At 39.7% G+C, this 71,405-nt stretch overlaps 2 protein-coding genes across 2 annotated transcripts in view; both read left to right on the top strand.

The window, feature by feature from the left end:
* Positions 1-12,081: 12,081 nt before the first annotated feature.
* LOC115226588 (serine/threonine-protein phosphatase 4 catalytic subunit) lies at positions 12,082-53,098 on the top strand. Its single transcript, XM_029797599.2, has 9 exons — positions 12,082-12,460; positions 23,178-23,228; positions 28,644-28,767; positions 30,480-30,632; positions 37,005-37,178; positions 44,043-44,169; positions 47,422-47,611; positions 49,297-49,375; positions 52,724-53,098. The coding sequence occupies exons 2-9, from the start codon at positions 23,203-23,205 to the stop codon at positions 52,772-52,774; spliced, it is 924 nt and encodes a 307-aa protein (XP_029653459.1). The 5' UTR covers positions 12,082-12,460; positions 23,178-23,202; the 3' UTR covers positions 52,775-53,098.
* A 17,136-nt stretch (positions 53,099-70,234) lies between these two features.
* The window catches only part of LOC115226343 (flotillin-2), an 86,570-nt gene continuing 85,399 nt past the window's right edge, over positions 70,235-71,405 (top strand). Inside the window, exon 1 of the mRNA XM_036515103.1 lies at positions 70,235-70,782. Within this exon, the coding sequence (XP_036370996.1) occupies positions 70,734-70,782 (49 nt within the window). The 5' untranslated portion in view covers positions 70,235-70,733. The remainder of the gene's footprint in view (positions 70,783-71,405) is intronic.

The raw sequence follows: 71,405 nt of genomic DNA, 5'->3' as shown, positions 1-71,405 counted from the left end.
TAACTGCGAAAAGCAGTTTTATATACAAATCTATCTTTTTTTGAATGTTGTGTTTCAAACTATTTTTTATTGATAAATGTTTGTAGGTGCCATAATGGTTGAATAGAATAAGAAATCAGAAAAAAAGTAATCAAATTTAACCTGAACCCTCTCTTTGCACCCAGGGTGCTTGGGCTAAATTTGTTGATTTTATGATCTCCTTTTCTCTGATGCATTGGTGAAGAGTCGATGACATTGGAGAGCATAAAGATTAAAGTTGTAGTTGAGAGGCTGACATGGAGGAATAGGAACCATCTAAATATTGGAAAGAGTAACCTATATCATGATGATTTGTGCTGGGTACCAAAATGCTGGCCTCATGACTGTTGCTCAATACTCTGTGAACATTGTAAAGGCTGTAAGATGTAACATGGACATCACGAAACCAAGTTTCCCCACTGTGATGGTCTTTAGGTATCTCAAGTGAGGGTAATGTCATGCTGCCCAGCATCTTTGAACAAGGCCTTAGGCTCAATTCAGTTGGCTGTTTAAAACTGCCGGAAGGCCATATTTGTGGCGGCAGGATTGGATCCTTGTCATACCTCCAGAAAGCATCGGGAGTGGTTGTTGGAGTGTTTCTATGACTTCACCAGCCCCAATTTCTGGCCTCCTAATTCCCATAATTGTAATTTCATAGATTACTATATGTGGGACACAATTGAGAAAGATACCACCCAAGCTGATGGCCAAGGCTGAACTGGTGGCCAGCATCAAAGACGTGTTCAAAGATCTTCCCAGAAACACTGAGGAGCTCATGTGCCAGGTTCCAAAGCCATCTTGAAGCTGAGGGCAGCTAGTTTGAGTAAACTGTTATCTCTCAGCCATAATCTACTTTTCAAAGGCAATTTAGCCCAAACACCCTCTGTGTGTGCATATGTATGTAGATATATATACATACATACACACACATACATACATACACACATACATACATACATACATACACACATACATACACACATACACACATACATACATACATATATAGAGAGAGAGCATCAAGCCAAGTAAAATTGTAGTCATGGCAGATACTGGTGTCACATAAATGGCACCTGTGCCAGTGGCACGTAAAAGCTCCCATTACACTCTTGGAGTGGTTGGCATTAGGAAAGACATCCAGCTGTAGAAATCATGCTAAATCAGACTGGAGTTTGGTGCAGCCTTCCAGCTTACCAGCCCTGGTCAAACCATCCAACCCATGACAGCATGGACAACAGGCGTTAAATGATGACGATGATATATATATATGTGTGTGTGCATATACATTATATATATATAAAGAAATGGAGATATACAACTGTCAATTCAAAAATTAAAATTTATTAACATAATATATTATATAATAAATATTAAATACAAATTTAACAAAAACAAAGATAAAAAATAAACTAATTTAACAGTCATAAAATATATTTGTATACTGTTATATATCTCAGTGCATTCGTTTATTTAAATACCTGGGACAATATTTATAAAAATATTTAAAAAAAAAAACAGGACAAAATAAGAAATATCCCTTTCGTTCTTTCAAATTATTAAAAAATACATGTTATAATAACAATATGCTATTTATCTATGGGTAAATAGCAAAATATATTTAAAATACCTTATCTCTAGTTAAATAGCAAATGATATTATAAATTACATTGCATTAATTATTTATAATAATAATTACTAAAAATCAAAGATTAATAATTAAAAATTGCGTCGTTTATATGTGGTGTGAACGATGAAAGAGGACAACAGAAAAAAGGAGAATGGAAATACAATCAGGCCTTACCTCGGCGAAGATTAGTTCAGATCCCTCTCAGCCAGCTCGATACGTCTGGTGCCTTGGTCATCTCAGCTGCAACTCCTGTTCGTTGATCCCACACGTGCCTCGTCGCTTCCGCTTCCTCCCGCGCATGCGCCCTGCAAGCCCTACTTCCGCCCTCCCCTATCTGTCATCCTCTCACCAACACCACTCGCCTCCCTGATCTACAGATCACTGAACCGGCTTTCTCACTCGCTCCCCGCACCTTAACTGGTTTCATAATCAGCCAACCAGGGAGGAGGGTGCCGTTCCCTCTGTGGTTGCAGTGTGACCCTAGGACTTGTTCCTGGTGTGTTGCTGCTGGCCTCGTCATCCTGTCTACTGGTGTTGTTTTCGTCTTGCCCACTGCTGCTGGTCCCATCCTCTGAGGCATGGACAATCCTCCGTATATCTAAAACGTGGCGTGGCATACCATCAACCGAGATGTTATTTTTTGAATTTACAGAGTTATTGTCCCCTTTCCCCATTGTGATGTACACCATGCGTTTGGGGGTTTTACCCAGACTTCCTCCCCGACCTGCACGAAGGCGTGCTCTTCCTCTGCCCTGGGTTGCATTGATGTAGTACACGGATGCCTCCACTCGTACCTGAATATTGCCCTGTGTGGCACCGACTCCTCAGCTTGTCCTGATCTGGGCGACATATTGTACCAAAACACGGCCTCGATTGGTGAAATGTGACCCCTCTCTGCCATGGCCTTGATGGTACGATGATGCCTTTCCACCACCCCATTTCCACTTGGCCGGTATGCCGCCCTGAAGAAGCGGTTGACCTTCCACTCATCAAGCATTTCTTTCAGCCCATCCGAGCGAAATGCAGGGCCGTTGACCAGAAGCAGTTCATCCACGGGGCCTCGTTCCAGGAATATCTCATTCAACACTTTCACAATTTCTTCTGCGGTCCCCGACTTCATCTCCCTCCATATGGCCAACCGCCCCGGTCCGCAGTCAACCATTGAGAGGTATGTCCCCTGCCGGTAGTGTGTTATGTCCACCGCCAGTCGTTTCCAGTCCTGGTCCACTGGAATACTTTCCGCTTCATGCACGACCGGAGCAGGGTCGATGGACTGGCACCTGTCACAACTGCTAACTACTCTCTGCACGCTCTGTCTTGTTACGTCGGAGTCAACTTTACTGGCTAGGAACAATGTCCTGTCCACACCCATGTGATGCATGGTGTGCAGTCTCCGCAACTCCGAGTCGCTCAGACGGCATACTGCAGCTACAGCCTGCTTCGCATCCTCTGGCACCTGCAACCAGGTTCGCTTTACCCTGGTCAGGACGTCTGCCCTGTTCTTCTCGGAAGGCACAAAGATCACGCTCAGCTTCAGATTGAACTCAGTGGTTAGTTCACGCAGTATTCCTAATCGACGCTTTACCAGCATCTCTGCAGCCCCTTTGGTCCGCACCCTCCGCTCATCGGTGATGACTGCTGTCGCCCAACCAAGTACAGTGGCCGAATCAGTCCTTATTTCTATGGTGTGCAACCCCCACTTCAAGGCTAGGTTCACCCCCTTCAACACGGCATCCAACTCCGCCACGTTGATATGATTGCAGTCATCCGTCTTCCTGAGCCAGGCTGCATCTTCCACAATGACACCTCCCACTTCTAAGACAACCCCTATTGCGATGCTACTGGCGTCACACCATACAATCCCGCTCTTTGATTTAGGAACATACCAGCTGCCCCTCACTGGGTCCTCTGCTCGTACTCTGACCAAGACTTCCTGAATCATGTTGATCGTCCTCTCCCCCACTTTATCATTCCACTTCACTCCTTCAGCTCGTCTCTTGATGAAGCTACATGCTGTTCGGAGCCAAACTGCAATCGGGTAATGTCCCACCAGCTTCCCACACACAGAGAACAGTTCCCGTCTACTCATGCTGGCGCCCAGTTCAGGGACCTCATTCCCTCGCCGGAACACCAATGCGCCGGCCTTGTCTCTCCATAGCTTGAGGCCCAGTGCGGCACCTCCTTCCATTGCCTCTGGCGGCTTGGCGATCAGTCCAAAACTCTTCAGGTGGCCTATGACCTCTGTTGCTGGTATCACGGTTTCATCCACCAGAATGTCATCGATGTACGAATTGGTGGCCCTTTTTACTCTGTCCACCTTCCCCAGGATGGCCTTGAGAATTGTTGCCATAATCTTTGGTGCTGAATTCAGCCCGAATCCCAACCTGGTCAGACAGTACATCCAGCCCTTATACCTGACGAGCTGGTACTTCCATAATTTCTCAGCCACATGCACCTGTAGGTATGCCGACTTCAAATCGACAATCGTGGAGGCCCCCATCGTCTGCCTCCACTCTCACAAGGTGTCTCCGCAGACATCCGTGGCCTCGCCGCCTGTATGACATGGCACGTGGTCATTCAGCTCTCGGAAGTCAAGCATTGGCCTGACCTTATGCTTTGTGGGCTGTATCACCGCCATCAGTGGCAGGACTCCGCTCTCTTCTTTTTCCCAAGGGATCAATATACCCTCCTTAATCCACCGCTCCACCTCTCCCTCGAACTCACTTCTGGCATCTCCTTTTAGAGTATGCTGATAGCAGCCCACTTTATTCTTTAACATCGGGGGCTCTCCCTTCCAGTGCCACTCCACCGTCCACCTCTCGCCATCAAAGACAGCCCGAAAATCCTGGTCCTCAATGGTGTGCACCGCATCCTTTTCCTCACGGTTGTCACCGGTGCATGGTCTCGCCCTACACGGTTTCCCTGCTAACCCAAACGTTACACCAGCCTCGTTAACGGTGACACCTCCCAAGCGGGTGATTGCATCCATCCCCATCACCACGTCAATCTCGTCCACCAAGTGACCAACCACAATCGCTCGCAACATCAGCTGTAGTCCCTGCACTACAATCTGCACATCTGTAACCCCTTCGCAGTGTACTTCTCTTCCGTCGACAGCCCTAACACTGCTTCCTCCACTCCATGTCTCTGCCACTTCTGTAGTCATCAGGGTTGTCGTACAGCCCATGTCCACCAGGGCTCGCGACATCTTCCCCTCCACCAGAATGTCGACCACAGGTAGCGATGATAAACGTGCCGCTACTGATCCAAAGGGACAACTACCGGCGCAGTAGTCTCCCGCAGTCCGTTTCCCCGCGGACACTCGCTGGCTATATGCCCCGGCTCTCGACACCGGTAGCAAATCACCTCAGGCTTGGGCGACACGCAGTCACGCGCCATGTGTGGACCTTGGCACTGGAAACACTGTCCTTTGAACGGTCGCATGCGTTCTTTCTTTAGCCCCTCTCCGCTGCTCCTAGCTGGGCCACTTTTCAACGTTGCAGTCGCTGCTACCGACGTCATCCTGCTGCACGAAACTAGTACGCGAGCCCGAGATATGATGTCCGCCATCGGCATCGAATGCACGTTTGGGAGCTTCTGTAGCTCGACCGACATGTTGTCGGGAAAGTCGGTCACGAACGCCAACCTAATCGTCCGTTCCGGCAACTCTCCCTCGTAACCCGCCAGTTTAGCCAGTCTTCTAAGCTCATTGGCAAACACGTCCACCTCTTGCCCAGTCCATCTCATTCTACCCAGGCGAGCGTATGCCTCGAACATTCCCTCCGCAAAGGCCTCCATCCACCGGATTTCTACTTTCTCCACGCTAAGTTGGTCCGTCTCCTCCATCTCTAAATATAACGCCAACGCCGGGCCATCCAAGTACAGCGGCATGAAGCTCGCCAGGTCACCTATACCATGGAGCTTTGCCACCAACTTCACTCTCTTCAACCAAGCGACCACATCTGTGTCGCTGCAAAACAGTGTTATAAGTTCGTGAGAAACCCGAGCACTCTGCATCCTTTTTATTTATAAAACCGATTGTTTATATGCCGAAATAGCTTGTGGTGTGAACGATGAAAGAGGACAACAGAAAAAAGGAGAATGGAAATACAATCAGGCCTTACCTCGGCGAAGATTAGTTCAGATCCCTCTCAGCCAGCTCGATACGTCTGGTGCCTTGGTCGTCTCAGCTGCAACTCCTGTTCGTTGATCCCACATGTGCGTTGTCGCTCCCGCTTCCGCTTCCTCCCGTGCATGCGCCCTGCAAGCCCTACTTCTGCCCTCCCCTATCTGTCATCCTCTCACCAACACCACATTATATAAGGAAGAAACTTTCTAAAAAATATTATCATAATAATTATTATCTTAGAAATTAAATAAACACTGAATTAACCAGTTTTCCAAAAAAATCTAATCATAAAGACTTCAGGTTTACAAGTACACTGGTACGAAAAATCGACTTTTTGAAATTTTTTTGAAATTTTTTCAGCAGATTCCTATGTTTTCAATGAAGGAGATTCTGAAGATGTCAAAGACCAATTCCCCCCTCCCCACCCCAAATTTTAAAATTTTAACTTTTTTTCAATCTTGGAAAAATATATAATCGTGCCACATGTATCCCATTCTACTGATTTTTATGCACATATTCCAAAATTCCAGTCTTATCGAACCTGTTAAAAGGATTTTGCTCCTGAGAAATGGAGGTCATGGAGCCCTAAAATGTGAGAGTTAAGGCCCCTATTAGGGATGGGTGTCTTAATGTCAACCAGAGAAGTTGAATTGTTGAGAATCTTTTTAACTTGGGTCTTATATCTATTGTTTGAATTTCTTTGAAATAGGGAATTTATGTTCACTGGGTTTGTAAAAGAGAGCAAAGCTACAGGAAACCAGAAGACGAATGATCACAATAAGCAGTCAGCTACCCTACCCTAGTCGTTACCACTCCCAATGTCGGATTCCTCACCATCCAGGTGACAGGCACAGCCGTAAGATGCATTACGAATCTCTAGCAATTGGAAGGGCGTGACCCAACTGAAATAAACATTAACAACTGTGTGAGGTGAGGGCTAAGGAGAAATGAAAGTGTCACCTCTGGAGTTTGCAAATGACCACTATACTGATACATAACTGGACAGAATAAAATTACAATCTGTAAATGTCTTTGAATAACCAGTCACTCATCTGGGAAGGCCTTGAAATCAATATTACCATCTGGGGACTATGTGTGACCCAGTGATAATAAAAAGAGTAAAAGGAGGTCTGCAATCAAATAACTTTTCTCCACACTTTGCAACTGAATCAGTGGAGGGAAAGATGCCTCTCATTTACTTAACAATTTATGCACCACATTTATAATATTTATAAATTCTATCCAAGGATTATTGTTATTATTACTATATTTATCCTACATTATATTGGTAGAGCTCGATACAACCCTGAAAAACTGGTTCACCTGTCAGCATCTTTAGACTGTAGCTGACATAATGGAATAGAAGCTTTATTTGCAGATTCAAAATGTCTCCTGTAAGCAAATTTAAAAGATGTGAGTGTGTGTGTGTGTGTGTGTTAAACAGGCTTTTTTCAAACACAAATACAGTCACACACACACATATGATATGAGCTTCCTTCAGTTTCCGTCTACCAAATCCACTGAGAAGGCTTTGGTTGGCCTGAGGCTAGAGCAGAAGACACTTTCTCACAATGCCACTGAGTTGATATCATTGACTGACCACCTTCACTGAAATTGCTGGCCTTGTGCCAAATTTTGAAGTGAACTTTATCGTTTCTTGTTTTGACCTCTTTCCATTTCAGTTTTAAATTTCTGTAACCAAAAACACTGAGTAACAAAATTCTTAAGTTTTTTTGTCTTTGGTCAGTAAATGTTATTTCTTATTTACTTCTCTCTAGAAATCAAAGGAAATCCCTAATATTCCCTTCAAACTTTGCTTTTGTCACCTGGACATCAATGTTTCCAAACTGACCGATTTTCCATTGCATTTCTGACAGATTCAGTGTTGAGTTGATAAAGCAGAAATATCATTAAAGCAAATATTCTGCTCAATACCATAGATTAGCTGGTCAGTTGCTTGACCAGTGTGTTTGTTGACTTGCTGCTGCCTGACAAAGCTGTTCATGAGTCTCTACTCTCAAACAGAATTTCTCCATCCTCTCGCAAAAGTTTACAAAATTCTAATGACATTAACTCCATATAATTCTCACCGGTAAGAATAAAATTTCTGAAATGGATAGAGGCATTCAAAGGATTGCTTTGGTAGAACATCTGTCATATCTACAGGAGATGTGGGTTCAAGTCTCACCAGCAGCCTTTGACTTTTCCTATCCAAAAGGGCTTTTCAACTTAATATCTACATGGTGGTGAGCTGACAGAATTGTTAACACCAGGGAAAATGCTTAGCAGCATTTTGTCTGTCTGTGCATTCTGAGTTCAAATTCTGCTAAGGTTGACTTTACCTTTTATCCTTTTGGAGTTGATAAAATAAGTACCAGTTGAGTACTGCGGTCAATGTATACCCTTCCTTGCTGGCTTTGTGCCAAAATTTGAAATCCCTATTTACCTGTGATTATTTATAGCTTTTCGGGTGCTTCAGGATCCACTATTCCGAAAAAGAGTAAGTTTTATCTTTTATCTTTTACTTGGCTCAGTTGTGAGACAGTGGCCATGCTGGGGCACCACCTTGAATTTGTAGTCCAGCACTTTTTTTTTATAAGCCTGGTACTTATTCTATTGCCAAACTGTTAAGTTATGGGGACATAAACACAGCCACACTGGTTGTCAGGTGGTGGCAGGGGACAAACACACACACGACAAGTTTCTTTCAGTATCCTTAATATTTTGTTTTGTCACCTTAACTACCTGTAATTATCAGTGTCTGATGTCATGTTTCCATTGGAGCTCAGAGCTGTCACTTTTCTTCATCATCTTTTCAATCATTGTATTTATCTTTCCAAGATCTCTTGTTGATACTTTATATTGGGAGAGCATTCTTAATAAACACGAGGTGACTGTAATAGTTTCTCTTTTCCCTAAAGCTTTTGTTAATAACCACAAATGAGGATGTGTTGAAGTGTTGTTTATTCTGTGTTAATCATCTACAATGTGTGTGTGAGAGAGAGGGAGAGGGAGAGAGAGTACAATCCACTATTTGAGCTCAGGTCTCATTTGCTGCCTAACCAGATGTTCCTTTTCTGCTGACCAGTTTGATAACTAGTCCGCAGTAAAGGTCCTCATCTACAAGTCCTTTCTTACAAGTTCACAGGTAACACCCACAGTCCTCTCTTTTACTTGCTTTGTTTAAAAGAAAGGGACCAAACCCCTAGCCTTCATACGCTGAAGTCTAGTGAGATTGACACTGTTAACTTTCTGCTTAAATTTTTGTAAGTTGAGGTTTTCATGATTAAACAAGAGCAGGAAAGAAATCCCAGAGAATTTGTATTCTGAGAAGGCAGTTCTGAGTTAGAGTGGGCTCTGAAGATTGATCAGAATATGGATGATGAGAGATGATTCAGTAGTGAGTGTTTGATTGAAGCTGGTACCAGACCAACCAACCCTGAGGAGTACAGGCCATTAGGGTAGTGGGAAGAAAGAAAAGAAGGTGCATGTCTGTTGGAATGTGGTCTGTGAGTAACTGCATGCCAATCAGTCAAGTGTCGCTTCACCAAGAGTGGTTAAGGATATTTTTGTGGGTGTCACTGTACCCCTATTATATGGGTCCAGTATTCTGTAGTCATCCATATCCAAGCTTTGTAAAGTGTCAGGGGTTGTTGTTGTGGTGGTGTACTTTCTAGCCCTGAAGAGAAGGGTCAATATTCTATGTTAAGTTTATTTGTTCTGAAAGATCCTTGATGATATTGAGGCCTCACATTTTGGTGTAATCACAAGGGTTCCTGCAGTGTGCAGCTGAAGGTGAGGTGGTGGATGGACAGTGATGTTTTCTTTTTGCTATGAACAGTGTTTTTTTTATTACTATTTGATGAAAACTCTCGTCTTATTTTGCCAGGTATGATGGAAAGTGTCAGCTGTCCAGTCAGCAGACTTAGGGGACACTTGTTTAGGGGACACGTGCTTCAAGAACTTCCGTGGAGAAGTCTAGTAGTTCCAAGCAGTGATGATTTTTATAGGTGTTCTATCTTTACCATTCTTTTTGAGCCATGTTGGTAGTTGAGTACTGATACTTCCAAGCATGCCACTCACTACTGGTATCACGTCCACCCTCTTCATTTCCCATCTCATGCATGTTTCCTACTTCAGTTCATCATATTTGTTCGCTTTCTCTTCTGTCTTCTTTTCACCAGGACATGCTATCTCAATTATCAGACATGTTTTTTAATGTGAAAGACACAGGACGAAACAGGACCAATAGGATCCAGTCAGTTCTTTCGGAGGATATGTTCTTAAGGGATCAAAATGACTCTCTTGTGGTGTAAATATTGATAATGACATTGTTGTCTAAGACAGACATAAGTGCTGAAATTTGAAGAAGTGATGCAGTCGATAAAATCTGCACCAGAAAGATGAAACAGAGATTGACTTTTCTGTGGATTTCAACACAATGTAAAGAAACATAACTACACACTGTTCACCAGATCTTCCTTAAATTTTACACAGCTACGTTAATATATATATGTAAAAGAAGTTAATCTCATCATTGATGCACTATATCTTGCATAAAAGAATGTAGAGAACAAACCTGGAGACCTTTGATATAGGTTTGTTTGAAATGTTGACCTCAACGGAATTTTAATTCAGACCATAAAAAGTTTTTAAATTCACACATTTTGTCCACCTCTCTATCTATTCAACCCAAACCATCGTTTTATAATAACAGGTTTCAGAAAGACTCCCCCACCCCATTTTCTCGCAAATGATTAAAAAAATCATAAATTTTTTTTTTGCCAAAAACTCACGTTTTCGGATACGGAGATTGCCAAAAATTAGAATTAAAAAGTTTTTTGCCCCCACCCCCAATACTTCATTTTTCATTTTTTTCCGTAAACCTAACCCTAACCTTAACCCCCTAATCCTAACCTTAGCCCTAAGTCGAAAAGTTTTTGGAAATTTTTTCAGAATCCTAATCTCCGTATTTCCCCGGATAGTTTGAAAAAAAAAAAAATTGTGAAAAAACTTGAAAATGAAGAATTTAGTGGGGAGGGTAATTTAAAAATGCCGATTTTTGCCAATTTTGTTGCAGATTCGTATTCTCCGTAGCCGAAAACGGGGGTTTGTGTAAAATTAAAAAATTAAATAAAAAAGAGGTGTTGTTTTTGAGGATTATTCGATTAAATCAACCATGCTTTATTTTATCGATCCTAAATGGGTGACAAACAAAATTGACTTCAGCGGGATTTGAACTCGCAATATAAAGAGCAGCAGCTATTTGGTGGGAAGAGCTTCAGTTAATCATACCGACCTCAATATTTGATAGATACTTTAATTTATCGGCTCTGAAACGATATATGGCAAAGTTGACCTCGGCGGGATTTGAACTCGGAACGTATAGCGCGAGAACAAATACCACTCTTACAATAAATAAATAATATTCGCTTCTATTACAGAGATTACATTATTCGATTACATTATTTTATTGACCGTGAAAGAATGAAAATCTCGGTGGGGATTTGAACTGAGAACGTTAAGCCAGAAGAAATCGTTTCGTCCAGCGCGCTAACCACTCCACCAACTCACCCCTCAATAAATAAATAAATAAATAACAGTTTTTTTCCCCTCGTTTCAAATATGGGAGGAGGAGGAGGAGGAAGGGAGGAGGAAGGGAGAAGGAGGAAACGGGAAGAAGACGAGAAGACAAATGAAGAAACGAGAATAGACGAGAGTTTAACGAAGTCGAGCAAGCGGAAGTAGCAGCAGCCTTAATGGCACAGTGAAGTGAAGCATAAAGAGAGATGGTGGGAGAGAGAGGGGGAGGAGCCAAACTGATAAAATAGAAGGGGGGGATCAAACAGATAAACTATATATAGAGAGAGAGGGAAAGCAAATACATAAAATATGTATAAAAAGGGAGGGGGAGAGAGAAACAGAGCTGGAGTAGACTTGTTTTATATATAGGACAGTGAGTAAGAGGGAGAGAGAGAGAGATAGAGATAGGAGCAAGAGAGGGGGAGCATCATTAAGGTTTATGGCACACTGAAGACTTGACGAACACTTACATACAAATATAAATATATATATGTAGAAGGAAAGATAGAGAAATCAAACCGAAAAAAAAACAGAGAAAGACAGACAGAAGCAGAGCTGGAAGTGCCTTGTTTTATAGGACAGTGAGAGAGAGAGAGAGAGAGAGAGAGAGATAGGAAGAGTAGAGGGGGGAGCATCATCATTAAGGCTTTTATGGCACAGTGAAGTGTTGAGAGAGAAACACACACAGCACCACCACCACCCTTCTGTAGAGAGAGAGAGAGAGAGAGAGAGAGGCAGCGAGGGATAGGAAGAGGCAGAGGCAGAGAGAGAGAGAGCGAGAGCAGGACGGACATTGGAGCAAGGTGGAGAGGAGTGTTCAGCCTCGGCCAATTCACACAAGAAACCTTCTCCCGAAGAACCCCAGGAGGAACCTTAATCACAAACTTATTGATTTCCCAATCTTAACTAAAACATTAAACCGTATTGACTTGTACAACACACACATATATGTATATATATTTATATTTATACACTCTTAACTGAAGGTGTATAATATATACATACATACATACATATATATATATATATATATAATATATATATATTTAAGGAGTCAGTTTTGTGGCGACACAGAAGAGAGAAAAGGTATTCTTTATCCAAAGGTATTCATATATTTATATTTATATAGAATTGAATGTTGTATTTTTCTTAATTACTTTTGATTTTCTCAAATGTTTAAACTTAATTCCTGCTATTATATATTGTTCCATGTATGTTTAAATTGTTATTATATATATATATGCCTGTGTATACGATGTGTCTAGTTGTTGCTTATCGCCAGGCCAGAGCCGTCGTTCGGAGGTATTCCAACGGTGACCATCTCGCCTCTACGCCTGGGACTACAAACCCCACTAATTAGCAGTCGGTCGGGGCTTTCCTTGATTGCTTCTTATTTCTAGGTGTAAAACCGCGCCTCGGCGGCCCTCGTTGGCGCTGGATGGGTGGAGAAGATGCGAGGCGAACCTGCCTCCAGTCCACCGTGTTTGCACTTCTCTCGATTGGAAGAGAGAAACCTTTTTGCGTATGAATGAATGTAGGTTTGCAACGAATGCAGTGTCGGATGTTTTGTGTGAGAAATACGTGGTATATTGATGTATATGCAACGCCAATTTGGTTGCGTGTGTATATACACGCACATGTATATATAAGCATTGTGAATTGAAATGTGAGTGGCATGTGATTTAAGTATGCGGGTATGAGATTGTGTGTGTGTGTGTGTGTATACAGATGCCTTTGTACCGAGAGAAATATGTAACGTATGTATTATTTAGCGATTTGCGTTGAGTGTGTGTGTAACGGTTTATGTTTTATGTCCGACTTTCCATGCTAGCATGTGTGAGGTGAATATATTACTGCGACATTGGTTTTACTACTGGGTGCTCTTTCTGTCGCTAACCCATACCTACTTTTTAAATAAAGGATTTGTATTTCCCACGACGTCTTCGAAGGCGTAAAGCCATCGGGTGGTTGGTTTGTTGACCGGTGAAATGGCACCACCATCGCGGGTAGCTCATGATTCTTATTGAGAAATGCAAATGTAAGCGCATACGCACACATGCATACACATTCGATGGGCTTCTTTCAGTTTCCATATATCAGATTTACTTACAATTCGTTTGTCGGCCTGGGGCTGAAATGGAAGGTATTTGCTCAGAACCCGAATTGTGAACGGGAAATAAACAATTATACAGTTAAACCTGTGTGTGTGGAAAATGGACGTTAAATGATGAGGATGATATATATTGATAACCTGGTGTAGAACTCGATATACTTATGCTTCAGAAGTCGAGAGCTGAGCGGTCATAAGAAAATGAGACGACAAAGGAACGAACGATTATCTTTTGAACTTCATTAGCTTACAGCTGTTTCGGTTATAAGATGCTGTGAGCTCACAGTTGAGTGCCTGATCAACACTTTATAGCTTAATCAGAGCATCAAATATTTGAGGACACGAACAAGCAATAAGCTAATGATGCTCATAAGGTAATTGCTTATTCTTTTGTCATCTCATTTTCTCATATATATACCTTTAAGGGTATTTTTTAATATGCTGGCCATTGATAAAATTTTATCCTAGATTAGGTGTAAATTTAATAGTGTTCACTTCTGAACTCTCTCACTCTGTGAAAGTTTCTAGTTCAAATCACACGTGTCTTGAGATGTGCTGAAGTTTTTCTATTTTGGATATATTTGGGGTACTTAGGTCTGCTCATGACTTAGTGCTTGCTTTTTCCATGGGTATGAGTAAGTATTTCATTTATGTCTTACGTATTTATCGCTGACGAGGAGAAAATTCTTTTGTATTAACTCTGAAATTGGGACCAATACGGTAATAACGGAATTTTTTAGAAATTTCTTTCAGCTTGTTTCGAGACGCATGTTAATAGTGATAAATTATAATGGTTATTGACAGTTTGTCTATATTTGGCATAAGAATTTTTTTTCTTTTGCCCTTGTTTTATAAGTTATATATATACACACACACACACACACACAATTTATTTGTTTCCTTGTTTCAGCACTCCTTGAAGGATTTCAATCAAACAATTCAACCCTAGTACTTATTCTATCAGTCTCTTTGCCAAATTGCTGAGTTATGGGGACATAAACACCAGTTGTCAATTGATGATGGGGGACAAAGACCCCTACACACATACGATGGGCTTCTTTCAGTTTCTTTCTACCAAATCCACTCAAAGCTTTGGTTGGCCTGAGGCAATAGAAGTAGACACTTGCACAAATTGCTTGGCAGTAGGACTTCTTACCACCAGCCATTCCTGTGCCTATATATTATATATATATATATATATATGTATATATATGTGTGTGTGTGTGTGTGTATGTATATATAAATGTTATTTATTATATATTTGAGTTACTCATGTCTCTGAGGCATATTTATATATTGAGTTCAAACACCATGTTATTAGTATTACTATACTTCAGATTCAATCACACGTTAAGCTTCAGAAAATCTACCAAATTATCCAGTTATAAATGGTTCTTAAAAGAACAAGTTGTCAACTACAAGATTTACTGGAAGATCTTAGCCAAGTGTAAGCCTTACACCAACGGCAGTGGCAAGTGCGGTCTTTGTAATATGGAGAGATGGCTCATCTGGAAAAGTTCCATGGACTCTACTACATATTTAAATTTAAGAACTGAATTTTTGGGATCATGTCCATATCTCACAAAATACCTGTCATAGTTTTGCCCCTGATCGTGGCCAGAATCCACATTTCTACTATGTTCCTGCACAAGTTTTCCCATTGTTTTAACTTCCATTAATTTTTTTATTTTTTATATATATTTCTATCTTTTTTCATTTTTAATTGTGTGAGTGTGTACATGTGTGTATATATATTATATGTATGTGTATGTATATCTATATGAGTGCAAGACTGTCCGGTGCATATATGCGACTTTCATGCATATGCCCTTCATTTATACAGATATGCAGGAGTGTGAATGTATGTCTGTATATATGTGTAAATACCTATGTATTGTGTTATGTGTATGCGTGTAAGCACCTATGTGTATATGAGGATGAGGTTGCATACACACACACACACACATATATACATGTGTGTGTATGAATGAGTACGTACATATATTTGTGTGTGTGCATGTATGTATACATGTTTGACTGTGTACATCTGTAGACGTGAACGCAGGAGGTTTATATCCATTTCTTGTGAGAATATGGTTGGGTGTATGTTTTATCTTTCTTTTTCTTCTTTTATTCAACCGGTTTTCATGGCATCTGTTGCCATTAATAGCCGACAAGAATGTATCGCAGCTCTTCGCTCCGACATTCGAAACTCAGAGTACTATAACAACAACCTTTTACTGTTCTAATTTATAACATATGTAAATAATCCTTATTTTTCTAATATCGAGGTCTCATTCTTTTGTTGTTACTTTTTATTATTATTATTATTATATATATATATATATATATATATATATATATTTTTTTTCTGCCTAGCCAGCAGAATGGCATCATTAGAAAGTTCCAATAATTTGAGGAAATGTATTGTGGCTAGCGGTGTAGTTTAGTTAATACAATGATGATATATACATATAGCTCATTATAAACCATAACTACGAATATGGTCTGTGATGGTGCCAGCTAGTTGGATGGTGAACATGGTGGTTGAGTAGATAAAAGCTAGGAGACAGGTTTTGTGTGGATAGTGAAAAAGACATCTGGTAGCTAGATGTCAGATATTCTTGGCAAAAGAGATTAGCAGATGTTCAGATGTTCAATAATGAAAGAGTCTGAATCACAGTGTCTCTGCATGGATCAAAACATCTTTGCGGGGAAAATGTATACAGAATGGTATCGGCACAGTAACCTCCACTGATGTGAAGAAGTGGTTTGAAAATGTTAGAATGAGAAGAACACATAGAAGGAAGAGGAGCTATTCCAAACTGACTCAACAGAGGGATCAGTTTCTGATTTTGGCAACTATAAAACTTAGAAGCTAGATTAAGGATATGAAGATGGGGGGAGCAACTGGAACCTCAAAGGCAGTTGCTGAGTTACTGACAGTATTTGAAGTAGGAAATGTGTTAATCACTTGTTTAATTAGTTGGTAATGAGATGTCATACTAAATATCTGGGAGTGCTGTGACATCATCATTATGAAATGGTAGAAGGGCAAAGGAGATGTTGCAGAGAGAAGCCACTGCACAGGCATCGAATTGATGGACCATATTATAAAAGTAATAGTAAAACTTAGGAATGGACTTAGGGTGCAGTTGGAGATATGAGCCAGGGCAGGTCACTACAAATGCCATCTTCCTAGAGAGGCATTAACCACAGTTATTTGCCATGAGTGAACCACTGTGTCAAGCATTTGCCAATCTGGAGAAGTCTTTGGACAGGTGCCACATTTTGTAGTCTGGTACTTGGTATGGCTTATGACAACTATGCAAGCCATATACAGAAATACTGTCAGCAAGGGCAGTATTAGCAAAGAGTTCAGTGAGGAATTTAATGTGCAGGTGACACTTAAAAGACATCCAGTACACTCTGTAGAGTGGTGGATGTTAGGAAGGGTATCCAGTTGTAGAAACATAGCCAAAACAGATGACTGGAGCCTGGTGCAGCTTAACAGCTCCAGTCAAACCATCTAACCCATGCCAGCACAGAAAGATGATGATGATGATGATGATGATGTCCACACTTCTAGCCATGACAGGGAAGTTTAAAACTTAGATGTTGTGGGAACTACTGTATGCTGATGACCTGGTTCTCACCACTGAACCTGTAAAGACATTCGAAATGTGGAAATTAAGCCTACCAATGAGAGTCGTGAAAGACAAGTTTTAGTTAAGAGAAGACAATGGCCATGTTTGATATGCAGAAAAGGAGTTGGTAAGAATAGCATATGGTGTACAGTGTAGGGTTCGCAAGTCATGTAGGACTAAAGGCAGACTGTGAGGGGACATTATATGTTGCAGATGCACTCCTAATATTCTAAAGGGTTGCTAATCTCTAATTGTGGAGGGAATCTATGGAATGAGGTGATGAAATATGATCTTCAGCTGTTGTATCTGACGGAGGCCATGACGACTGACTGAGACTTCTGGTGATTTGTTGTGTTTGAGAAAACCTGTCAGGCTGAGTGAAATTCTGATCATGGCCAGTGCTGGTGACACGTAAAAGACACCCAGTACACTCTGTAGAGTGGTTGGCATTAGGAAGGGCACCCAGCTGTAGAAACCATGCCACAACGGATGACTAGAGCCAGGTGCAGCTCCAGTCTGGCTTCCCAGCCCCAGTCAAAGCATCTCACGCATGCCAGCATGGAAAACAGACATTAAATGATGATGATAGAAGCAATAGGATGAACTGAGTGGAAAACAATAATCGATGCTATTGACAACAAGAATCGCTTTCTAAACAAGTGTAATACTGCAACAAGATATGTAAACAAACTTCTTTTTTTCTTTTTGGAAGTGTCAAATGTGTATTGCATCATAGAGACCAAAAAGTAATATTTCAAATGAAGGGTAAAATAGCCAAACATTTACCCTTATTAGATGGGAAACATTGTCAGCAGCCACAGGGCTGTTTGCTGATGGCTTTTTCCATCATATAAAGGTAAAATACCCAAACTTTCTGCTGTTTGGCAATGAAAAATAGCCATTGACTGTGGAGGATGTACAAAATGTAGGAAGAACTAAGGTGAACATGCTCTGCGGGATATGTAAATAGGGGCTTATATCTAACAACTTGTGTGGTGTAGCAGCTTTTATAGCCAACTCTTAGATGTCTCAGACAGAATTACAGAGGTATCAAATTGTTGGACCCAGTCATGAAAGCTATAGAAAGGGTTATAACTACTTAGGAAGTGAGTTAGCCTAGATGAGATGCAATTTGGTTTTATGCCAAGGAGAAGCACTACTGATGCGCTTTTTCTAGTGAGGCAGTTGCAGGCAAAGTATTTTACCAGAAATAAGCCACTAAATTTGTCATTTATTGATGTGGAGAAAGCCTTTGCTAGAGCCCCTTGCTCTCTCATCTGGTGGTCACTGTGGAAGCCAGAAGTGGCTGAATGGCTGGTAATAGGCCATCCAAGCCATGCACAGGTGTAGTCATTAAGATGAGAGTTAGCAATGAGTTTGGCAATGAATTCAGTGTGCAGGTAGTTCATCAGGGCTTTGTTCTGAACCCTTTCTTATTTATCATGTCCCCTAGGCCATAACAGAAGAGTTTTAGACTGGTTGTCTGTGAGAACTTCTCTATGCTGATAGCCTTGTTCTTTATAGGTGAATCTGTGGTAGAATTTGAAAAGAAATTCCAGGTGTTGAGGCCGAACCTGGGATGAAAGGGTATTAAGATTAAATTAGCAGAAACCAAAGTTCTAATAGGCAGGAAAACAGACAAGTTACTAATACCTTCAGGAAAATGACTGATTGATATATAGGAAAGGTGTAGGTAGAAGTTCCATACTCACTGCTTTCACAAGAGGTGCAGTGGAATCACAGGAAAGTTTACAGAGAAAGTAGACTTTGTGTGTGGTAAATGTGGAGGGACAATAAACAGTAAAAACAGATGGGGAATACATCTCGGGGAGGATCCTTAGAGAGAGTAGATATTTCTGTTACTTAGGCAACCTAATTAGCAGTGGAGGAGGATACTCCAAAAGCAGAGTCACTAGAATAAGAACTGTCTGGAGAAAATTCTAAGAACTCTTACCTCTGTTGGTAAGCAAAGACCACTCTCTTAGAATAAAAGATAGTATGATGCTTGTGTACATAAAGCAATGCTACATGGTAGAGACATGGGCCACAAATGCAGTGGATATGCCAAAAAAATGTTAGATGCCCTTGGGTGTAAGAGATATCAGATTTGGTGTGCAAGAAAGTCATGTGATGTATATGGATGAGGTTAGCTGCATAAAGAAGCAGCATTCGCTGATTGTGGATGGAACTTGTGGAAGATGTAGGACAGAAAGAATAGCCCCTGGATGTTAAGTTTCACAAAGCTCTGGAATGATTAGTGATTTGCTTTGTTTGACAAGACTCATCCATTTCAGCAAAAATGGGGCCTTTAAAAGCATATCGTTTATGTGTTTTTTCTTACACCCAGTCTGTTCTCATGTCTCTCATCCTCCTAGTACCCACTCCTCCATCATTCCATCCATGACCTTTCAGATAACCATTCAGTTCCACTGGAGATCTCCATGATTTAAAGCATAGGTGAGCAGTGCAAGTTGTAACTTCCACTGGATCGATCAGGTCACTTTGTGGGATCCAAATTCAAACCTGAAATCAAGTTGCCAACTTTTCTGTAACCCTTTAGTATTGAAACTGGCCACATCTGGCCCAAATATTCTACCCATTTTATGATCAAAGCAACCAGAACCAGTCTCTCACACCTACCCTACAATGTCATTCTAAAAATAAACAAACATCATTGAAACTATGAAGCTACAAGACAGTGCATGACTAATTCAAAACAATGTGAATAAATAAGCAATACATTTGACAGAGTAACCTGAATGCTAAAGGGTTAAACAGCTGGTCTAGGAGTGAGGACACTGTATATGCTTATTTGAGTCATTGACTGCGGCTATGCTGGAGTACTGCTTTAAAGGGATTTTTAGTCAAAGCCTAGTACTTATTCTATCAGTCTATTGTTCGATCCAAGAATAAACCCGTTCTGCTGCCAGTTCACGTAGACATTCGCCAGCAGGTGCCCAAACAAGTCTGGCATACTCTTATACATCTCATAGGGTAGACCATCCAGTCCCGGTGCCCTACCCGCACCGCAGTCTGCCATAGCCTCAATTACCTCCTCAAGCGTGATTGGCCCTTCACAGTACTCCACGTCCTGCCCTGATAGGTGCGGCAGCCCGGCGAGGAAGTCCGAAAGGTCCCTCCTACTATCTGGTTCGCCGCCCCCACTGAAAAGCTGGGCGAAGTGCTCCTGAAAAGCCTCACACATCTCCTTGGGCTCATTTATCAACTTACCTTGTTGGGGTCATCAAAGATCGGATTGTGGCATCATTGCCATGTTGGGCTTCTACCACTCCGGCCCATCCTGCAGCCTTGATCCCCTCACAACCCACTGCACGAAGCCTAGCCCTGACAATGCAACCCATGTGTTTGGCTTCAAGGTGCTGGTTTAATGCCAGTCTCTTGGCCTTCACCTGAGCCGCAGAGCCAGTTTTCATTGCTTCCTCTAACTCCTTAACTAAAGTTGATTCCCTCCTAGCCTCTCTAGCCACTAAATCTATGCTATATCTAATACACTCAAATTTTATGGCTCGCTTGAGGGCATACCACCATTTATTATTAATAATGAAACCAGTTAATGCCCTCTGAATCAACATCTTAATCCGGAGCCTCTATTATATATCTTATCCATGTCAAGCTTACAGGTGACCATTTTATGATCACTGTAGGTGACTGGGTGAAACTGTGGACACCTAGGTATCTTTCTATCTGCTTTTCTAATTAACACTCTATCTAGGTATGACCTGGAAGATCCGTTGCTGCTTGACCATGTCCACAATGGAGCGTTCGGAAATTCCAACCTATAAGGATCTGCTAGCTCAAAGCGGCTTAGCAGTTTCAGGAAGCCATGACAACCTTTTCTATCTGTATACGAGTCAACATAATCTACGTGTGCCTCGCAAATTGTGTTGTAGTCTTCTAGCACAACTAAAGAATGTGATGTACCAAGAAACTTCTCCAGGTTCCGAAAATACTCACTTTACTCAGTTGGTGTGGGTGCATAAATTGCAACCAGTCTGATAACTTTACCACGACTGAACGTCAAGTCCATGATGACCAGCCTACCTTCTGGATCTGAAAAAATTAACTTTTTCTCAGAAACCCAGTTTCTTTTTAACAGGACCAACACCCCGCTCCCGCTGGAAGGACTGCCTGGAGAGAAAAAACTCTCATAGCCATCCAACAGTGGGAGCAGATCTCTTAGCCCCCTTAATTGGGTTTCTGTAGCAACAATAACATCCAAATTACGCAACCTGATGTCATTAAGGAAGCGACCTTGCTTCCAGCTTGACCTCAAGCCACGCACATTTCTACAACCTCCGTGAATGCTTGACATTGCTTACCTCTGCATCAGTGCTTCGACGTTCCTTCCTTCTCGTTTTCTTACGTATTTGGACGTAAGCCCTCGTAAATGTATGGAGAAAAATCCATTCTGAGAGGGCCTACGTTGTGAAAGAATTCGGACTTAATCCGTCCATAATCTTTCCGGCCTATCTTGTAGATGAGAAAGTGTTTTGAAGATGTTTTTCTACTGATGAAATGGCTGCCAAACGGTTAATCAGTCGATTGTTTGAAGCCTTTATGGCCATGTGTGTGTGTTTTCATTTGCTTTCTTGTTCTTCTTTCTTAAGTTCAGTTTAGTAGGGGTGGTCTGTGTTTTTTTCTTCTTTTTTTTTGAAAACAGTCGCCCACCCCTCCTCTCTGTCCTTCTCTTCACTCTCTTCTGTCTATATTGGTGTTAAGTCTTCTTTTGGTGCTGGTGTTTCATTTGTTGTTTCTTCTAGTACTTCTTTTTGTTCCTTCTCTTTTGGTTTACACTCCGACCTGATGTGGCCCTTCAACCTGCAGTTAAAACACCTTGGTTTTCTTCCTTCCACAAATACTATTAATCTTTCTTCTCCACCGAGGGTTGTGACTTCTGCTTGAATTAACATTGTCAAGCATTGTCCCTTCCAGTTCTCCTCCTTTTCCACAGAGGCCTGGAGAATAGTTATTTTTTCATCCAGGCCCATTGTGATAGCTGCCACTAAACAGGTGGCATCAATTTCTGGGGGGGATGTTGTTGATTTTCACCTTCGCCGTTCTTCTTCCCATGTATACGGGAAGAAGAACCAGCTCCTCCATTCTGAGGGTCTCCAAGGAGTACTTCTTGGTTGCTTCCTCTGACCTAAACCTCACTTTGACTGTTCCAAATCTTTTGTCATGGTTAATATATGTAATATCAGGCCAAATGGGTTTGAGGCATTTTTCCACAATTTTCTCCTCTGTTTTATATATCCTTTTTTTACCAATGTTGTAGGTTTAATAGATGATTCTCCTCCTGTTAACCATGTCAGTTGTTTCTTCCGGAGTAGCCACTCGAATCTCAGACCCTTCTTTTTTTAGTATGGACATGTATCTTAGCAGATTACTTTTCTCCGTAATTAACTTGGTTTCTTTTCTTCCTGCTACCTCGGCAAACTTTTTTGGCAACACTGCCACTGATTTTTTTCTCTTCAAAAAAGTTGGCTCTCTCGGCGTAACTGCCGGTGAAATTCTTTCTTCACCTGATTCAGGTACAGGTGAGTCTGAGAATGGTGCATGCATAGAAGTTTCTTTTTTCTTTTTTTTATTCCACAAAATTGGCTTAAAAATCCACAAGATATAACAACAACAATTCCCCCGCAGGAGGGAATTTCAACAAGCAGCTTCCAAAAAAATAAGCAAACAACAGTTCTTTTCACCAAAACAGTAACAATAATTCACCAGAGTACTTCAACCAAATAAAACAGAGAGAAAAAGTGAAACATACCAACAACCAAAGGCTTGCACATATTTGGTAATCCAAATATGGTTCATAATAGATCAAATCTGGTAATCCAAATATGGTTCATAATAGATCAAATCTGGTAATCCAAATATGGTTCATAATAGATCAAATCTGGTAATCCAAATATGGTTCATAATAGATCAAATTTTTTATTTTAAATTTCCTCAATCCCTTTCACTTTTTAGTAGGTGTGGCCTTTTAATGCGAGAGATTTTTATTATAATTATTATTGATGTTGTTTTTGTTTTTGATTCCAGGAAGTGATAGGGCATCCGAACCACAATGACCGAATACAGTGATTTAGACAGGTATGTATATAGTTTGAGATGCTGTCTTGAGATAATTTATATGGACACATACAATGTGTGTGTGTGTATTATATATATAGTCAAATGGCTGAAACAAGTAAAAGAGTTAAAAGTATATATATATATATTATATATTATATATACATATAATAGGCGCGGGCATGGCTGTGTGGTTAGGGAGCTTGCTTCCTAGCTACATGGTTTCGGGTTCAGTCCCACTGCGTGGCGCTTTGGGTAGGTGTCTTCCACTATAGCCCCGAGCCGACCGAAGCTTTGTGATTGAATTCGGTAGGCGGGAGTTACTGCCGTGTGTGTATGTGTGCGTGTAGGTGCTTGTGCCTCTCCGAAAGAGAGAGAGAGGGATATACATATATTATGTTTATATATTGGTTTTAAAAGATTTTTGATGTGAAATTGTGTGCTGAAACAGATATTGTTGTATTTAGGAATGGTCATTTTGCCAGTTTAGCCATAGAGGTATACGCATGCACAAATGAAGACACATACAATAGGAATACAAAATAGCTGACCGTTAGTAAGGAGAGACGCACAAATAAGAAAGAAGAAAGCAAAGGACCACTGATGAGGTCACAGGAGTGTGACGAAAGAACTCTGGCCGAAATAAGCTTAAGAAAAATTTTTTAAATAATGGCAAAATGACCATTCCTAAATACAACAGTATATATATATAGGAACAAGTGGCTGTGTGGTTCCTAGCCACATGGCACCTTGGGCAAGTGTCTTCTACTATAGGCTTTTGGCTGAGAAAAGCCCTGTGAGTGTATTTGGTGGATGGGAACTGAAAGAAGCCCATCATATATATATATATGTGTGTGTGTGTGTGTCTTTCTATTTATCTGTCCCCCCTACCACCACTTGACAACTGGTGTTAGTGTGTTTACGTCCCCCGTAACTCAGCAATTCAGCAAAAGTGACCAATCGAATAAGTACCAGGCTTTGCAAAAATCTAAGCCCAGGGGTTGGTTTGTTCAACTAAAATCAAGGCAGTGCCCCGGCATAGTCGCAGTGAAATGACTGAAACAACTGACAGATAACGAGTAGAATTCATATTGGAAACTGAAAGGAGTCAATTGTGTGGATATATGTATGTAACGGAACAGTACATTATATTCTCCAAAACATGGATTTACACCACAAATTCACATTCTACATATTGTTGGTGTGATAGTTATGTTCAGTTGAGGACTCTAAGGATTTTACCAAAATAAGACATAAAAATGGATTTATTCTTGGTGACTCTGCAGGTGCCACATAAAAAGCACTCAGTCCCCTCTGTAAAGTGGTTGGCATCAGGAAGGGCTTCCAACCATAAAAACCATGCCAAAACAGACCTCACTGGTGCTGGTGTCACATAAAATGAACTTGGTCCACTCTCTAATGTAGTTGGCATTACAAAGTGCATCCAACCATGAAAACCATACCAAACAGACTGTGAAGCCTGGTGCAGACCCTGGCCTTTATCAGCTGTGGTTAAACTCTCCAACCCATGGCAGCCTGGGAAACGGACATTAAATGACAATGTATAGATAGATGTTTGTGTCTTTGTGCCCCCTCGTCTTGATATTGCATAATAGTTGTAAATGAATATCACTGTCATACCTGCCTAAAGGGCTGGTGGCAATGGAAGACTCAGAAATTAGAAAAAGAATATTATCAAAGCTGAATCAAGATGTGAAACTAACCTTGCAGAAAGTGGCTGAGGAATGCCAACAAATGATAAACCTTCGAGAAGATACAAGAAAAATAGAAGACAATAATAGGAATGTACAAATGTGTAAAGAAAGTACAGATAGAAGAAAATATATAAATTCAAAATGGTGCTGTAGTTGTGGAGACGGACATTTGAGGAAAGATTACCCCTTGAAAGATAAAACATGTTTAAAGTGTGGTAAAATTGAGCTTATACAGACGAAATGCTGGTGAAAGAAAATTGTAAAACAGAAGAAAGTCTACTCAACAAAAGTAAATTATACCAGACAAAATTGAAAATTTGTGTTGGTAGAAATAAATGGTTTGCAGACCAAAATGCAATTAGATACTGGTTCAGACATTTCGATAATAAATACGGCAACATGGAGTAAGATAGGCAAGCCAGTGTATAAAAACTACTAGGATAGGTCAGGGGAAGGAGTTCAATTCCTGTGCGAAATTTCACCAGAAATAAAACTTAAAAACATGACACAGAAAAGTAAGCTAATGATATCTAAGAATACAATGAATCTGTTTGGGACAGATTTCATGGAAGAATTCAACCTGTAGGATCTACCACTGAATACATTATGTAACAAGGTGAATGTATCAGAGAAAGCATCAGAAAAATTGAAATTAGAATTGGAAAAGATGTACCCAGATGTGTTTTCTAAAGAACTTGGTACGTGTAAAAAAATTAAAGTTTGAGTTGAAAGAAAATGTGGTACTGGTGTTCAAACCGAAAAGGAATGTACCTTTTGCAGCGTTAAACCAAGTTGAGAAGGAATTAAAAAGATTGGAAGATATGGAGGTAATTGAAAAAGTAGATTACTCTGAGTGGGCGGCTCCTACTCTATATATAAAAAAGAAGAACAACGAAATAAGAGTATGTGTGGACTTCTCAACTGGTCTTAATGATTGTTTAATAAATTACAATTATCCGCTTCCAAACCCAGAAGAAATATTTGCTAAGTGCAATGGTGGGAAAATTTTTTCCAAGCTGGATTTGTCAGAGGCCTACCTCCAATTACTGGTAGATGAAGAACGTGCTAAAGTATTAACAATCAATACTCATAAAGGTCTATACCGTTTCAAAAGACTCTCATTTGGGGTTAAGGTCGCACCAGCAATGTTTCAGCAAGTGATGGATACTATGCTAGCAGATTGTGAGTTCGCGGTCCCATACTTGGATGACATATTGATCAAAAGTGAATTGAAGGACCAACATATTGCAAACAAGAGGTTTTCAAACGAATAAGCAATTATGGGTTTGTGAAGATAAAATGTGAATTTTTCTTGACAAAAAAAGTACTTAGGACAGGTGATTGATGAAAACGGATGTAAACCAGACCCTTCTAGGATCGACGCGATAAAAAAAAATGCCTGCTCCCACTAACAAAACAACACTACAAGCATTTTCAGGTCTGGTAAGTTATTACCAGCTGTACATACCTAAAATGTATGAGCTAAGAGCTCCATTGAACAAGTTGCTTAAGGACTTGAAATGGGTCTGGACAAACGAATGTCAGAAAGCATTTGAGGAATTAAAAAAGCAGTTAACATCAGAGTTATCATTAACTCATTTCACCCCAAACCTGAAAATAATTGTGGCATCGGATGCCAGTGAATATGGAATAGGAGCTGTGATATTGCATAAATTTAATGAGGGTAAAATCAAAGCATGCATCGTGAGTTCTATTACCAGTGGAAAGAAACTACAGCCAGATTGAAAAAGAGTAAAAAAATTCCATAAATTCTTACATGGGAGAAAGTTTACACTGCAAACAGATCACTGACCGTTACTGTCTATTTTTGGTTTGAAAAAGAATATCCCCATGCACTCAGCAAACCGCTTCCAGCGCTGGGAGACTACCCTGTTGGACTACGATTTCCAGGTGGAGTTTTTGCCATCAATGAAAATGGGACACGCAGAAGGGTTGTCTAGGCTAATTCCAAAATATGAGAAACCTTTTGAAGATACGGTGATTGCATTGTTAAAACTAGAAATGGAACTGAAGAACATTTTGTGCAATGCAGTACATGATTTTCTGGTAACACTGGAACAAATTAAATTGGAATTAGGGAAAGATAGGTTTATAAACAAGATTTTAAAATTGTTGAGTAACACGAAAAATATGAGCAGGACGCAGGTTCAAAGCAGTATTCAATATGTGATGAGGTGTTATATGCACAAAGAGTGGTAATACCTGAAGTGCTACAATACAGAGTATTAAAAGACTTCCATGTAGGACATGCTGGGATTGTCCGGATGAAGAGCCTCATGAGGAGTTACGTTTATTGGCCGAATATGAACAAGCAAATTGAGAGACTGGTAAAACAGTGTAAGGGATGCATTATGACAGCAAAGGCGCCCCCAGTGCAGATTCAACCGTGGCCAAAAACTGAATCGGCATGGTCTAGACTACATGTGGATTTCGCAGGACCAATAAATGGCTCTCATTATATCATTGTGGTGGATAGCTATTCCAAATGGCCTGAAGTGTGTAAATGTTCAAGGCCAACCACAAATATGACGATTGACTTCTTGGAAGAATTATTTGCTCGTTATGGGGTGCCAGATACGATCGTGTCAGATAATGGTACACAATTCATGGCGAAGGAGTTCGAAAGATTCTGTAAGTCGGTTCAAATGAAGCATGTATTAACTCTGCCATACCATACATGGTCAAATAGGTTAGCGGAAAGATTCGTCCACACATTCAAGGGAGCTTTAAGAAAGACCAGATGGGAAACCCTTGAAGATACAGAATTGAGAAAGTTTTTTCAGGTGTATTGAATGAATAACACCGAATCCAAATGCAGAGTCGGGTAGGTCACCCACAGATTTGATGTTTCCCAGAAAAATTTGTTCTATCTTTGATAAATTGTTGCCGAGTAGGAAATAGAAAATTCGGGAAGAACGAAATTTTTTAACATGGGTAATGAAGTGTATTTTAAAATATATAGAAACGGAAAACAGGACTGGGAATAAGGGACTGTAACTACGTCTGGGTAATGTGATGTACATGGTAAAAGGACCAAAACATGAACACAGAAGGCATGTAAACCAATTAATAAAAAGATATACCAAAAATTCAAGAGAGGCAAGAGGAACCAGTGGATATATGGCATGATTTGTTAGAGGTAGCAGAACCACAAGCAGAACTGACATGTAGGTCAAACATGAAGAGAAAACCTACAGAAATGATGGAAATTAACTCTAAGAGAAAAGATCTGCCAGTTTCTCACCAAGGAAATAAAATTGATAAATTCGGGTTTAGAAAAAAAAAAACTCTCAAAAGAGGGAGGTGTTGTGTGGATGCCCCCAGACAATAAGTAGGCTAACCCAGTACGTATAAATAGTGGATGTGATAGCTAGTCGGAAGCCAGAGCCATCGGTAGACGTTGAGTTCTGTTGAGTGGAGCCGTCAGAAGTGAGAGTTCGGTAGTTGAGTAGAGGTATGTCATTGGCCATTTGAAATCTAGGAAATCTAATCATTGATGATTATTCCATGAAGGGTTTGGAATATATAGGAAATGAGGAGGTCTGAGATGATTATGTTTATTTCCATAAGATTGCAATCAAAGATCATGGTAGATGTCCAGTTTAAATGCTAAAGGATTAAATGAAAGAACAAGTGTTGTTCTAATGGGATGAGTTTCTTTGAAGTATTTAACCTATTATCTCTCGTTCATTTTTTCCAGACAAATTGAACAGCTAAGACGATGCGAAACTATCAAAGAGAATGAGGTGAAGACCCTCTGTGCCAAGGCCCGTGAGATCCTGATTGAGGAGAGTAATGTACAGAAAGTAGATTCCCCCGTCACGGTCAGTGGATTGTAGTCTAATGGTAGTGTTGGTTGTTGTTGTTGTTGTTCATTATCATTTAATATCCATTTTCTGTGCTGGCATGGGTTGGATGGTCTGACAGGAGCTGCCCAGGCTGTTTTGGCATGGTTTTCTACAGCTGGATGCCCTTCCTAACACCAACCTGTTTACAGAGTGCTCCACTGGGTGCGTTTATATGGCACTGGCACAGGTCCTTTTTATGTGGCACCAGCAGCCCACAAGATTAGGAATGCTCAGTTGGAGAGGGATTCAGGGGACAAGCCAGTATGCAAGGACAACCACACTTTTACTTTATTTGGCATGTTTTCTCAAGCACAGCAAACCCCCAGGGGTCTCGGTCCCCTGTCAATTTCAACGTCTGTAGATCCTTTCTTGCCACTTTGTTCCACATCTTCTTGGATCTTCCCCTTCCACACATTCCCTTCACAATTAGAGCTCAGCACTTCTTGATGCCGTTGTCTTCATTCAAATGCATTACATGGCCATGCTAGCACAGTCTGCTTGCAAACTACATCTGATGCCCTGTCTACCCAGTTTTTCTCTTAAATCACTTACACTCTGTTGTACTCTGGCATTACCCATCCAACGGAGCATACTGGCTTCGTTTCTAGGTTAAATAGTATGTTGTGAGATAGAGTGGACATGTAATGTCTCCACTTTCCAGTATAAAGATAGCGTTGGCCGTTAGTGGTGTGAAGGTGGTGCTGCTTGTTCATATAATCATCATCATCATCATTTAGTGTTCGTTTTGCATGTTGGCATGGGTTAGATGGTTTGACTGGGACTGGTTAGCCAGTATTGCACCAGACTCCAGTCTATTTTGGCTTCGTTTCTACAGCTGGATGCCCTTCCTAATGCCAACCACTCCACAGAGTGTCACTGGCACAGGTGCCCTTTTCATGATACTGGCACTGACCACAACCATAATTTCACTTGGCTTCTTGTGTCTTCTCAAGCACAGCAAATCACCAGAAGTCTTGGCTACTTGTAATGGTGAATGACATTGTTTAGGACCAGAGCAGATCTATGGTCTGAAGGTATCTAGCCATTGCTGTCCCATCTTTTGTTGTTTTACAACCCCAGGCCACCCGTCATCAACCAGATTTATGGCTCATAGGTACTCAGGCTGAACAACTATATGACCAACAGATCTATTTCACCAGTTATATGTTACTTCTGTCTAGCTGTGAATCATGTTGCGTAATGCAGTGGTTAATTGTATGTAGTCCAGTTTGACAGTCTGGACATGTTATCTTGACACTATCTAATGCAGTGGTTAAGTATTTGTAGCTCATTGTGACAGTTTGGACTCCAGTTATCTCTCCTCTGTTCTCTGTATTTTTTGATATGCACTGATTAATTGTATATAGTTAAAAATTTAACAGTTTGGACTCCAGTTATCTCTCCACCACCCTGTGTAATTTTGAGATGCACTGCTTAATTGTATGTAGTTCAGTGTGACGGTCTGGACTTGTCCAGTATCTTTTTACACATACAGTGTATGTAGTTTGATTCGACAGTCTGAACACATTATCTCTCTACTGTTATAGATGTTACTGTACAGTGTGATAAAATCTAGGACACATGGTTATAAAGCAAACTTCTTAACCATACAGCTAAGCCTTACTTGTATAATTATCTTTTTTGTTTAACTTTTTTATTTAACCTTTTTACATTCTTTATTTCTCCAGGTGTGTGGTGACATCCATGGCCAGTTTTATGATTTGAAAGAATTATTTAAAGTCGGCGGTTATGTACCTGACACAAATTACCTTTTCATGGGTGACTTTGTCGATCGAGGATTTTACAGCGTAGAAACATTTTTATTACTATTAGCTTTAAAGGTGAGTAGTAACCTTATTAGTTTTAATGTTTTGTGGGCCTTTTGCTTGTATTACAAATCATTATGTCTTTGAAAGTTTTATGTGTGATTCTCTTGTGACATTTGGGACACTTCTGTATCCTTAGCTGTGTGCAGCCCTGCTTTCTGGGATTGTAGCAGTGTGAGCCTGGTAAAAATGACATTCTGTAACTCTGCACTCTTAATGTAGGCAAAGGTTGGAGACTGCAAAAGCATCAAATATGCACCCATCCAACTTATGCCTGCGCAGAAAAATGGATGGAAATTGAACAAACACATACATACATATAACATACATACATATAACACACACACACTACTTTGCACTATTCTAAGGTTTGGCAAGGTGGCAGAACTGTTAGCCTGCTGGAGAAAGTGCTTAACAGCATTTTGTCTGTCTTTACATTCTAAGATCAAATTCCACCAAGGTCAACTTTGTCTTTCATCCTTTTAGGGTCGATAAAATGAATACCAGTCATGTCCTGGGGGTTGATGTAACTGATTTCCTCTCCCCCCCCCCAAAACTGCTGGCCCTGTGCCAACATTTGAAACCATTCTTATGAAGAATGTCTGCAAGCTGATAGAATTGTCAGCACCCGAGACAAATTGTTTAGCAGCGTTTCTTTTGGTTTTATGGTCTAAATTCAAATTCTATCAAGGATGATTCACATTTCGTCCTTTTGGGTGAAATAAATACTAGTTGAGTGCAGGGGTAGCTTTCCCCCCATTTCAGGCCTTATGTCTACAGTACAAAGAATTATTTCGAGGTTTGGTTTGTTGTTTCAGGAGTTACTTGTTACTTTAGAGTTATATCTGTGTAGAGCAGTGGTACTTAATCTGGCTAATAGACCCCACTCACCAAAGAGCATGGGGATCTCACACTGAGAGGTGATGTATGATTTTTCTTAGAAATAAAAGGGATTAACCATTTAGCATTCAGAATAAATTATCAAATGTAATGCTTTTTTATCCACATTTTAAAAAATTATCACGTATTATCTTGTAGCTTCAAGATTTTGAATGACATTGTAGGGTGGGTGGGAGAGGCTGGATCTGGCCAGTTCGAACATAAAACAGGTAAAACATTTGGGCTGGATGGCCAGTTTAAATGCTAAAGGGATAAAGCCCCCAAAATCAAGTCTGTACTTGTATTTTAATCTCATGTTTTAAAAAATATTTTTGTTGAGATTAAAATACAAATAAGGTCGTTGTGTTATTATTGAGCAAATGAATGACTGCTGATTCGTTAAGGTCCAATACAAATTTGATGTGAAGACATGTGGCTTATCGGTTGGGGTATTAGGTTCACAAGCATATAGTTGTGAGTTCAATTCCCAGGCATATGCTGTGTCCCTGGGCAAGACATTTCACTTTGCTCCAATGCCAGTTTTGTCACATAGTGTGTCACCGTGAATTTCCCTGAGAACTATGTTAATGGTACACGTGTCTGTGGAGTACTCAGCCACTTACACATTAATTTCGTGGGCTGTTTTTGTCAATTGAATCAACTGGAAGACTCCTCATCATAACCAATGGAGTTCCCAAAAAGAAATAAATATATAATTTCTTATATGTAAATAGCCACAAGCATGGCTACATGGTGAAGAAGTTCACTTCCCAAATGCATGGTTTCAGGTTCAGTCCTCCTCTGTGCTACCTTGGACAAGTGACTTCTACTATAGAATAAAAGTTTTGCAAATAGATTTAGTAGATAGAAACTCAGAGAAACCCATCACATATATATGTAGGTGCAAGTATGGCCAGGTGGTAAAGAAGCTTGCTTCCTGACCACATGGTTCTGGGTTCAGTCCCATTGCATGGCACCTTGGACAAGTGTCTTCCACTATATTCTCAGGCCACCCAAAGCCTTGTGAATGGATTTGGTAAACAGAAGATGAAAGAAATCCATTGTACACACACACACATATATATATATATATATATATTATATATATATATATATATATTATTGTTTTTGTGCCTGTGTTTGTCCCCACCATTGCTTAGCAACTGGTGTTGGTGTGTTTATGTTCCCATAACTTAGTGGTTTGGCAAAAGAGATTACTAGAATAGGGACCAGGCTTTAAAAAAAGCCCTGGTGTTGATTTGTTTGACTAAAACCCTTCAAGTCAGTACCCTGGCATGGCCACAGTCAAATGACCAACAAGTAAATAACAAAAGATAGATATGTGTGGTGCCCCAGCATGGCCGCGGCCTTTGGACTAAGACATTTTTAAGGATGTGTGTGTGTGTCTTTTTTGTGACATCTTATAATAGTTGTAAGTGTCCCTGTTATACAATTATTGTTGTTTCCAGTCTTCCTTTCAAACATGTTCAGCCATGGGGAAATATTTTAGTTTGAAACGGGGGTGGGTTGGGGACAGGAAGGGCATTCCAACAAATTTTGCTTGGTCCTTGAAAGCATGGAAAAAATGAGGAGGAGGAGGAGGAAGAAAGCCTTTCCTTCTTTTGTAGTTTACCGTTTTACTCATTTCAGTCATTAGATTGCAGCCATGCTGGGGCATCACCTCGACGAATTTTGTAGTCAAATGAATTAACCCCCGTACTTATTTTTTTGTTAAACTTGGTACTTATGCTATCAGTCTTTGTTGCCAAACTACTGGGTTTTAGGGATGTAAACACACCAATACCAGTTGTCAAGCAGTAGTGCAAGACAAATACACACACAAGCTTCTTCCAATTTCTGCCTTCCAAATCTACTCCAAGGCTTTGGTTGCCCTGGGACCATTCTAGTTCTAACACACTTGCTCAAGATGCCAAGCAGTGGGGACTGAACCAGTAGTCATGTAGTTGGGAAGCGATCTTCTTTCCACACAGCCACATAGGAGTAAATATCTAAAAAAAAGAAAAAGACGTCTTGGATGGGATAGTTTAAGAAACCATGGATAATAAACCATTCCACAAAACTGGATATTTGTTTGGCCAATTAGGGGAGTTACAAGGGATTGAAAATTACCAGTGTAGTTGCAAGCCTTTTTGCTGTACTGACTGATTTTTCTGTAGACCAGGAAATTGTGTGCATAACATATGGTTGGTGTCAGGAAGGGCATCCAGCTGTAAAAATCCTGCCAAAGCAGTCCCAGAAATTTGGTGCTGGCTTTGGCCTGGCCGGCTTCTGTGGTACCGTCCCATCCATGGAACACGGACGTTAAATAATGATGAATGATGATCATGTATTACATATATATTATATATATATAATGAATATATATATATATAATGAATATATATATATATATATCTCATCATCTATATATATATAATATATATATATATATATATCTCATCATCATCATCTATATATATATATATTATATATATATATATATATATTTTTTTTTTACTACCCACAAGGGGCTAAACACAGAGGGGACAAACAAGGACAGACAAAGGGATTAAGTCGACTACATCGACCCCAGTGCGTAACTGGTACTTAATTTATCGACCCCGAAAGGATGAAAGGCAAAGTCGACCTCGGCGGAATTTGAACTCGGAACGTAACGACAGACGAAATACGGCTACGAATTTCGCCCGGCGTGCTAACGTTTCTACCAGCTCGCCGCCTTTATATATATATATATATTCACCCTAAACCACACTTGCCATACTATCAAGGTGTCTTACCAAAACAACAATGTCTCAATATATATATATATATATCTCATCATCATCATCTATATATATATATATATATATATATATCTCATCATCATCATCTATATATATATATATATATATATATATATATATATTGAGACATTGTTGTTTTGGTAAGACACTTTGATAGTATGGCAAGTGTGGTTTAGGGTGTGTCTATCTGGGAGAGGTTGGTCACAAGAGAAATATTGTTTTAGTTATATGCCAGCGTCGCCTCGGCTGGCTTCCGTGCCGGTGGCACGTTAAAAGCACCAACCGATCGTGGCCGATGCCGGACTCCCCTGGCACCTGTGCAGGTGGCATGTAAAAATCACCTACTACACTCGCGGAGTGGTTGGCATTAGGAAGGGCATCCAGCTGTAGAAACTCTGCCAGATTCAGACTGGAGCCTGGTGCAGCCTCTGGCTTCCCAGACCCCGGTCGAACCGTCCAACCCGTGCTAGCGCGGAAAACGGACGTTAAACGATGATGATGATATATCTCATCATCTATATATATAAAAATAAAGATTCAAATTACGATGAATGTAAACAAACAAACGAACTTTGCTTTAGAAGCATTGAGATGTCTTAGAAAGTTCAAGAAGTGATTTTAAATTCTCAAATGCAGGATAATGCTAACAATATAACCTGAAAAGGATAAGCTACCCCTATTTTGCAGAAAAAAGTGGTGTGGGTGATTTAGCTTAATGGTTCAGAGTACTTCGACGCATAATCACAGGTGTGAGTTCGAGTCTCATAGCCAGGCGCCAACACTTTTTTCTGAAAAATAGGGGTAGTATATATATATATATATATATATATATATTATATATATATATATATATAAATAAAATCAAAATAAGCAACAAGGATATCCAAAGGTAGTGTAGTACAATCGTTTCATGCTACTTCATTTAATTAAACAATGTATTACATCAGTTTTAAAATGTAGAGCACTCTTCAGTCACATATGGAATTTTAAAAATTAAATTGACAATGTTCATTTTTATACTTATTCCATTTGCCAACATTACAAAGAGGGTAGGTATATAGACCAAGAGATGAATTTCATCATTAAGAACATGGTAGTAGATCTTTCCTCATGGGCAGATTTTTTTTATCACTGAGTTCACTTTGTTATTTAGATTTACCAATGGGGATGGTTTTTTTTATTTAATTCAGTGGAGACAATCAAGAATTTTTCTATTTATAGATAGAGGAAGGGGTAGTTCAAATGGCAGAGATATAAACCCAACCCTTTTATGAGAAATTTAACTTTGGTATATTCAAATGTATTTTAGCTAAAGTTAGTGGGCTGAAGCTAGTGGGGTAGGGAGAATAGAGATTTCTAATACCCTTAACCATTTAAGTCATAATCCTGCTTGTGATTTTAAATAAATATCGTTCAGATAGTTTTTTTCCAAAGGATTCTAATAAATTTTAGTATCTTATATACGGATGGGGAGTATAGAAATCATTTCATATTTATAAAAATATATATATATCAGATTATTATTAATATAGATTTAAAGTTAGTTAGTAAATAGTAATTTATTTTTATTGAGTTATATTAAAGGAATATGCTAGACATATTATTTATTGCCTGTAAAAAAAGAGAAAAAACTTAACAATTAGCACATATATCAAGAGCCTATAAGATATTTTAAAGTGTAATGGAAGGGAGGTAATCAAGATGAACTTAATAATTTCACTAGATATATGGAATTTATGCAATCCTATATAGGAAAGTTTCAAAATATTTTAATTTCACTTTATTCAATTTATTTATATTATAAAATTTCTTAATAATCTATGCAGGTTAAATAAAAGCTAGTGTGGTATATTATTTCCTTATTTGGTTACAAAACATTAAGATTTGAATCTTTAGGAATAGTCAGAATGCTATTATTTAAAATACTTAAAAGTACGGGTGGCACACTGTATGCAGGATACTCCTAGATCAAAACGGTTATTCAATAAGTTTATATTATTCCTATGTTTCAAAATTTCATGTCTCCATAGAACAAAGTTCACATCCATCCCTACTATTTTTATAAGGCTGTGCCTTTCTTATTATATCCCATTTTAGGTTAAACTCGATATTTTTTCCTTTCAATTCCCAAATGTTACTAGACAGCATTGTGCAACCCGCCTTATGTTTAAGTCTAAAACTAGAGAAATGATTGTTTAAGCGTTTTTTCAGGTCTATCGAATATCCGAAATAAAAATAGCTATTATTTAAAGTCATTACTGTACATTTATAAACTACGTTTTGAACCAGACACTGGACACCTTGATCTAATTCTACAATTACAACTGGGGGATGGTTTCTGATGAAAATCTTTAAGCTACAAGACAATGTATGACTAATTCAAAACAATGTGAATAAATAAGTATTACATGTAACACTAAATGAGACTAATGAGAACCTTGTGCTTGGTGATAACAGCAACACACCCCACCACAATTTTCCCAGGCCCCACTGGTGGGGGCGTATGCCCTATGCTGGAAATCACTGATGTAGAGTAGTGTAAGTTCGTTTATTTTGCCTTGATGGTGTTTGTGTTCCGTGTAGGTTGTATGTGTAATCTATACATATAAATTTGACATGGGCGATTCTTTCAAGTTGCAGTTCTCCTTCTCTCTCTCTCCCCCCCTTCCTTTATTGAACTTTCCTTATTAATTTTTCATTACAGGTGCGATACCCCGACAGAATCACTCTTATCCGAGGCAACCATGAAAGTCGACAGATTACCCAGGTGTATGGCTTCTATGATGAATGTTTGAGGAAGTATGGGTCTATCACTGTGTGGCGCTACTGTACCGAAATATTTGACTTCCTTAGTTTATCAGCGATTATTGACGGCAAAGTAAGTCAGACCCATCATCACATTTTCTCTATTGCTGCTCCTCCTTCTCTTCCTCCCTTCTCACCTTCTTCAATATGGTCACCACCACTTGTCACCCTATGATGAGCTAGTGAAGAAGTGGTGGGGTGCTGTTTGATCTGCTAGAAACTGCAGCAAAATCTTCAGATCATACTCTTCCTTCTTAAAAACAGGAGAGACATGTTTACTATGTATCTAAAAAAAAAAGAGATCTTAGCAAGAGCACCTTTGATTATAAACTTGTCTGATCAGATCTACTGGACTTTTAACCACAGGAAGCACCCCCATGACACCTATACACCAACATATGCCTCCACCATTGTGGATATAAGATATGATATATATATAAGGGGGAATTTCTACACCGCTGGATGCTCTTCCTGTCACCAACTCTCACCCGTTTCCAGGTCATACAATATTCCCCCTTGTCTAGACATATTTTCAGGTAAGATTGAAATGAAGGACACAGCCTGTGTCCTTCATGACACAATCAACTATTGTGCAATATTAAGGGAAGGAAAAGCCAACTCTCTCTCTCTCTCTCTCTCACATTTTTAGAAACAAAGAAATTGCAAATGCCGGAGAATAACTGTGAAAACAACTTCAGAAAATTGGGTATAGAAACCCCTTAGTGGGTGCAGAGTTTGATTCTTTATAGTCACTGCTGACCCCCTTTTTTCTATCTATGGGGGTTTTTACCTGACTTTCTAAAGCTGTTTTCACAGCTATTCTCCTGCATTCAAGATTTTTTTGTTTCTAAAAATATCGACCTATTTGATGCTTCTGTGGTTGTTGTATAAAAGTGTGTGTGTGTATGTATATCTACCTATAATATAATAATGGACCTTTCTCACTTTCCATCTGCCAAATCCGTTTGCAAGGATTTGGTCTGCCTGGGTCTAAAGAGAATGACACCCAAAATACCATGCAGCAGGATTGAACCTGGAACCATGAGGTTGGGGATCAAGCCCCTTAATCACATAGCCATGCCTGCGCTTTAATATAATACCTATTTCTTTTACTACCCGCAAGGGGCTAAGCACAGAGGGGACAAACAAACGGATTAAGTCGATTGCATCAACCCCAGTGCGTAACTGGTACTTATTTAATCGACCCCAAAAGGATGAAAGGCAAAGTCGACCTCGGCGGAATTTGAACTCAGAACGTAAAGACAGGAAATACTGCTAAGCATTTTTCCCAGTGTGCTAACCACTCTGCCATCTCGCTGCCTTCATGCTTTAATATAATATATAATAGAGAGCTAGTCATGTGATGAGGTGGCTTTCACTCATATTGGTGGCCTCTTGGCATCTTTCAGGCTGACATGGGTTGAACAAACCTATTTGAGTTGATCATCCTTAATTGGAGTCTGGTAGGAAGATAATCCTGAATAAATCTTCTTAGTGGTGGTCATGCTTTAACTCTTTAGCATTTAGATTACTTTGTCAAATGTAATGCTTTTTTCTTTTATCTTTTAGTTGTTTCAGTCATTAGATTGTGGCCATGCTGGGGCACTTTAAAGAATTTTAGTTGAACATATCAACCCCAGTACTCCTTTTCTTCTTAAGCATGGTGCTTATTCTGTTGGTCATTTTTGCTGAACCACTAAGTACATGGATTAGACACACATGCAATACGGGCTTCTTTCCAGTTTCCATCTGCCAATTCTTTGGTCAGCCTGAGGCTATAGTAGAAGACACTTGCCCAAGGTGCCATGCAGTGGGAGTGAACCCGGAACCATGTGGTTGGGAAGTAAGTTTCTTACCACAGGGCCATTTTTAATTCAACATGCATTATCTCATAGCTTCAAGATTTCAATATAATTATTTTTACAATCACATTGTACGGTAGGTGTGAGCGGTCAAATCTGACTTGTTTGAACTGGTAGATTGAGCAGGGTACGGCCAGTTTAAATGCTTTAGGTTAAAGCTGAAACCCAGTGGTCATTCATTTTTACTGTTTAGCTCCAAGTTAACCCTGTTGAAACAGACCTATAGTCAAAAGCATTTTGGCACACACTGAAAGGCAGATCTGGCGAGATAGTTGAATTGCTTGAACGGAGGTGGGTTGATATATGCTGCATTCAAGAAGTGAGGTGGAGAGGAGGTTCTGCTAGGTTCCTCACAGGCAAAGGGCAGAGGTACAAGATTTTCTGGGCTGGGATACTGACGGAGTCGGGGGTGTGGGCATGCTTATCGCCGAAAAATGGGTAGATAAGGTAATCGAGGTAGTCAGAGTAAGTGACAGAATAATTAAGATTAGATTAGTGCTCCATCATAGTTTAGCAACTATTATATCGGCCTATGCCCCTCAGCCAGGGCTACTGATGGACAGAAAGACTGTTTCTATGACACCCTACTGCAGACCACATCATTGACGAACGACAGGGACCTTCTCTTTGTGGTGGTGACTTCAATGGGCATGTTGGACGATGTGCTGGGGGCTTCCATGGCGTGCATGGAGGCTATGGTTATGGTTCCCGCAACGAGGAGGGAACCAGGCTGCTGGAGTTCTGCGATGCGAATAGTCTTATGATTTGCAACACTAACTTCAGGAAACCGACAAGCCACCTGGTCACCTACCGATCGGGCCGGCATACTAGCCAAATCGACTACATCCTTGCCAGAAAAAGGGAAAGATGGCTGCTTATGAATGCCAAAACCTTCCCAGGTGAAGAATGCACCCCACAACATAGACTGGTAGTTAGTGACTTTAGGATCAGGACTAAGAGGGCGACTAGAAGACGACCAACATGGAGAAGAAGGGTCTGGAAGCTTAAAGACCCTGTGAATGGACAGAGATTTAGAGATATGTTATTTGAAGCCTTAGACGAAATGGAAGGGAGTATAGCTACGCATGGGGTAGAAGACAACTGGACGCTTCTGAGGGACAACCTGCTGAAAGCCGCTGACCAGATCTGTGGCTGGTGCAAAGTCCCCTTAAGACCCAAAATAACGTGGTGGTGGAACAATATTGTTGACAGGGCTATTAGACAAAAGAAACAGGCTTGGAAGGCCTGGAAGAACGGTGGTAGCAGGGAAGTGTATCAGTCTGCCAGAAGGGAAGCTAGGAGACAGGTCTATCTAGCCAGAGGGGAAGCAGATAAAAGAAAATTTGCCAATGTCCTGCGCCGTGAGGATGAAAGACTTGAGGTATTTCGTGTTGCAAGACAGTGTGTGAGAGAGAATCGAGATGTGGTAGGAGAGAAATGTGTTCGCATGGATGATGGTTCACTAGCGCTAAACGAGGATGCAAAGAGAGAGGCTTGGAGACGCCACTATGATAGGTTGCTGAATGAAGAAAATGAATGGGATAAAGAGAGTCTGCCGAATGTCGACCCAACAGAGGGACCAGCAATCCGAGTTAACAGTTCCTTAGTAGATAAGGCAATTAGAAGCATGAAAACAGGGAAAGCCCCAGGCCCATCAGGAATTACTGCAGAGATGCTCAAAATATCTGGTGGTGTCGGCTGTAGCTTAGTCACCCGTATAGTTAACCAGGTGATACACGAGGGGGTCATACCCAATGACTGGTGTAGCAGCATAATAGTCAACTGCTACAAAGGTAAAGGCGACGCCCTAGAGACAAATAACTACAGGGGCATCAAGCTGCTGGATCAGGTAATGAAGGTTACGGAGAGGGTTATAGCCCAACTAATTAGAGAGAGAGTTAGCTTAGATGATATGCAGTTTGGGTTCGTGCCAGGGAAAAGTACTACTGATGCTATATTCCTGGTAAGACAGCTGCAGGAGAAATACCTAGCCAAAGATAAGCCCTTGTACCTGGCTTTTGTTGACTTGGAGAAAGCCTTTGACAGGGTCCCCCGATCCCTTATCTGGTGGTCAATGAGGAAACTAGGGATAGAAGAATGGTGGTGAGAGCTGTGCAAGCCATGTACAGAGACGCTGCTAGTAAGGTGAGGGTTGGCAACGAGTACAGTGAAGAATTCCGGGTAGAGGTTGGGGTCCACCAAGGTTCAGTCCTCAGTCCCCTCCTATTTATCATAGTCCTCCAGGCAATAACGGAGGAATTCAAGACAGGTTGCCCCTGGGAGCTCCTCTATGCTGATGACCTTGCTCTAATTGCTGAGTCACTATCAGAACTGGAGGAGAAGTTTCAGGTGTGGAAACAAGGATTAGAATCGAAGGGCCTTAGAATCAACCTAGCCAAAACCAAAGTCCTAATAAGTAGGAAGGTAGATCAATCACATACGCCTTCAGGTAGATGGCCCTGCTCGATCTGTAAAAAAGGTGTAGGTAGAAACTCTATAAGATGCACCAAGTGTAAGCTATGGACACATAAGAGGTGCAGCAATGTCAAAGGAAGGCTAACTAGGAAAATAGTTTTTGTCTGTGGCAAATGCTCAGGAGCCATAAACACTGGAAATGTGCAGAGACCAACTTCTGCCACGTTCCAGGGAGACAAACTAGAAGTAGTTGATAGCTTCCGCTACCTAGGAGACCAAGTCAGTAGCGGGGGCGGGTGTGCTGAAAGTGTAACTGCTAGAGTAAGAATAGCCTGGGCAAAGTTTAGAGAGCTCTTACCCCTGCTGGTGACAAAAGGCCTCTCGCTCAGAGTAAAAGGCAGACTGTATGATGCATGTGTACGTACAGCCATGCTACATGGTAGTGAAACATGGGCCGTGACTGCTGAGGATATGCGTAAGCTCGCAAGAAATGAAGCCAGTATGCTCCGATGGATGTGTAATGTCAGTGTTCATAATCGTCAGAGTGTAAGTTCCTTGAGAGAAAAGTTGAACCTAAGAAGCGTCAGTTGTGGTGTGCAAGAGAGACGTTTGCGCTGGTATGGTCATGTGATGAGAATGGCTGAAGATAGTTGTGTGCAAAAGTGCTACACCCTAGCAGTTGAGGGAACCTGTGGAAGAGGTAGACCCAGGAAAACCTGGGACGAGGTGGTGAAGCACGACCTTAGAACTTTAGGTCTCACTAAGGAAATGTCTAGAGACCGAGACCTATGGAAGTATGCTGTGCGTGAGAAGACCCGGCAAGACTAGTCAGGCCATAACCCGTGGCCCCTACCTGGGACATAGTCAGTCCTCCTGTGCATACCTTCCTTCTTGTGACACTTATGAAGACCTGTTGAGGCAAGTGAAAATCAAATCAAAACAAATCAAAATAGATGAACATCAGTGGAATTGTATTCTTTGTGATACCAGTGCCGGTGGCACACAAGAAAACCACCCAAACGTGGCCGTAGCCAGTACCGCATCGACTGGCCTCCGTGCTGTGGGCACAACAAACACCATCCGATCGTGGCCGTTCGCCAGCCTCATGTGGCACCTGCGTCGGTGGCACATAAAGACACCATCCGAAGACCCGGCGATGTAGTCAGTCCACCTGTGCATACCTTCCCTCTTATGACACTTGTGAAGACCTGTTGAGGCAGAGGCAAGTGTGTGACACTTGTGGAGACCTGTTGAGGCAAGTGTGTGACACTTGTGAAGACCTGTTGAGGCAAGTGAAAATCAAATCAAACCAAATCAAAATAGATGAACATCAATGGAATTTGTATCTTTGTGGTACCAGTGCCGGTGGCACACAAGAAAACCATCCGAACGTGGCCGTAGCCAGTACCGCATCGACTGGCCTCCGTGCTGTGGGCACGTAACAAACACCATCCGATCGTGGCCGTTCGCCAGCCTCATCTGGCACCTGTGTCGGTGGCACATAAAAACACCATCCGAAGACCCGGCAAGACTAGTCAGGCCATAACCCGTGGCCCCTACCTGGGACGTAGTCAGTCCACCTGTGCATACCTTCCTTCTTGTGACACTTGTGAAGACCTGTTGAGGCAAGTGAAAATCAAATCAAAACAAATTAAAATAGATGAACATCAATGGAATTTGTATCTTTGTGGTACCAGTGCCGGTGGCACACAAGAAAATCATCCGAACGTGGCCGTAGCCAGTACCGCATAGACTGGCCTCCGTGCTTTGGGGACGTAACAAACACCATCCGATCGTGGCCGTCCGCCAGCCTCATCTGGCACCTGTGTCGGTGGCACATAAAAACACCATCCAAGTGTGGCCGTCTGCCAGCCTCGTCTGGCACCTGTGTCGGTGGCACATAAAAAACACCATCCGAGCGTGGCCGTTCGCCAGCCTCGTCTGGCACCTGTGTCGGTGGCACATAAAATCACCCACTACACTCTCGGAGTGGTTGGCGTTAGGAAGGGCATCCAGCTGTAGAAACACTGCCAGATCTGACTGGCCTGGTGCAGCCTTCGGGCTCCCCAGACCCCAGTTGAACCGTCCAACCCATGCTAGCATGGAAAACGGACGCTAAATGATGATGATGATGATGATGATGATTCAGTGCATCAAGGAATATATTATTAAAGGATTCTTCTTTACAAGATTGTATATAACCTTTTGGCCTTTTGACTGGCCATATCCAGTTCAAATTTTCACCTTGTCTTATGTTAAAACTAATCAGGTCTGTAAAGATGAAAGGCAAAATTAACTTCAGTGAGATTTGAACTCTGCATGCTGAGAGTCGGATCTAGTTTGGTGAGACATTGTATCTGATGCTCTAATGACTCTGCCAGTCTTGTTGCTTCCCTTTTTTTCTGTTACCTCCCCCCCATCTGTTATTTCCCCTTCTCTAACAACTGGTCCCTTTTTCCTTTCTCATTTTCTCTTTAGAATGGGAGTAAGTACTTGAATATTTTGAAACAGATTTTTGTTGTTTAGCACCAGGTTGTCTTTGATGAAACAAACGGCTGGCTGAAGATGTCAGCCCAGCCTATCCTTGTGGGCTTAATACTTTCATGTCAAATACATTCTGATTTCTGTTTCTAATATATAGACATTCTGTGTTACTTCAGATTTTCTGTGTCCATGGAGGACTGTCTCCCTCAATCCAGACATTAGACCAAATAAGGGCCATAGATCGAAAACAAGAAGTTCCTCATGATGGCCCCATGTGTGACCTGTTGTGGTCTGACCCTGAAGGTAAAACAACTTTTTCTTTCTTTTTAAATATGCATGTTTGTGTGTGTTGGTGTGGTAAGAAGCTTGCTTCCCTGCCACCTGTTTCCAGGTTCAGTCCCAGTGAGTGGCACCTTGGGCAAGGGTCTCAAGCTGACCAATGTCTTGTGATTGAATTTAGAAGATGGAAACTGAAAGAAGCCCTTGTGTATGTGGTGCACACAATGACAGACTTTCAGCTACAGTAAACAACTTGTGACTGTTGAGGCTGAAATGTCTGATGTCCTTGAACAACTGGAAATGGTTGAGGGGACACGAGGGAGGAGTGGTTGCAGTGAAAGGTGACCGGTGGTTAGGGTAGACCAGGGAATAGTGATGAAAGGGGATCTGTATTGGAGGGAGACTAGGAAGAGGAATTTTGCAAACAAACTGGTGCAATACCAAGACGTATTAAGGAGATGCTGGTGTTGCAGACCTGTTGGACTCAATCAAGGCCAGAATGAACAAAATCAATAAATTAGCAATGATTTGCAAGTTTTTATTTTGTCAAATAATAAACTTATCTCTCTATTAGTATTTTGCCAAATGTATTTGTACTTTTGTGTGTGGGTGGGGGGGAGGGGTTAGCACTGGAGCTTAGGAGTGAAATTAGGTTACTAATCACAAAACACTGTTTCAATGTATATATATATATATATATATATGTTAGTTATCAGTGATAACTGGAAGTCTGGTAGTGGAGAGGTGATAGATAGAAAACAAAAAGCTCTTATCATTAACTGAATTTCACAAAAAATAACATACACACATACAATTTATGTGTAATATATACACATACATATACAGGGAGAAGCAGGTGTGCTAGGTGTGCTACAAATTACCACATGAGGTTGCTGTTGCTCAGCATTTTATCTGAAGATGCGATCCATGACCAATCTGATTCTGTTGTCATTTCTAATTATTCATTGACCTTGATTATCAATTGCTGAAGCAATTGTAAATGATATGAAATTAACAAAATACCAACAACTTGCTTCCTGCTGTTGAAAGGATGGAAAGCTAAGATGACCTGAACTGAGTTTGAATTTGCACAAAAAGGAAGAAATACCACAAAACATTTCCTCCAATAATAGCATCATCATCATCATCATCTTTCATTGTTTCACTTTCTCTTTCTCCATTGTCATCATCCAAGTCAGTCCTTATTTGGAGTTACTGTTTTTATAAATCAGTCAGCGGACCACACCTCACTCCTGCTTCGTTTTGGACTTGGTTTTCCTCACTTGATGCGCCTCCCATCTTCATCAACTTTACTCAGTTGCATTTTATCTCAGTTATCATTCTCTAGGTTGTCATGTCCTAGAGAAGACGAAAGGTTACCTCAGCTGATTAATCAATCACTTTACAGAGTATATTGGTTTCATGAGGTTCCTCTGACAGGTTTTTGGTTTAACATTACTCAATCGGAGTCAGAGGTCAGAGTGGGGTTCTCTCTCCAGGTTGAGCTGCTACTTCTCTACATTGAGACATCACAGCTCCAGCACTACACACTCATGGTTATAATATTGCAGGAACATAAAAACAAACATACTAGCAGAGAGACTGCCCTCCAAGCCGTTTTCTCCTAGCTACTTGATAATATTTTCACTTTTGATTCCCAATTCTAATATTTTTTAATATTTTATGTCTAATTATTTCTTTATACTCACTTGATTAGTAAGTATTGTTTTATTACAATCATAATCTCTTTTTTAAACAAACTTCAAGGTAGTCCAACTACAGAGGGGAAGGCAGTTTAAGTTTTACCTTCCCCTCAAAACAACATTCCAATTCAGCAGCCCATCTGTAAGCTTTGCAGTGTGTGGGAGGGAGAGAGAACATTGCAAACAATGAATGAAATAAACATAAAATTAAAAAAATCATATGAATAAAAGGGTACAGAGTAAAAATAAAAAGAAATTGTTTATATTTTCAGAGGGAAAAGTCAGTGATTTAAGGGGGTTTGGGCTGTTGTTTCTAGCATGTCCCAAGACAACTCACCATGTTTCTTTATCACTCTCGTATGTATTGATGTTTTTCAATACCCCCCACCCCCATAACGAAAAGAGAATTTGAAAAATTATGAATTTTCTGCAACCCCGCTCCCTGGCCCCGATTGTTTTGTTTATAAATTATTGGAGAGCTTGAGAAGGGCATTGCTGGCATTTATCCCCGATGATTTAGAGAAAGAGTTACGTAAATGATAATTCATTTTAATAGCATACTTTTCTGTTTGAAAATGCTTTTTCTTACACACACACACACACGGCTTCGCTTGATTAAGGTGGGGATAGATAACAATTTTGAAATTGTTCCTCATATCAAAGTTATTTGGCTATTAATTAATTATTAATGAAAATAGAGGTGAGAGAGATTCTTGCAAATGAAAATGGAAAATGTCGCAACGAATTAATGTTCTTTATTATTAAACATTAACATCTCCTAGATATGGATGTATAAATGCTGTCACTTAGGTTGTATGGCACACACATACTCGCTTGTACAAACATCCACAAAGATATAAGCATACGCACACACGTGAAATAGCTACTTAGTGTTCATAAGAGTTAAATTTAATTCATTCATACCTTAAGGTAAATTATGATTATTAATTTGGTTAAGAGTTACTCAAATTCATTCCCACTGCATATGTGTGTATAATATAATATAATGAAATTATTGTATGCAGTGCTCAGGTGCACCACAACTTGTCAAAAAGTGTGTATAAAGCATATGCAGTAATGTACAAATGTCTGGAAAGCGAACAATGCATGAGTCAGATACATGCTTGTGTGTGTGGAGGGGAGAAAATCAGGTGTGGTGTTGGCGAATCTCAGAAAGCATGGAAGTTTTGAAGGATGCAGTGCTCCGACAACTAACAACTGATGTCGGCAGTTTGTTCCATGCTTCAGCAACTCTTTGCGTAAAAAAATGTTTCTGAAAGACATGGGAGCTGTGCTGTTTTCTGACTTTGTAAACATGTCCGTAGGTGTTAGACGGGTGGGGTTTGAAAAGGTGCTCAGAGTTATTGTTGGTATGATGGTTGATAATTTTATGGGTGTCTGCCAAGTCAGCTGCCAGACGTTGGAGTTTCAATGTGTCCATGCCCAGGGAAGTAAGGCGTTCAGGATATGGCAAATGCCTGAAACATAACTAAAAGAATCCTATACCAATTGTTTACTTGCTACATTCATTGATATTTGTACCTGTAACCTTTTCTTTTTCTCTCTTTTACAGACATGCAAGGCTGGGGTGTGTCTCCCCGAGGAGCTGGGTACCTGTTTGGGAGTGATGTGGTGTCACAGTTCAATGTTGCTAATGACATTGATCTCATTTGCCGGGCTCATCAGTTGGTCATGGAAGGCTACAAATGGCATTTTAATGAGACTGTTCTAACTGTCTGGTCAGCACCAAATTACTGTTACAGGTGAGTTATATAAATTTTGGTAATCGGTGCACTTGTGGAATTGGTAGAGCATCAGATTTAATAAAGTTGTGATCTGTTTAGTTAGGGTTTTTCTTTTTTTTTAACCTTCTTAGATGCAGGAATGGTTGTGTGGTCAAGAAATTTGCTTCCCAGCTACCCTACCACATGGTTTTGGGTTCAGTTCCAATTCTTGGAACCTTGGCCAAGTGCCTTCTATAATAGTCCTCGGCTGATCAAAGTCTTGTGAGTGAATTTGGTAGATGGAAACGGAAAGAAGCACATTTCATGTATAGAAATATATAAAAATCATCATTCTCCACATTTAAGGTCTGTTTTGCATGCTGCTCTCATGGATTGGACGGTTTGACAGGGGCCACATCAGGTTTTATAGTCTGGTTGGATGCCCTTCCTAATACCAACCACTTCACAGAGTGTGATGGGTGCTTTTTATGTGGTCTCAATTCTGTTGTGGGTGGGTTTTCTCTAGTACAACACAGTACCACCAATCTCAGACCTCTGTCTTCACCTTCGTCTGGTTCAGCATTTTGAGATCAGCCTTCAGTACTTCCTGGCTCTTCCTCTTCCACAACTTTCATACACACAAAGTGTATGTCTTCGAATGTTGGGCCTCATGTAGGCGATGACAAGTGACTGAGACCTTTGGCAGTATGCAGTGTTTGGAAAGACTTGTGAAGCCAAGTAAAATCATAGTCATGGCCATTGCCAGTGTCACGGAAATGACTTATAAAAAGCACCCATTACACTCTTGGAGTGGTTGGTGTTAGGAAGGGCATCCAAATTAGACTGGAACCTGGTGCAGCCCTCTAGCTTACCAGTTCCCGTTGGAAAGCAGATGATGATGATATGCCAGGGGCCACCAAACTACAGCCCACATGGTCAGTTCACCTGGCTCACCTTTTGTGTAAGTACCAGCAATGAGAGTTCAGTTGTCTTTGGAACTTGTGTTTGTGAGCGAACATTTTCAAAATTGAAGTATGTGAATGCGGTTGACCGATGAACATTTGAAAGCAATTCTCTTGATTGGATGCAGCAATTCCAAAGCAAATACTGATGACTCTTAAAAGCTACGTTCCTGTTTCACAAATCTCACTCACCTTTTTTGCTGCTTAGTTTGAGAGATTTGGATATGTGCACTCTGGGTGTGATATGACTATCTTATTGATAACGTTTTGGTGAATAAATATGTTGGTTGTCTTTATTTTTTTGTCTTGAACAAAATAGTTACGCAGCCCACACGTCGTTCTCTCAGTTATCTTGCAAGCTGTTAAGTTTGATGACCCCTGATGATATGCAAACATTAAGTTGGTTAAAATATGCTTGTGATATATTTCAACTGCTAAAAGGCAAAGTCACTGTGGTTACGATGGATGAAAAATTCTCTCTTAAGGTAAAAGGTGTAAAAACACCAAATCTGCCCATTGTTGCCCTCTTTTGCTTTCGCAGATGCAATGTTTCTGGCTCTTTAGCCATTATCAAAGCTAAATACCAAAGAGAGAGCAGATTTAAAGCTGTAACTAAAACACAGTCGACAACATTGCGTGATTAATTCAAAATAATGTGGATAAATAAGCCTTGGACTAGACAGAGTGGTCTGAATGCTAAGACAACAGAGTCTTCTCATTGTGTGTTCTTTCATGTAATCTCTCTTTTCCTGTCTCTCGCAGATGTGGCAACGTTGCAGCAATATTAGAACTTGACGAACATGTACAAAGAGATTTTACTATTTTTGAAGCTGCCCCACAGGTGAGTGCAAGCCGCAGTGCCATTGGGCATCTTGTTCTGTTCATGATGTTAGCAGTAGGAGTTCCTGACGTTGTTAGCCCTTCCCTCAGCCCTGATCAGCCCTACTTGAGCAGACCTATCATTAGAGCAATATGATTGTTGTGGTATCAAAGACAATCAAAAGAAGAAGAGCTTTTGACACTCGAGATATTGAAACCTTATCTCTGAACTTAGTTGCTGGAAATAGATATTCTTTGCTACAGTGTAAGCATTCAAGTATTGTCTTTAGGTGCGGCAGTGTGGTTAGAAGGTTGCTTCCCAACCACATGGTTCCAGGTTCAGTCCCTCTGCATGGCACCTTGAGGCAAGTGTCTTCTACTATAGCCTTGGGCTGATCAAAGCCTTGTGAGTGGATATGGGAGGTGGAAACTGAAAGAAGCCTGTCGTATATATTTTATATGTATCTATGTGTGTGTGTGTGTGTGTGTGTGTTGTCCCCCTATCACTGCCTGACAACTAGTGTTGGTGTGTCTATGTCTCTGTAACTTAGCAGTTTGGCAAAAGACGCTGATAGAATAAATACTAGGTTTAAGAATTAAGTCCTGGGGTCAATTTGGTCAACTAAAATCCCTCAAGGCAGTACTCCAGCATGACCACAGTCATATGACTGAAGCAAGTGAAAGAATAAAAGACTACCAAAATCCTGGAATCCTGGTCTTGGTTGTAGGAGTCAAATCTACTTTTTTGCCTTTTTCTGTAAATTTGGGTCTGAAAAATACAGTATGGAAAATGTTTGCATTTCTATTTTCTCGCACACTCTTTGTGAGCCATTGATTCAATAGTTTGGAATGTTCCACTTTCACAGAAATGGCCCCACTCATCATCATCGTCTGTTTTCCATGATGGCATGGGTTGGGTGGGTTGACTGAGGACTGGCTGCACCAAGCTCCAGTCTGATCTGGCAAGGTTTCTACAACTGGATGACTTTCCTAACACCAACCACTCCAAGGGGGTAGAGGGTGCTTTTTACGTGCCACCAGCATGGGAGCCAGTTAGGTGGCACTGGCATTGACCATGTTTGGATGGTGCTTATTACATGCCACCAGCACGGGGAGCCAGTCAGGTGGCACTGGCATCAGCTGCAACTACGATTCCACTTGACTCAACAGGTCTTCCCAAGCACAGTATATCAGCCAATGATTTAAAGGTGCTTTTAAATGGGCTGCTTTGCAACACTGGTATCAGCCACAGCTGCGCTCTCACTTTGCTGGCCACGTCTTCTCAATCACAGCATATCTTCAAAGGTCTCAATCTCTTGTCATTGCCTCTGTGAGGCCCAACATTCGAAGGTTGTGCTTCATCACCTCATCCCATGTCTTCCTGGCTCCACCTCTTTCACTGTCAGGGTGTGGCACTTCTTCACACAGCTGTCCTCATCCATACACAACACATGACCATACTAGTGCAGTCATCTCTCTTGCATGCCACATCCTATGCTTCTTATGTCCAGCATTTCTCTCAGGGCACTTACACTCTGTTGAGTAAGCACACTGACATTACACATCCAGTGGATCATACTAGCTTCATCTCTTTCAAGCCTTCGCATGTCCTCAGCAGTCATGGCCCATGTTTCACTGCTGTGTAGCATGGCTGTTCACACACATTCATCATATATTCTACCTTTCACTCTGAGCAGGAGGCTATTCTTATTCTAGCAGCTACACTCTCAGATCAACCACCACACACTACATACTTGGTCATCTAGGTAGCGGAAGCTATCACCTACTTCTGGTTTCTTCCCCTGGTATGTGAAGGAATCTGTTTCCTGTACATCTTCAGTGTTTATGGTTCCTGTGCATCTGCCACACACAAAAACTATCTTCCTGATTAACCTTCCTTTGATATTGCTGCACCTTATGTGTCCATAGCTTACACTGAGTAAATCTTAGGGGAGTTGCTAAAGATTGAGCAGGGCCATATACCTGAAAAGTTTTTTTTTTTTTTTTTTGTCTGCTTTTCTACTTACTAGGACTTTGGTTTTTGCTAGATTGACTCTAAAGCCCTTCAATTTTAGATTTTGCCCCACTGATTATACTAACTCCTGTAGCCTAAAATATCTGAATCAACTTGGCTTTAGTACAGTGATATTTTAGGGGCTCAGCTGGTGCATAATGTTTATGATTTATTTTGGGGGTCAGATAAGGTTAAAATGTTTTAGAGGATCATGTATGTTTATAATGTTTGGGGTCAAGTAATATGCTTGTAGTATTTATGATGCTTTTAAGTCGAAGGTAGAGGTGCTTTAGGGATCTGTTATATGTTTGATGTTTTGGGTCAACTTAACCTTTCATCCTTTCAGGGTCGATAAAATTAGTACCAGTTGAGCACTGAGGTCAATGTAATCAATTTTACTACTCTTGGGTGAGAGTATAAAAATTGCACCCCTCTGCCAAGCCATGTGGAGCCAGTGTGGCAGAATAAGCTCATCAAACCAGTATGATCTTGAACTCAAATTCATGGCCTTCATCTCAGACCATGGTTGGTGGAGAGATAAGCAGTCCAATCGAATTCAATCTAAATTTAGGAGAATTAAGAGCTTTATTTTATGGGATCGATGTTTGGGATGATCTTATATGGTGTATTAATGGTGAATATTGGTTTATGATGTTTTGGATTGAAAGGATGTGTTTGGGGATCAGATGATTATGCTGTTTTGGGATTAATGATCATGATACTAAATAATTTATTAGGGGTCAAACAATGTGCTGCTTATGTTTTAAGGTTCGATAATTATTTATATTTTGATGGTCAAACAACAACTCTGATGTAGAGTGTGTTTTGGGGGTGAAATGATGTGATGTATATTTCTGATGCTATGCAAGGAGGGGATTCGATGATGCTATTGGAACCAGCCAGCCTGCTGATACCTCCAGTGTGGAGTACATGCAGCCCTGGACATCATAGACCTGTTATTGTTCGGCCTTGTGTGACCATCTGTTGCCTGTTCCTCTGAGAAGCACTTTGTTTGCAAACCAACTGACCCAGACACAATAGCCTGTTGCCACTGGGCTCGTGTGAACCAGGTCGCTGATGCTGCAACCATGCCACAATCACTTGCAAGGGATGATGGCTACAGCATCAGACATGAAGAAGACTGGCAATCCTGGGCCACATGCAGAGTTCCTGACAATAGCTTCAGTACCACTGGGCTACTGGAACAGCATCAATCAGCAGGCCAGCCACTGGATTTCATCAGACTTATGATAATAACGATGCTGACTCTTAATTTTGGTGCTCGTTAAATGTATTTTTAATGATGTTCCGTCTGCATTGATGGATGTCTAAATTGTGTCTCAATCTCTTTTCCAGGAATGCCGTGGAATCCCATCTAAAAAGCCACAACCAGACTACTTCCTCTGATGAACGTCAATATATCTGCCCCACCACACCTTTCCCTCTTTCTCTCTCTCTCTTACCTGTCACTCTCTCTCCTACATTACCATAAACCAAATACGTCTTACCTGTGAACTTAACTGGACTGTGATTGGCCAGCTGTTACACAACATAACATTCAGAGACTGACACACACAAACGGAAACAGAGACATACATGCACACACACCCATACACACACACACACACACACACATATATATATATACATGCACACAATTATATCTCCTATTACTATACTCATTGTCACCATTCATTTCTCATTAAATATCATCACACCACTCTCATACAACTTCAGCCTCTCTCTCTCTTTAATCTGTGTTTATATTTTATAAATGTCATGCAAAAGTAGGTATGTGTGTGCATATATATGTAATGTAATGCATGTACACATTGATATAATATATACATAAAATATAGTATAAATATAGAATATATATTGTAATATACATTATACATATGTATATAATGTAATTTACAGTATATACTGTATGTGTGTATATATATATATGTGTGTGTGTTTACACATATGCACTGACATGTATATATATATTACTTGTAAATATATATATATTTACAAGTAATATATATACATATATACATGTCAGTGCATGTCTACACACACATACACATGTATATGCATGTTTGTGTACATATAGGTATCCATTTATGTATGTATATATGTATTTATGTGTGTGTATGCGTGGATACATGTATGGTTATATGCATGTATATACATATGCATAAGTGTGTATGTGTGTATATGTATATACACACACACATGCAAATGCGTGTATGTGTAGACATTTTTGTATATATGTATAGCTATAAACATATATAATAATTAATGTACTCCTGATATCTATAATACGTTTATGATGTACAATATATTATTATATAATTATATGTAAACCTGTTTCTGCATTCGTGGCAGAAGTTCTTTCTTCTTCTGCTTACTTCACTTGTTCCATTCTCATATGGAACACACAGCAACAGAGAAAAATATCACAGGCACATTTTTGCCAGTATATGTACATGTGTGTAATATATATATAATTTTGAGTTTTTATATAGATAAATTTGTGCGTGTCTGTATATATTTATATGTGTGTGTACATAATTTTGGGTTTATATGCATGTATATATAATTTTGGGTATATTATATGTATATATAATTTAATGTTTTTATATATATATATATATGGTGCAGCCTCCTGGCTTCCCAGATCCCTGGTCGAACCGTCCAACCCATGCTAGCATGGAGAACAGACGTTAAACGATGATGATGATATATATATATATATATATATATATATATATATATAGATATATATATATATATATATATATATATATATAGATATATATATATATATATATATATATATACACATACACACACATATATATATATACATATAGTTTTGGATTATATATTTGTGTGTGTGTGTATATATATATATATATATATACACACACACACACACATATATATATATATATATATTTCCATCTTTTAACCCTTTCGTTACTGTATTTATTTTGCGATGTCCTGGGTTTCTTTCAATTAATTTTAAATATAACAAAAAATTTTGTAAAATAACTTATTTATCATTAAGCTAATGTTAGGAACATAAATTGTGACTAAGGTTTGGTGGAAGATTTTAATTCAGAACTTTTGAAAACAAGACATTTGTACTCAGAGCCAGAGCTGGTTTCAGCCGGGTTGGTATCAAAAGGGTTAAGGGAAAATACTCGATCTTTCTCTGCTGTTCTCACAGCATTTGACATTTACTACCTTGTCTGTAATATATATGTATGTATATATATATATATATATTTATCAATTTAGGGTAGCAAAAAATTCAATAGCAATTATTTTGCCACCAGGGGTCTAGTGAGAAAGAGGAAATAGTCAAAGACTATGAATAAATTCAACAACAATTTTTCCTTAGATTTCGGAATTACTACTATTTGCGGTTGGAGCCCTGGCTGCTATTTCTAGTGGGTCGAGCGGCCTATTGTAGCCGTTCCTCAATTGTTGTTATATATATATATATTCTATTTTCTTTTTGTAACATATTTTTATTATGTATGTATCATCATCATCATATGTATGTGTGTATATATATATATATATATATATATTATATATATATATATACATACATACCGGAGTAAACACATAAATGTGAAACAAGGTGGAAAAAAGATTACTCAAATACCAGGGGTAGAGTAATATGCTTTATTTAAAAGCAGCAGAAATTCAACAAAAGCTGTTACTCCTAGTGTGAAACTCCTAGTAACAGCTTTTGTTGAATTTCTGCTGCTTTTAAATAAAGTATATATATATATACATATATATATATATATATTGTGTATACTTGTGCATGTGTCAGATATGGTTGTATAAAGAGAAAAAGTGTGTCTCTGGCTGGGTGATTGTAATTCTCCCTGATAATAGCCTGTGGTGGCCATCAAAGAAGTATTTTGCAGTTCAGCTCTTAATCCAGTGACCTCTGCATTTATATGAATGAAATTTGTTTCTGGAAACCTTGGCTATGTATATAAATCAGTTATTAATTGATGTTTTAGCTGCTGTTTCTTTGAGTCCAGTTCATGATGACTGGGGATACCTGATTATCTGCAATTCACAGGTTTCACACTTGCTCCACAACCAATGACATTTTTTTCATTTTGAGTTTCAAAGTGCTGCTGCCTCCCTCTCTTCACTCTGCCAAATGGGATGCTTGTTTGTTCACACTGTTTTCAGTTACTCAAGCATTGTCTTGTAGTTTTAAAGATTTTGACATGATTATGCTTTATAGGATTGGTGTGAAAGGCCTGATCTTGCCAGTGTGAGCATAAAACAGGCAGAATATTGGGATGGATTAGGCTGGTTTAAATGCTAAAAGGTTAAGGAAGGAAAATGCGGTTTGATGTGCAAGTTTTTGTTTATATATATATACTCAAATACGAATTAGAAGCCACCCAAGGTACATAAACGAAATCAAACACACATCCACTAGTTTAGTTTGTGGATTGGCTGCAGTTTTTAGATGTAAGAGAATATGTTCTCTATTCCCTTGTGTAAAAAATTCCTGAAAGTAAGTCAGGCAAGCGAGACACGTCACACAGGTTCCTTGCTGGTGCAACAGACATTGATGATTTGTAATTGACGTATGGATGCCACATACCAAACAAGGCCCACTGCTGGCATGTCCCAATATTTCATGCCATGGAAAAAAATTCAAATATGAATTAGAAGCTAGGGAGATATAAACAAAATCAAACATGCATACACACAGAGACCCTGCTACACAGTTGGCCTCCCTCAACCGTGACCTGTAAAATGATATCAGACAGGGAGTTGCGGCAGGTTACCTGATCATACCAGTCAAGCTTTCGTCTTTTTATCTGCACAAGGAGTGGTTCCAAGCAAGCTTTCGTTGTGAGATATGTATAGAAAGATAGATAGATAGATCTGCATGTAGACGCACATGATGATGGCAGTTCTTTGTTGAAAAATCATTAAGGGAGGGTGGCAAGCCCTTAAGTGGCTATGTCAACTAATACTTGAACGACAGGCTCTGACATACTTGGGGCAGATATGTAGGCTTTCATAGATGTCACCCGTTTGTTCTGGCTTTCTCAAAGTTACTTGCAATTGTCTGGATGCAGTCTCACCCTGCCCCTCTTTGTGCTGCAACTCCTTCCCACCTTCTGGGGTCATTCCCTATCCGGATGAACCAGTGTTTCAGCTAGTCTTTGAAATGCTTCCAGGGATGTGACCTCTTGTGTCACTTTTTCCCCGGCTGAGCTTAATAAAATCCAGCTCTCAAGCATTCTAGATTTATCCATGCATGAGAAGTGGCCTGCTGCCCGTCTGATGAAGTGAAGGCATCTCTGTTGGAAGTGTTCCTGTACCCAGCATCCAAGAGGAGAGGAGAGATGACACCTGCCATACACACACTTCTGCAGATGCTCAAAGAAGCTGTTACCTTTGGCAATGTACTTTTCACTGGTTGCGTTATTAAGAAGGATGTTTTTCCCCAGGTAGGTGACATGGGGCTGCATCTTGAAGGATTTTTAGTTGAATGTATCAACCCCTAGTACTTATTTGTTTTTGTAGACCTGGTTCTTATTCTATCAATCTCTTTTGCTGAACTGCTAAGTAAACACACCAGCACTGGTTGTCATGTAGTGGCAGTGGGGACAAACACACACTCACAAATATATACATGACAAGCTTTCCTCAGTTTGTCTGCTAAATCCACTCACAAGGCTTTGGTCAGCTGGAGGCCATAGTAGAAGACACTTGACCAAGGTGCCACGCAGTGGGACTGAATCTAGAATGATGTAGTTGGGAAGCAAGTTTCTTGCCACACCAACACCTCTGTATGTATATATGTATATATCTTATGTTTTCTTTGATTCAGTATTAGACTGTGGCCATGCTGGAACACCGCTTTGAAGAATTTTTAGTGGGTGTGTGTGTTTTTGTGTCTGTGTTTGTCCTCCACCACTGTTTGAAAACTGGTGTTTATGTCCCCATAACTTAGTAGTTCAGCAAAAGAGACTAATAAAATAAGTCCCAGGCTTAAAAGGAAAAAATAAATAAAAGTACTGAGGTTAATTCATTCAACTAACAATTCTTCAAGGTGGTGCCCCAGCATGGCCACAGTCTAATGACTGAAACAAGTAAAAGATAAAAGATAGAATGAAGGATTGTCCAAAGTGGGTTGTTATGGAAAGGTTTCAGGTAATCTTGAAGCTCATCCATCGTAGTTCAGATTTTGGCTGCCAGGAGGAGACTGCTGTCTATCCGTGGCTTAATCAATGCAAGCCTCGTTGGCTTTGAAATACTTGATTTACAGATATTTTTCTGCTTTTTACAGGTACCTTAAGTTTGTTCCTTGCTTTTCAGTTAATCTTACTGTCAGCAACATAGGACTGAGGGTGCCTGAAGTTACTGGCTTCCCTAAGATATGTGACATCTGAGATACAGATTGGCAGTTGATGTTTATAATCATTGATAATGGTCATGAATTCAGAGAGATGTTAACAAGACTTGCTCATCACACTGAGATGGAAGGTGAGATCATCTGAATACCTCAAAAAGAGGTATACACCAAAATGACATTGGAGAAGCAAAAACACCACGTGGAATACAACAGGATTTGGAAAGATAATAACTGTTTAAATGTGTCTACTTTAATACTACATTGACGTGTTGGAAAATATGGCAGTCAAAGTCAGAGAGATACACATCCTGCTGATGTCTTCTGCTTGGTAGTAAAGTCTTAGTCTTGGATAGGGTCAAGACTTTGCCTAAGGATGTAGTCCTCTACAATCACAGAGAGAAAAGGATCTAATATGCCTCCTAAAGGATTCCTCTTGTTGTAAACTCTTTAGTTGGACTGTGTTTTGTAGAGAGCTTGACAGGTTATCTATGATGATGTTGGCTTTGTCAAACCCATGTGGGATACCATAATTCAACATGTATAATATGGTCTTTCTGTTGACACTATCAAATGTCTTTGAGAAATCCACTGGTCAGCATTTGGATGCCTCTTTTCAGCATTTTACATTGCTTCTTGGTAAAACAGAGCTACCTAACACCAAGCTTGACTTTTCGTTTTCTTCAACTACAAGATAGCAGAGAGCCTGCCAATTCAGACTGGCTTATTTTCCATAGAACTTCAAAAATTCTTAAAGAAACAAAACACCAGGCCTAGATAACATCCCTGGAAGAGTTAAGAAGAATCCACTGCATCACATTTGCTGCGCTTGTGTTATAATGATGTTTAAACTAGCAGCCTTCTCAGATTCTTTGGTTCATTTCCAAAGAAAGGTTGTCTTCACCTTCAGTCTCAAAAGTCTAGAAACTTACACCCTTTAATAGAATTTTCCCCTAATATTGATCCCATTTTAAAACAAGGTGGCTTCTGCAAAGGCAGATCTCTACAACTACAGATACTTGTTCTTAGAGCAAAGAATCTTCTAACAAAAAACATTGATGATATTTGTTAATTTACAATAGAATTACTATATATATACTCTTTACTCTTTTACTTGTTTCAGTCATTTGACTGCGGCCATGCTGGAGCACCATCTTTAGTCAAGCAAATCAACCCCGGGACTTATTCTTTGTAAGCCCAGTACTAATTCTATCAGTCTCTTTTTGCTGAACCGCTAAGTGACGGGGATGTAAACACACCAGCATCGGTTGTCAAGCAATGCTAGGGGGACAGACACACAAACACATACACATATATATATATATACATATGATGCCAGCGCCGCCTCGACTGGCTTCCGTGCTGGTGGCACGTAAAATACACCAATCCGACCGTGGCTGTTGCCAGCCTCGCCTGGCACCTATGCAGGTGGCACGTAAATAGCCCCCACTACACTCACGGAGTGGTTGGCGTTAGGAAGGGCATCCAGCTGTAGAAACATTGCCAGATAAGACTGGAGCCTGGTGCAGCCTTCTGGCTTCCCAGATCCCCGGTCGAACTGTCCAACTCATGCTAGCATGGAGAACGGACGTTAAACGATGATGATGATGATACGACGGGCTTCTTTCAGTTTCCGTCTACCAAATCCACTCACAAGGCATTGGTCGGCCCAGGGCTATAGCAGAAGACACTTGCCCAAGATGTCACGCAGTGGGACTGAACCCGGAACCATGTGGTTGGTTAGCAAGCTACTTACCACACAGCCACTCCTGCGCCTGTGTATATATATGTGTATATATATATATAATGATAATAATATGAAATGGAAGTTAACAGGCTTTAACAGTGGGTCACAACTTATACCCCACATCAGCTCTTTTCATCCTTTCAAAGTTGATAAAATAAGTACCAGTTGAGCCCAGGGGTCAATGTAATCAACTTCCCCCACTCTCCAAAATTGCTGGCCTTGTGCAAGAAAAAAATTCTGAAATCCTTATGTAAGATTACTCTTAATAATTACTATGTATTTGAATATTATTGAGCCACAGCTGTTTATGGGTGAAATATGATCAAGACTTGCTTGATTCTTTTTAGATGAATTTACTGCCTCAACCATGTACAATACTTTCCACCAATCAAATAATTCTGGTGGTACTTAGAAACCAAAAAAGGGCATTACAATAACGGCAACAACACCACCAACAGAGACGGTGTAACCTTCATGTTGCCTCCTGTGGTGAGGGAACAGCAAAGAAAAAAATCTTATTTAACCATTAGCATGATGTAGGTGCATGATGTTGTTGTATGGGTTTTCTCCCCTCTAAATGCGATACAATGCACCTGTAGCCTCAGGAGAGAATACTTGTATGGTGATATAACATGCTAAAGGTTAAATGAAAGTGCAAATAAAACAAAAATCAAATCAAATTATGATTAAAACTGAGGATGGGCCTTTTACGCATTTAAGATGTAATATGCTAAGATGCCAAAAATAAAATCTTTCAAGTTATCAATTTAGGTGCTCTTAAACGCATGTTACATGAAACAAATATGTATATATATATATTCAAAACTGATTTATATTCCATACTTCAAGTTTCTCCTCAGGCTAGGGAGACTCTGAATGAGCAGAATCTCACCAGCCTGAGCAGTCAAGTTCCGTTAGGGGCTTTGAAACTTTAAGTAGCACAGAATCCAAATCAAACTGATTTGAATAGTACATGTAACTCCCAATATACATGTTGAGTGCCCTTAAAAAATGAAAATACGCACACATAGTTTTAATATAATTTTTAATATATCGACCGGTTTCGCTGTTGCTATTCATGATATTATGTTTTCTTTATTTGAATATGTATTTTTTCTTAAGAAGAAATTTTGTCCATGTTGTGTGTGATGTGATGAAATTCACGAGTGAATGACTTCATAAGTAGATAAAATAAGAGGAGATAATTGGTTATCGTTGTGGGTAAGGGAGATAACTGTTCAGCTTTCGGTAATGGGAGGGGAATATTACCGTACCCGAAAAGAAACGAAATTTGAACAAAGAAGACAGTCTACAGAACAGATTATTCAAAATTTGAACAAACTATGCACGACACTGCATTCATTTTTCACAAATAACTTTGAAAAAGAATCATCACCAAAAAGACCAAAACTACAATGAAAATATACCAATGTCAGCACATTTGATTAAAAGTCGGATTAGCCATATTTGGTCCAAAAATCTCAACACTAGGAAATTCTCATTTTGGACCATGATAAAAAATAACAATAAAGCAGAAATTTATGAAAAATGGATTAACTCAACACCTTTAATCCTACCATGCAAACTGCAGATTAATCTAATCCCTGAAGAACCCGAACAAGAAAGGAAACTTAGGGAGAAATTAACATTAGAAAAAATGAAAAGAGAGATTGAGTTACTCAAACTCAGAGCATCGAATAACAAACAAAAATATAAAAAGATCAATGAGGAAATGCAGAGCAAACTCAGCAAATATGGTGATGGACAACGTTTGGAAAGTGTTGTAGAAGTATGGAAGGACAGCTGTGAGACAAGAAATAAATTCCCTGCAAGGATGGGAAGACAGTGTTAACTTCTTCCTTGAATATGAAGCTCAATTTAAAAGAGATTACACTTCAGATGATCCCTTCATAAAACAATCCAGAACAAATGCATCTACACAAATAAATACACATCCACCTAAGATCAAACAATCAAGATACAAAAGAACACAAACACAGAAAAGTAACCCAACGCCTAGAAGTAAACCATTCTCTGTCTAATAACAGGAACTATCCATTCTATTAGAAACACTAGAAGAAACCAGCCGAGAGTAAGGAGAGAGAATGTTTTCTACCCAGCATCTAGAAAGACCCCCTTTACCCCTCAATGAAGAAACATTATTAAGCACCCCAACAATTCATTCCAATGAAGAAACCCTAACCATGTGCTCCCAAACCAGTTTACCCAGGCAGCAACAGCAATCCAAATCTAATAAGTACTAATAATACTGATTTAATAACAATAACATCCTTTACCCCTCCCAACCAAATTACAATAAAAATTTTTTTTAGACCAAGAGAAACAGGGACACACGGAACAAAACGTACAGGAGAAACACAAAGTCATTAACTTATCAAAGAAAACTCTCTGTATAACAAAAATCAATATACGAGCCAAAGGTTTAAAGTTCACCCCAACCCCACGAAGATCTAACCATAATGAAATTAAAGACAATATTTCGGAATTCTGCAGAAAACTACGACTCGCAGAAGCACTAACTGACTACGACAACGAAGATGAATCACTGGTCAAAAACAGAAGTAATTACCTTCCACATAAGGGTAGGAATAAAACACTGGATGACTTCTGCAACCATATCCAAATTTTCCCCTACACATCCATTAAACGAAAAATTAATCCTAACCTCAACAATCTCGAATGGAAAAATCTGATTGAACTACAAAACCACAAAGACCTGACAATTAAAGAAGCTGACAAAGGAAGTGCTGTAGTTCTGATGGACACAGAACACTATAAAAACTAGTACTTTCCATACTAGAAAACGAGGCCTTCTACGAAAAAATTATAAACTATAAACAACGAAACAATGAACAATCTTGCATCCTTAATTCTTCTACATGGAAAATGCCTGACAGAAAAAGAAACAGACTACATCACTAACTTCAAATGTAAACCCAGTCTTTTTTATGGCCTCCCTAAAATACACAAGAGCAAGATAATCAATGAAGCCTGCAAACAATCACCAGGCAAATATATAAACATCCAAATGCCAGAAGACTTGACTTTTAAGACCCATTGTAGCTGGGCCAGCCTGTGAAACCCACCGACTGAGCAATTTTCTAGACATCCTACTGAAACCCTTGCTGAAATACATCAAAAGCTTCATTAGGGATGATTTAGACATGCTAGAACACCTACCAAAAACGATTAACGAAGAGGCAGTATTGGTCACCCTCGATGTTATCAATCTTTACACAAACATCCCCCATGACTTTGGAATAAAAGCAATTAAATTCTGGTTGGAAAAGTACCCCAAAGCTCTCCCGGAATGCATAAACCAGATCTTTATTATTGAATCCTTAAAATTTATACTTCAGAACAATTATTTCCTATTTGATGACACATACTATCGGCAGAAATGCGGAATTACGCTAGGGATGAAAGCAGCTCCTGTTCTTGCGAACCTAATAATGGGTTATTTTGAATTCACCTTAAAAGAAGTATCGCTCCAGAAATAGGGTTACCCATTTTACCTCTACATAAGAGAAAATTGGAAAAGATACCTAGATGACTGCTTTATCATTTGGGAGGAGAACATCGACAAGCTTTTGGACTTCAAATCAACACTAAATGATATAAATAGTAACATTTAATTCACAATGGAATATAACAAAGAACAACTCCCTTTTTTTAGACATCATGATAAAAAAAGTTAACAATGAAATCATAACTGACATTTATTATAAACCAACTGACTCAAAACAATATCTTCTTTTTAACTCATGCCACCCGAAACACATAAAAATAAACATCCCTTTTAACTTAGCAGAAAGGATCTGCACAATAGTGTCTGATAGAACAACTTGGGACCTTCGTCTTCAAGACCTCAAAACAACGTTTATTGAAAGACAATATCCACCCTCACTTATCGATGAGGGAATTAAATGTGCCAAACATTACACAAAAACACTAAGAACAACAAAACATAACACCGCACCTCAACTCAAAACATTACTATTTATATCAACACACAACCCCAGAAACAGTGAGGCATTCAACACTATTGTGCAAACTGAGATCCAAAAATGAACGACATCCTGAAAACACAGAAACTCATCAAGTAAGTAGCTTGCTTGCCAACCACATGGTTCCAGGGTTTGGTGTGGTCTTAGCAGTTCGGCAAAAGAGACTGATAGAATAAGTACTAGGCTTACAAAGAATAAGTCTTGAGGTTGATTCGCTTCACTAAAGGCAGTGCTCCAGCTTGGCTGCAATCAAATGGCTGAAACAAATAAAAGAATAAAAGAGCTATAACAAACAAGTGAAGAGTGAAAAACAATGCATGTGTTTATCTGACAGAAGGAAAAAAATGTCCGTCCCAAAATATAGCTATTTGTTTCTATGCACAATTTCATATCAGGAGCTTGCAAAACAAATACATTATATATATATGTGTGTGTGTGTGTATATATATATATATATATATATAGAGAGAGAGAGAGAGAGATATGCAAACTTCTATATTTGTCAGTAGAGTGGGTATATTAATTGAAGTGTACAGAACTATCTTTGAAGAGTGCAAGGTTGCATAATCAGGCTGTTATCTAACATCCTGTTGAACCTCTAGTATGAAACCAATTGGTAAAATCAGCTGTAATGAATAATATACTGTACATTTTAATATGTGTGTGTGTATATATATATATTTATACACACATACATACAGGGTGCAATGGATAAATTGTTGCCATTTAAAATTTTTAATTTCACACACGAACATTGTTTTTGATTTTGTTGACTACAGAGTACAGTAGGATCAGTTAGGCAAAAAACAGCACCATGATGCAATTACTCTGCCAGAAATTTGCAAATGACATTCTGTACTGCTTGGAATTTGCACTGGAAGCTCCAATACGAACATTTCCGAGTGTTTGGTTGTCAGTCTGAGGACGTGTACCGAGAGTGATAAAAATCAAACATCCAGTCAACATCATGGTGTTTGGAGTGATCTCTAGTGATGACAATGTTATGCCTCCAGTCATCTTCCCACACAGCATCAGTCTCAACACAGAAGCCTACATCAAGTGCTTGGCAGAGGTAGTGCTGCCCTGTGTCTTGAGGGTGGCTGCTGGAAGGCCCTATGTCTGGCAATGGGACACTACACCTTGTTACACAAGCAAGGGAACCCAGTCGTGGCTGTGAGACAATTTCTGCATTTACATCACCCCTAACATCTGGCCACCTAACTCCCCAGACTTCAACCCCCTTGGGGTGCAGTAGAGCGAGATACCACTAAAACTCCTTGAACGCCAAAGATGAACTGATGGAAAGAATTATAGCAGCATTCACCAACTTAAACAAGGAGACCATCCAGAAGAGTTGCAGGAGATTCCAAAGTCGTCTAGAGGCCATGGTTGAAGACAATGGCGATTTTATTGAATAAATTTGCTCTTTGGTATTTCAAGATATTTTTTATTTAATTTTGGTAAATATATTTGTTAAAATGAGATGTCAGTGTTATTTTCATTTTTGTGTAATTTAGACAACAGTTTATTCACAGCATCCTGTATTCATATGAATTGGCAAAACAACATACAACAAAATATATGACATGAAGAATAAAATGATATTCGACCCATAATCTTTACCTTACTTTGGTAGAGACACTGTTGTGGCATACAACATGTCTTGAATTTTTTTAGATCTGGTTGAGCCCATTCCTTTCCAACCAGCTTTGACCATTGTTAATTTCTACCAGAAAGAGATATACTATCACACCCATAACATACTGTGGCCATGCTAGAGCATTGCCTTGCAGAAGTTTTAGTTGAATGAATTGACCCCAGGATGTATTTTTTTTGCGTATAGCCTGATATATAGTCTATTGGTTCTCCTTGCTGTACCGCTAAGTTACAGGGGTGTAAACCACCAACACCAGTTGTCAAGCAGTGGTGGGGGACAGACTCAAAGACACACACACACACATATATTTATATATATATATACACACACAACAGGTTTCTTTCAGTTTCCATCTACCAAATCCACTAACAAGGCTTTGTTTGGCCTGTGGCTATAGTAGAAGACTTTTGCTCAAAGTGCCACACCATGGGACTGATCTCAGAACCATGTCATTAGGAAGCAAACTTATCATGGTAGGTTTTTACATTCTTCACTTTCCCTTCCTCATAAAGTGTATCTTGAACATACTGGCCCCTTCGATCCCAGTTTGGGGTTTTAAATTCTTAGCATTTTAATGTCCAGCTAAAAATAGTCTCCCTGTTTTATGTCCAAACTGACCAAATCTGTCCAATGTCGTTTAACATCTGCCTCCCATGCTAGCATGGGTTGGATGGTTTGACAGGAACTGGCCTGGTAGAAAACTACCCCAGGATACTGTGTCTGTTTTGGCATAGTTTATATGACTAGATGTCCTTCCTAGCACCAACCACTCCAAAGAGTGGACTGCTTGCATGTGGTACCAACACAGGCAAGGTCAGTTGTGGCTGGTTTTACACGTTAAAAAGTAGAAAGATAGATGGATTGTTAGACAGATGGATAGTAAGATATAAAAGATCATTAAGTGCACATTAAAATGTTTATGCCAAGAGCAAACATTAGAAAAGCTTAGTTGCTAGTTTTAAGCTGTTGGCCAGTTTAAGGCCTCCAGCAGGTCCTTTCAGGTTGACTTCACTGGCAACCAAATCTTTAGTCTTAGGATAACTTCTTTGTTACCTTCCAACTTTGGAGGTCTAAAAAAAAAGGGGCCAAGGATGCCAACTGTTATGTTAAAAAAAAACAGGAAACAAATAACAAAGAGAAAAAAACCTTCATGGCTGTGTGGTTAAGAAGCTTACTTGGCAACCACATGGTTTTAAGTTCAATCCATCTGAATGGCATTTTGGGTAATTGTTTTTCACTATAGTCTAGGGCTAACTAATGCCTAATGAAATTGGTAGATGTGTAATCAGTGAATTCACACAATTTGATCATAGGCTGTTATTCATGTGACAACTGAGTGGCGTAACTAGAACCTTCCATGAACACAGCCTACAAATACAGCTCAACTGACTGTCAAAACTCTAGAGTGATTTGGTTCCTGGTGGCATCCACTCTCCACACAGCTGTTGTCACAACTATATATTCAACCTAGAATGATTGAAGAAGGCATACCATGGCAACAAGAATAATGTATTGAGATATAAAAATTAACCTGAATGTTGAATTTCTAATGAAGACTTTCTGCACTTGTCCTCTCTGTTGTTTCATCTGAATATTTCTTCACTTGTATTGCACGAGCACATTCTTTATTAAAGTAACACTAAATTATGTTCATAAACAGAAAGCAGCTTTCCCATCATTGTTACAAGTGGAAACTGTGTGGAAGTCCATCCATCATCATCATTTAATACCTGTTTTCCATGTGGGCATGGTTGGATGGTTTGACAGGAGCTAGTGAGCCCCATTTGAGAAAAGAGAGAGGAGAGGAGGAGAGAAGATGGTGAAGAAGGTGTGTCTGGGCATACCCAGGTTACAGGGAGGTGAAGTGTTTAGAGAGGGTTGGACTGGATGAGAAGATGAGGAGTTCACAAGAGTGGGAGGCAGAGGGGAGGGGAATGTAGTGAAATGGGTGTGTGTGTGTGTGTGAGAGTGTCCTTCTCCTAGAAGAGTTGCATTCACCATGGCTAATGAGTCCCACCATGGTAATGAGGGTCTCCTTAATTAGCTGCACTATCAAAGCTATGACTGTTCAATGGGTGTAGATTGGGATCCTGTTTTGAAATGAAGCCTGGATCAGGACAATCAATATAGGAGAATAAAACTGATTTCAAATCGACTTACCACTGCTGACTTGCAGTTTCCTTATGAGGAAAAGCCCAGAAGCCACTCCAATATAAAACCTGCAGTCAACTTAGTACTTGTAATCTTGTTTTTCTTGTTAAATGGAATCTACTATTTTGACCCAGAAAGTGGCAGAAGTGTTGTCCGAGCATTTGTAACTGAAATCATCACTTTTCAAGGCTCCTATGATAATGGAGGTGTGGTGATGAATGCAAGCTTGACCAGTTGGAAGCAGACAATTACAAATCTGCACACAAGGGAATAGGGTTCTTATCTTAACATTGCTAACATGTTTTCATGGACAGGAACTGTTTACGGTGGAGAATCCTGTGTCTGAGCAGCCCTTTTAAGGAGAACACTGCTCACCTGGATATACTGGGAACGTGCTAGAAAAGGTGCACTAAAAATTTTCTGTCCTTTCTCTGCTGGTTAGTTTACTGTGGCTAACGGTGGTTCAATTTAGCAGGAATGGACAAAGAATTGATATAAACAATGATGAAATAGTTTGTGCAGTGTTTTGTTTTTCAAGATTTTTTTGCTTTTTTTAAAAAATTTAAGTTAATATTTTTGATTTAAAAATTTCTTTGTATTAAGTTAAAATATTTGTCTTATTTTAGTAGTATATTATTGTTTTACTTTTATTTTCTCACCAGGGCTGTTGCCAGCCTCGCCTGGCCTCCGTGCCAGTGGCACGTAAAAAGCACCATCCGATCGTAGCCATTTGCCAGCCTCGTCTGGCACGTAAAAAGCACCCACTACACTCGCGGAGTGGTTGGCGTTAGGAAGGGCATCCAGTTGTAGAAACATTGCCAGATCAGACTGGGCCTGGTGCAGCCTTCTGGCTTCCCAGACGTCCAACCCATGCCAGCATGGAAAGCGGACGCTAAACGATGATGATGATGATGATGATGAACTCATCATCCCCGAATTTTAAATCCCAGCTATTAAGTTATAAAATTAAACTGACGTAGAATATATGTAATTCAAAAGATTAAAAATGATACAAAAGTTTTTTTAAAAGAAACAAATGAACTAATAATTTTTAAGTTTGCATTATTAGATGGCAAAGCATTTTCTATTTACAGTTAGTAAAATATTTAAAAAAATGAAAGCTGATGAATAAATTGAGTTCAAAATGTAGAAATGACTCTAGCTTTCCTTTAAAAATTGCAGGGGTTTATAGTGGTACATTTTGCTTAAATTGTTATCATGTAATTCTTTAAATATATAAATTTGTAATATCAATTTTTTGATACCTAAATTTGCAGGTGATTATTCTTTTCACTAAAATTGAAAATAAATAAGTTCTTGAGTATTTTAATTTAAAATTTTAAGTAAAAATAGAAAATATAAAGGGGCATTTATTACTATTTTAGTTTTTAAATTCTCACTTGTAGCAAAATTTTAAGCTTTTTCTTCTTTTCCAGTTTCAATACATAAGAATATTCTAGCACTCAGTGCCCGCATTTTTTCATTCTGTTACTGCTTATTCTATACTTTTCTGTACTCAAGAATATTCTAGGATTCTGCATTCATATTTTTTATTCTAGTATATAACAGACAGACAGACTGATAGATAGATATACATACCTGTGTGTGTGTGTGCATCAGGGTATATAACGGAGTCTACAAAACATAAGCGAGAAAGCAAAAAAGAAAACTAAAAACAACAGAAAACAAAGACAAAACAAAAAAAAAGTGCTTTTCGAACGAAGTCCTTTGTAATATTTGTTCTGCCACAATTTAAAGACACCCCCCCTGGCCATTCTCACCGTCAGAAATGTGGCGAACAATAAATAAACGTCCCTTCGGAAATTTGTAACCAACGACGCTATTCTTCTCTCACCGTTTTATAAGATAGGTGTGAAAAAAAGGGGGAAACAATTGTAATTTTTAAAGGAATTCACTTCAAAGGGGATTCGAACTCAGAACGTTAAGGATGTTATAGCAAAGTCGATGACTGAGAATTAAATGTTAGAGTGACGCAACGAGTTGCAGGTCGGAATAATTAACGTCAGTGGTTTTTTTCCACTTGGGGCTTTTTTTACATCCCACTGCTTTCGTGATATTTAATATTAGGTATATAAATAGCTTTGTACATACAGTTCTGGACCAATTGCTTGTCTTCTAGAAATCCGGAATAGTGTACACTATACTGTACTTGTATTGAAAAAACAAACTGCTTTTGAAGTTTGTTAATTTGCCAATTGTGTTAAAAATAGTTTTGTTTTTAATTTTTCTGATTAAATTTACTCTGCTTTAGAAGGAAGTCTACTCTGCTTTGTACCAGTTAAATAAAATCGTGTTCTTTACTTTTATTTGTCACTTGTAAGCATTATACTGTAACCATGGTATAGCATGATATATTTTAAGAATTTTATGTGGATTAATATTCTTTAAAAAGGCAGAAGGCCTGAAAATTTGAGGGGCGGGTCTGGTCGATTTGATCGATCCCAGTGCTTGATTAGTAATTGTTTCCCCACCGATGAAAGGCAAAGTCGATCGCTGCGGAATTTGAACCCATAACGTAAAGCTAGAAGAAATGCCTTCACGCATTTTGTCCCACATGCTCACCACCGTTGGTTAATCGATATCAAAAAGACCCTACTTTAGAAATGTGTTAATTTGAAACTGTTAAATACAATATAGTTGTTTACTTTTCATGGTTTATTTTATATTTAAACTATATCCTTCGACTGTCTCCAGAAAACCGGAAAACTCAGAAACCCGGGACACTTCCAGTACCAATGTTGCCGGATATTCGGTCCGTTGCCGAACAACATAGAGAAACAGCTTTATACGTCTATATTTTCTTGTGGTTGATGTCATTAAAGCCATCTTCCCCATTCGTTGGCGAACTCCCATCATGCAACGGTCTCCTTTCTCTCAGTTCATCGAAAGTAGGCCAAAGCGAAGAAGCGAAACCGTCACCGACTCAAGTTGGCATTCCTTATTCAGATTCCCTCGCTCTCTCTCACACACACACACCTACATACACAGATATATATATCTGAGACACCTACATACACAGATATATATATCTGAGACACCTCCATACACACACGCTCGACCAGTGCGTGATTGAAACCAGTCGGTAAGCGAAGGAGGGCAGCAAAGGCGACCAGCCCCGCTCTCTACATACATTAATTGGACGTTAATTGACTTGCGTATATATATATACACTGGTATAGAGATCGTTTAGCGGCGAGTGGAAACCTTCAGCCCCAGTTTTACGTCCAACCGAAGAAAGAAAAGGAAGGGGAAATCGAGAGGAATAAGGAAACCTTCGTCGTCGCCAACAAAATCCGTCCGTCGCCTCCTAATCTCTCGTTTCGGTCTCCGTCTGCGATTCAAATCTTATCTCCTCAAGCAAAATGGGAAATATTCACACAGCCGGACCGGACGAAGCTCTCGTCATCTCTGGTAACTATTCAAGTCGCCTTTCTTCAATTCATTTTCAGCTTGGAGCCTCAACTGGGTGTTTATGTGTTGTACGGGTGTATATAGATTGTGTTTATGTGTTGTACGGGTGTATATAGATTGTGTTTATGTGTTGTACGGGTGTATATAGATTGTGTTTATGTGTTGTACGGGTGTATATAGATTGTGTTTATGTGTTGTACGGGTGTATATATATATATTTATTTACGCTTATACATGTATCTAGCGCGATAATACAAACACACTGCAACAGTGTGGGTGTGTATCTGTATGGACTGCAACAGTGTGTGTGTGTGTGTGTGTGTATTGCAGTATATATACTGCAATAGTGTGTATACACATGCGTATATATATATATATATATATATATATATATATACACACTACAACAGTATTTATAGCGGGTGTGTGTATGTTAGGTTTTGTGGAAAACGTGTGTGGGTATATATATATATACAACAGCCTCAGCTTTAAATACTTTATTGTTTCCTGATCTGATATCTCTTCTTTTGTACTTAACAAGTGTGTATAATAAACCAAATATCGATTGTGTTGCGGTGTGCCTGGGTGGTGCTCCTTTATCCCGTGGGCCAGGCTAACAACAG

This window comes from Octopus sinensis, linkage group LG30, assembly GCF_006345805.1.
Source record: "Octopus sinensis linkage group LG30, ASM634580v1, whole genome shotgun sequence".
In the NCBI taxonomy this organism is placed as follows: Eukaryota; Metazoa; Mollusca; class Cephalopoda; order Octopoda; family Octopodidae; genus Octopus; species Octopus sinensis.
The sequence above is the reverse complement of the archived record's forward strand: the minus strand, read 5'-3'. Positions and strand labels throughout refer to the sequence as shown.

Bases quoted from the DNA above. Each gene is read 5' to 3' on its own strand.
- LOC115226588 (XM_029797599.2), top strand. From the start codon at position 23,203: ATGACCGAATACAGTGATTTAGACAG. The intron at 23,229-28,643 runs GTATGTATATAG...CATTTTTTCCAG, and splicing joins GAATACAGTGATTTAGACAG to ACAAATTGAACAGCTAAGAC. The intron at 44,170-47,421 runs GTAAAACAACTT...TCTCTTTTACAG, and splicing joins GTTGTGGTCTGACCCTGAAG to ACATGCAAGGCTGGGGTGTG.